This window comes from Nicotiana sylvestris, chromosome 9, assembly GCF_000393655.2.
Source record: "Nicotiana sylvestris chromosome 9, ASM39365v2, whole genome shotgun sequence".
Classification (NCBI taxonomy): domain Eukaryota; kingdom Viridiplantae; phylum Streptophyta; class Magnoliopsida; order Solanales; family Solanaceae; genus Nicotiana; species Nicotiana sylvestris.
The window spans coordinates 128850310-128922398 of NC_091065.1; the positions used below are offsets into that span (position 1 = coordinate 128850310).

Genomic DNA, 72089 nt, shown 5'->3' on the forward strand with positions numbered 1-72089 from the left:
CTGTGAAGGGAGCCTTAGGTTTGGTTGAGCTCCGATCTCCCCCACTTCTGCTAGGGCCACCATTGCTAGACTGGCCCCCTTTGAATCCCGCTCGGGCAGGCAGCTGAGGCCTATCCTTCCGAGCTTCCATTTGATAGTCCCCAAGGCATTCAGCTGCTTGGATCGCCTTGGGCAGGGTATCTACCCGTTGCCTTTGTAGCTCCATACGGGCATAAGGTTTCAGCCCTTCTAGGAAAGTGAAGAGCTTGTCTTTGTCCCCCATGTCGCGTATGCTTAGCATGAGCGCGGAGAATTCCCGCACGTAGTCCCGCACAGATTTGGTCTGACGGAGCTCCCGTAGCTTTCTCCTTGAATTGTATTCAACATTTTCGGGGAAGAATTGTAGGCGGATGGCTGCCTTCAGTTCTGCCCATGTTTCGAGAGCATCTTCACCGGCCTTGATGGCTTCGTATTTCACCCGCCACCAGAGTTTAGCATCACCCTGAAGATACATGGCAGCAGTTGCTACCTTCTTAGCTTCTTCTAGGTCCCCAACAACATCGAAATATTGTTCGACATCAAAGATGAAGTTCTCCACTTCCTTGGCACTCCTAGCTCCACTGTATGGCTTTGGCTCAGGAATTTTCAGTTTTTGTGTCGCGGAAGTGGGGTTTGCAGCGCCCCCGATCTGGTTTCCACCGCCTCGCAGCAGGCCCTGTAAAGCAGCATTGACAACATTGAGCTTGTCTGTCAAGTTGTCAATAGTTTGTTGCATGGCAGTCACCCTGTCTGCCTCTTGTGCCCTGTAAGCTAAATCCTCGGCACGCTCCTGTTGGAGTCCCTCGAATTTGCCAAATATTTCGGCTGCCTCTGTGGCTGCCGTTTGCCGATCTCCCTCGGAGTCATGACTAATGTTTTCTATGTCAACTTCGGCCTGGAGCACCCTGCGGTCCAGGTCGTCCAACATTTGCCCTAGGCTGGTTCTTAGTTCAGGCACTGTATCCATGATGGGCAGTAATCCATCAACCGTCTGTTCAAGGACCGCAATGCGGTCCCCATGATTCACCATGGTCAGAAATGGTGGTAATGGCAATGCGTTCCCTCGTCCGATGTCGAGCCTAGGCTCTGATACCAACTGTTACGCGGCGCCTTCTTGAGAGTCCTTGGAAGGGCGACGTAAGGCTAAGCAATTGATGTCAGTGCAGTTGTTGTCCGCTAACTGAGGTCCCCTCCGTACGCTAGACTAGATTGTCAGTTCCATACGGGAAAACCAATGTCAAGAGCAATTGAGAGAACAGGAATGAGAATTGAGAATGAAAGAAAGCTTGATTGCATTAATGAAAGCTATTACAGAAAGGCAACGCGGTGTCGAGGGGGAGAGACACCAGTACAGAGAATTGTTTGCTTGTTAGAAAGTTTGATTGCTTGATCCCCCCTAATAATGCTTAAAAACAATAATCCAAAGCTACAAAACTAGACTTGATTAAGCTAGAGAAACATAATGGAAGTACATGGAATAAAACTACTCTATATTTACAATGAAAAAGACTTAGTTTGCTATAAGGCAGGAAACAGGTCCGTTGTCAGCAGCATAGTCTTTGGCATCAGGGTCTGCGCGCGCGGCACTGTTGGCATCTACCTGCGGTTGGGCGCTGGCGAGGGATATCGGTGGGGCAATAGAGGCACATGCGCGTTTTTCACTTGGCGCGGCCAAGACCACTGGGCCGTCCGTGGCGCTAGGCATTGGAAGGCTTGCTAGGACGCCACGGGGCGCGCCCAAGGGGTCATGGGGCACAGCTGGAAAGCCGCCCATGACATTTAGTTTGAATACCCCTTTTAAAATGGAATTGAGGTGCTCCGCGCCAGATAAAATCTCAAACGCGTGGCCTTCACTTAATTATTTCTTTTAAAATCCTTAGAATTCAAGGCGTGCCATTTAGCAAATTTCCATGACCCTCACAAAGTTAAAAACGCGTAGTTGCTTTAGGCGCGCTATTTTAATAATATTACCTTCCTAAACTCGGGTGTGCATTTCATGTAACCCAAATCCAAATCTCAACAACGTTGAATAAGATGTGTTTCGGATTGCGGGTGCATTTCATGTGGCGTGGTCCAAAGACGTATTTTAAATGACGTTGAAATCTTCCTTAAAATAATTGAAAGCGGTTAATAAGTTAAAAATGCACCATAGGCTAAAACATGTATTAAAATCGGATAATAGGCCAATTGTAATAGTTTAAGCGACCGTGCTAGAACCACGGAATCCGGGGGTGCCTAACACCTTCCCTCGGATTAACAGAATTCCTTACTTAGAATTTCTGGTTCGTAGACTTCAAAAAGAAAGTCGAAATTTTCCTCAATTTGGGATTTAAAATAAACCGGTGACTTGGGACACCAAAAACAAACCATCCCAAGTGGCGACTCTGAACGAAAATAAATAAAATAATCTCATTTCGAATAATGTCACTTAAATTGGAAAACCTCCCTTATACTACCTTCGGGTGTGTAAAAAGGAGGTGTGACACATATGATGTTTTTGAGTTAGTATGGCATTTGGTTTGGAGCCCCGAGGGCTCGGGTGAGTTTTGGAATGTTTTTACACTTAGGAAAAAGTTGCAGATTCAGAGAAGTTACAGGTCTCTGAAGCCAGGTCTCTCGGTCCGCGGTGGAAGCTTCGCGGCTGCGGTGGGGACTCCGCGACCGCGGTGGTATTTGTGCGGTCTGCGGTGAAAAAGGCCAAGCCTTCGCAGCCGCGCTCGATTTCTTGCGGTCCGCGGTGGAGTCCTGTGCGGCCGCAGTGCATTTCTTGCGGTTCGCACAGGACACTGGACCGCAGTACCTCATGAAGACCTGTGCGGCCGTAGTCCATTTTGTGCGGTCCGCACAAGGGGTCTGAGAGGGGTATAGACGAGATTTTCAGTTATTTTGCACTTTTCAAAAATCCCAAAAACATAAGAGGCGATTTTTCAAACAACCTTTCTTCTCCAAATCAATTGTAAGTCATTTTTAACTAGTTTTCTTGAATCATTAACATCTTTTAACATGATTTCAACTTCAAATCAATTATTTTCATGGGGGAAATTGGGTGTTTTGGGTAGAACCTAGGTTTTTCAAAAATTGGGGATTTGGACCTCGATTTGAGGTCCGATTTTAAAACAAATTATATATTTGAGCTCGTGGAGGAATGAGTAATCAGGTTTTGGTTCGAACTTCGGGTTTTGACCACATGGGCCCGGGGGCGATTTTGACTTTTTGGGTAAAACTTTGGAAAACTCATTTTGATGCATTCAAAATCGATTCATTTAGCGTTTATTGATGTAATTAAGTAAATTGTGACTAGATACGAGAAAATTAGCGGTGGAATCAAGGGGTAAAGCTATAATGGAACCTTGAGTTGTGTTCGTGGCATCGAGGTAAGTGTTTGATCTAACCTTAGCTTGAGGGATTAGGAATTGAGTCCTATTTGCTATGTGATAATTGTCGAGTACGACGTATAGGCATGGTGACGAGTATCTATACGTTGGTGTCTAGCATGACCATGAGTCTTTATATTGTGAATATCATGATTTTGTTGTATCTTTCATGCCTTGATGATGATTTCTATATGTTGTGAAAAGCTTGTGAAAGGAATGGTGACCTTTGAACATCGAGGAGCATTGGCTCAAGTTATATTACAAATTGTGAAAGGATATGAGACGATTGACCCCTTTGGAGCACTGGCTCAAGTGGTAAAGTGAGTTATGAAGTAAAAGTGAAAGAAAGAAAAAGAGTTATCAATTGTTCCCTTGCCGGGATGTTTGTTGTTTTGTTGATTAGCTCCCTTGCCAGGCTATTGTTGATTTATTTGTTGTTCCCTCTCCGGGATTTAATTATTTAATTGTTGTTCCCTTGCCGGGATCTCTGTTACTATTTTGTTTATTCCCTTGCCCCCTTTGCTTGTGATTGTTGTTTGGGTGAGGAAGAGTGTAAAGCACGAAGGGTGATGTCGTGCCGCACGACGTACCATTCTGTGCCGAATCTATTGATTATATGGTGAGGAGAGAGAGTAAAAGCATGAAGGGTGATGTCGTGCACATTTTGATTATATGATTGTTTTGGTGAGGCTGAGAGTAAAAGCACGAAGGGTGATGCCGTGCAAATTGTTGACTTCTGCTTCATTGTTGATATTCTAGTTATGTTGTTTCTTTCCTTACTTGATGTCTTGCTATTCGGAACAATTATCTCCCCCACAACATGTTTCCCCCTCCCACATTGACTGGTTATTTCTATATTTCTTTTCCGCTATATATATATATATATATATATATATATATATAAACTGCACAGGTTTATTTGGTGGTCTGGTCCTAGCCTCGTCACTACTTCGCCGAGGTTAGGCTAGACACTTACCAGCACATGGAGTCGGTTGTGCTGATACTACACTCTGCACTGTGTGCAGATCCAGGAGCAGCTTTTGGACAGTAGTTGGAGTGCTTCCTTCAGTCCACCCGAAGACCCAAGGTAGACCTGCAGGCGTCCGCAGGCCCTGGCATCTCCCTCTACCTCAATTTCCTGTTTCATTTCCTTTTGTTCAGAAATAATGTATTGTTTTTCTTCAGACCTTATATGTAGAAATTCTTAGACAATCTGTGAAACTGTGACACAAGATTTTAGGTTATTTAGTGGATTTTAAAAGTTGTAAAAGGCGTTGCTTTTAGATATTTCATCGTTACCTTCCGCTTAATTAATTAAAGTTCCGTTGTTTTCATGTTATCACTGGTATTTGTTAAAAAGAAGTAATTTGGTAATGAACTAGGTAGTTAAGGGTTGGCTTGCCTAGCTCTCATTCATAGGCGCCATCACGACTCCCGAGGATGGGAAATCCGGGTCGTGACACTTTTTTTTTTCCTTTATTCTTATTGGCTTCATAATGGTTTGAAGCGTGCCTTATATGTTAGGCGTTAGTTTCTTTCCCTTTTTTTGTTTTTTAAAAAAATTAGGATAATTAATTTTTTCAAAGGGTAAATGGGTAATTTAACTTTTAACTTAAGTCCTGTAAATACAAAGTTTTTAAAATCATATAAATGTTATTAAAAAATGTATTTGGGTGATAAATAGTTTATGAAAATTATGATTCTATTTAACTTACTCAATAAAGAGAGAAATGTTGATGCATATTGTATTTTGGTACAGAGAAGCACATTGTAGAGACATATATTGATATTGCTCGCAACAATATTAATCTTTCTATAACTTTTACATAGTTTTAGAAAACACTTGAAAAATAAGCTTGAATATCGCAAGCCTACACAGTTTAAAGAAGTTGAAGCAATATTGCTACACACATGCACAATACTATAGTTCACTTGGCCAATCGAACTTCGAACCTCACTTTTTCACAAAGAAGTAAAATAAAATAATTCATGTTTACATTAAAATAAATAAATTATATATAGGTAATAACTCGTAGAAGATCATAATAGTTTATGAGAGACTATTGAAAATCAAAGAAGATCAGAGACAACAGTAAAAGTAATTAAAAAGATGAAGAACGTTCTTAAACTTTGTTCTTATACTTTGTTTTACTACTATAATGTTAGTGATATATATAATTCTAACACTGTCTTTTCATCTAATCCATGACTCCCTCCAAATCTTTTATCGACAATTCAAAAGTGATAACTCTACCAAATTTTAACTTTGTACTGATTTTAATTAGAGGTCTAAGCTAATAGTGGAACACTGTAATTGTTTGTTTATAAGACACTTTAAATTTGTTTTCACTTTTTGAAAAAGTGCTTTCAAAAGTAGATTTTTTCTTATCTAAGTTAGCGTCTCTGATCTTCTCGCTTAACAATATGATAGTTAAGAAGTTAGTTTAATTAAAAAAATATTTCAAGAAGTTTAAAAACTCTATGTAGAAAGAAGTTTACAAATAACCTATGTGGTAATGATCAAAATCTGCAAAGAGCAACAAATTAAGCTTCTAGGTGCTTGTTACGCGAAAATGCATGTAGGATGAATACTATAATGTAGATTTTGATAAAACCTTCATATACATGTACGCGTTATGGTACAAATATGAGGATTACTAATTAACTATATGAGGACTATCAGATAACAGAAGAAGCAAAGTGAAATAGCATCGAAACAAATATGAGATGCAAAATGATATATAGGATAGCTAACTCTAGGAAATATGTTGTACCAACATGCTGGAGTGTAGCAGTGATGAAGGTCCTCGAATTTTCCATCGGCCCCACCCCCGATAATGAAGATGATAAATTCAGTTGCTATCCCCAGCCGATAGAAAAACACTACTGTAATATGACAAAGTCCATAGAAAACTCTTGTGAAGTATATGTACTTATAAGTGGAGAACTATTTTTAAAAATGATGTAGAAATCTCAACAATTAGAATAGAGAAAGGTCCGTAAAATAATTGGTTTAATTACTTCCTACCTGTTACAAACTACACATGCGTGGTACATTAGAAGCTGAAGCGCTTCATGTCCCAAGAACTTATGTATTAATTTCAAGTTTGCAATTAATTTAGAAGCTAGAGCACACAACTCCAATGCTAATGATGGTACACGCACTTTGCTTGAGTCTATTGACTTTTGGCAGATTCATTTTGTATAGTATAAATGGGGATTGTAACTAAAATTGAATATTCATCCACATTAACACTTACAATGTTTATTTACATTTTTGTACTTTGATAATAAAAAGAATATTCTATGACTCAAGGGCAAAAAAGGTCCTTCAACTTTTGATGTCTGTTTTAGTATTATATGATTTGCAAGTTAGGGCTTCTCACTTTTAGTATAATAATAATAAATAAATAAATAAATAAATATAAATATAAATATAAACATAAATATAAATATAAATATATGATATATGATTAATGTTGTGAATTTTTTAAAAGGGCAGTATGTATAAAACATCATTTTATAGGAGGTAATTTTAATTTTAGGTAGAGGATAATTTGGTCATTCAATTTTTGAAGGTTATTATGGTAAATAACTTTACCTAAAAGCCTTCATGCTTATAATATAGTATGATGATATGATATAGACTAGATGGAATTGGCCCGTGCAAGCCCAGGCCCAACACTTTAGGTTATAGCGTGTTTTTACCCGCTCAAGCAGTAAGATTGGTAAAAATAGCACGGTATAGCCAGTTTTCGGACTGGTCATTCAAAAATAGCCAGCGTTTACAAGTCAATGAAAAATAGCCACTATTTTGCTGCAACAGAGACCGGTCCAGCATAATATATTGGAGTTCGGTGCACCTGTGTATGAACTCCAGCATATTATGCTGGACCGGTATACTTTGCTGACTCCAGTATAATATACTGGAGACTGGAGCACCGGTACTTCAAACTCCAGTATATTATACTTGACAATTATACTTGCTGGAACTCAAGTATATTATGTTGGAGTTCTAGTGTATTTATGCTGGAACTCCATCATATTATGCTAGAGTTCCAACATACTTATGCTGGAACTCCAGTATAATATACTGGCGTATTTTCCGGGTTTTGAACAGTATTTTCGCTCAGATTTATCTTTACATGAAAAGTGGCTAAATTTCGATTACTTTTAAAACTGGGCTATTTTTGAACGATCAGTTGTAAATCTGGTTATTTTTGAATTTCTCCCGTAAGATTGTGCTAATACCACGATGGATATAGATATTCCTATGGCTGAACAATAATATTGGGGGCGACCTTTCAATAGAGAAAAAAATTCCAACATATTTAATTCATCATTTACATTCTATAATTCACTTTACAATGCCAACAGACTTAACCATGGAAATTCAAAAGCTACACGTATTTGCACTCATCTGGAGAACATCTGGAAAAGGTATAATGTACCAAATCTAATTCCAATAGATCTCCACTCTCCTGTATTCCAACATAAAGAATTCGCGTAAACCGGTTGCCAAAAGAAACTCTTGTCCTGCAAAGTAGATATTGTAATTCACATCAATATGGCGAAGCTTTGGGATACAACAGCTAATAGCAGTATCATAGGTGCAACATATGTATTCGGGGATAAGCAGATTATAAGTCAGAAAAGTGTGTTCAGAAGTTAGAAGTTAGAAGTTAGGAACCAGCATTACCCTTCTATCAGTAAAATTTACTCCTGTAAAAAGTGAGATTCCATTTTGATTAAGTCGTACCTTATCTAACTTCTAAGTTAAACATCTAAGTAAGACACAAGACATATTTTATAGGCTGAATTCCTAACATAGATATTTCTTTGTCATAACTTTGGGACAACAGACATAAATACAAATAAGGACAGTTTCTCTCCGTATTGGCTACTGTTATCACTTTCCGCCACAAGAAACATTTCCAAAATTTGATCAGGAGAATCTAGGGAGCCAGGCGCAGGTAATTCTCTTAGTTAAGAAGAAAATGATTAAGGCTATAAGCTTCAATAAGAAGGCGGATCTAATCATTGTACTGCTTCCCTTTTTTTCTCACAGCTCAATATGATACCACAAAAAGAGTATACAACACGTATATAACGACATAAACTAAACTATTATTCTGATCATCTCATATTCTCATTAACTTACTGCTTATGTACAATTTTGCTCATTTTACTACCACGAGAAAGACAAATTCTATTTTTTAGTCAAATGTATTATCTGTTTTAACAATAGCCTCATCTTCTCTCTTGGAGTAGAAGGAGAAAACAATATTGAAGTATCTTACTCATAATTTTTCAGTTTAACGTTCTGTTTTCTTCTTTTCCAGATTGAATCATAAATTGCAGTTACAATAGGTTTGAAAGTTCAAGAGAGACAAACTTGATTGTTAATTCTACATTACTTGGGTTGATTTTTTTATTTATCAGCAATAATATAAAATAAAGTTAAAGATGCAACATATTCTCAGTAGATAATGATCATCACTAAAGAGTGAAAATTCATCGTAAAGCACAATACCAAATAAAAAAAATAAAAAAGTACACGGTTATCTGTAAAGCAGAGATCCAAAGCAGAGAACGTAGCATGAACCAAGGTGTTCTGATTTTTTTGTTTGTTTGTTTTAGTTTCATTATTTTTTTTAAATGGGATAGACTATCTTGTAAGTTCATAATTTAGCCAAATATATTATTTGATTATCCGAGTTGAAGAGATATATTTTTCAGCTGATTCAATACAGTATATTATGGGATTCTGTCCAAAATTTTATTTTGGTTTTACCTCACCCATCACAACATCTTTTTTGGACAATCCCATAATATCTGATTGCCACAAGTTGAACTTCTAATATAGTGGATGTGTTATTCTCTTTTTTCTCTTTTTGGTCTACGTGTTTTTAACTATCAAGTTGTTCTCTTTTTTATGTTTTCGGTCTACGTGTTTTTAACTACCAACTTGGTCTTTTAGGAAGACAAAAACTGAATTAAAAAATTAGTCCAATACAAAAATAGCAAAAGAAATTAAATATCAGATAAATATGCCAAAGCCCAAAAAATCTTGAGTAACACTCCTACAAAACTTAGTTCCCTATATTTTTTATCACCATTCCACAAGATATAAGATGAAGAGGTAAAGCACATATATTTCTGCAAACAAGCATAACTAATTATTTGTCATAGCTTCCTTTTGATAAGACCCAATTAATTGCCAAATAAGTTGACAGAGAACAACACTGATAAATGAAGCAGCATAAAAATGGAGTAGACACAAGGTCTTCAAATGTAAGTTTTTGATCCTTACATTATGGGTGACCAAATAGAACATTTTATCACCCAACGGCCCCTCAATTCTGATATAAACCTATATTTATAAATATCCAATTCATGATTTCATTGGGAAAAAACTGAAAATTTGACAAAAAATACCTTAAAACAGAAGGAGAAATTGTGCAGCTAGTGAATCGAACATCAATTTCAATTTTTCCAGTTTTTCCTCAGTGAACGTGCTACAAAAGAATATCAAATTCGTTTTGAGTTCAAACTGATCAAAAATATTTAAGTGGGTAACCAGTTGTAGTGTTAAGAGAAACTGGCACCTCATAGCTAAAGCAAATCGCAGATACATAAAATAATTGAGATTGAATAATTCTATATGTCAATACTTGAGTTATGGAGTTTAAATCTGTATTAACATGGATATGTTATGAGAAAATTATCGGTCTGCCTGCAAATCTTGAATAAATTTAAATATGTAACCTGGAAAATATAGGGAAGAGTTTCTTATTTCAAATTTGCAATGGTTCCAGTCAATTTCTCTTTGACATGGATATTGCCTCATTGGCTTTTTTCCCCCAATAATCTACATAAAGGATCTAATGTCTGGCATATGCAGCAAAACCATATGACGAAAGAATTCTTCTATCTACTTTGAGGTCGGATTCTGATTCGTCAATTTGTTTTTCTCCATAATTCATTCACAAGTTCTTTTACTTTTCATGCCATGATCAAATAAAAATATTTATGACTAACCAATACCTTCAATTAAGCCATTCATAGCAAATTCGCCTGCACTGACAAATTCACTATTAACACCCAATAACCCCAGTAATACCTAACACTTAGAGTTCTTAAGTTATCCATAAAACTCATGATTATCGTCCCCAAACATACTTAGTGGACTAAATCAAACTACAAAATATTTACCTTGGGATGGGTAAGTAATTGGAGTTGGCAATTTCACAAACACATAGCAGGCCAACTGAAAACAAAGTTGACCAAAAGAAAAAATTTGAGATCTAGCAAACAATTGGTTTTAAACCCGAAGTAACACATGAACAAAGCATAGTGGTAAGAGTAAGAAATACCGTTCAAGTCAGTGACCCAAATTTCTTACACAAAGACCTTTGATAATTGTTGATGTCGAAATCGATAAACTTGAGATAAAACGAAATCTGATGATGAAGCAGAGAAAGAAACAGGATGAACAAGATGAAACTTAGAATTGTGGCTCAAATATAAGAAAGTCAGAGGCTCATGTATTCTGAAATCCCTAATTTAAAAATGACAAAACCTTCAAATACAAACAAAGATAGAAAATTATCGGATAATTGGCGGAAACCCCAGTTTCTTTTCAAGTTGTTCTTTGAGTTTCACAAACAACAAAAATTTGAACAATAAACTAAGAAGAACCCTGAAACAAAATAATCAGAGTCACCCATATGAAGGAGAAGAAATAGAACAGTAAAACTACCCTTTCAGCCATATGATTATCTTGGTGGAGCAAATGTGAAACTGTGAAAATCTCAGCAAAAACCTCAATTTTCAGTCAAAAATATTACTTTACATTCCAGAAATTGGGATTCAATTTATGAAGCAAAAAGCACCGCAAAAATCACAAGGGTTAACCGAGTAAGAAGGAGAAGATGGGCCAATTTTCCAGAAAGCAATATGGTGAAGCAGAGCAAAATTATGGTATTATGATAAAGCAGAGCAAAATTAAGCGGTGACAGTTAATTGCGAAATTACCTAAGTAGTCTTTCCTAAACAACACAAATCAGTTAGTGTAGGGACACAACAAGAATTTTACCTAAAATAGGGCACTGCAAATACGAAATTGCCGTCCGTCGGCAAGCAGGGATGTCAACGGAGAGGAGCTTGTGCGCTCTTCTATATAAGTAGAATAGAACTAGTTGGCGGTAGCCCGGGCGGTGCCCGGGCCCAAGGAGCTTATAAATTTTTGATTTAACATAAAAAAAAACTTTTGTTTACAAACTGTGAAGCAAAGTTGAACAAAATCTGCATAATTTGATTCAAAATCTATACAAACTGCAGTTCTATCGGCTATATTAGGTCCTAATAGTTGTCGTGCTCTTAGGAAGCAGAGTGTTTTTGCCTTGCGACCGAGAAAACAAGCTGGTCTGGAAAATGCAAAACAAAAAATGCTTTAGCATGTGTGTAATACAAATTATCAGAATGGAAAAAGTAGAAAGTAACACATTCGTACATCACAATTATTAAAAGAAATATTTTTTTTGAAAATTCTCTTTAAATTCTTGATTGTAACATACTTTAGAGTCTACTCAACTAAATTATTTTCTTAATTCCATAAATTTTAACAAAAGAGGAGGGATAATGTATTGGGTATAGCGAATACATTAGTTATAATTTGTGTTTGAATTTGTTTGACTTGCTTTATAGTCTTATATGACATTAGTGCAGATGAAGTCTTCTGTACAGGAACTACACTTGGTGTTGCACCAATAGAAAGTATCTAAATACATCAAATTTAGATATTTGTACCCTGCCGAAGTAAGGAACCCTGATAGTTGAAATAAAAATATTTGCTAGTGCTAGAAGTTAATGAATGTTACTCTGTAGCGTCAAATCTTATGATGTTTAAGAGTCTTATGGAGAATGAATTATGTACCATTTAGCATTTCTCACTATTTTTTCCACCAAGATATGAACGTTCCTGATCTGCTCAATTTAGGCGTTGTCCATCTTTCTTTTATTTGTAGGCATATAAATTTATTACTACTAAAGTAGAGACATATTAACACAATAATATGAAATATAAAGCATAACTATTTAGCATTATTAATAAGCATATGGCAATAGACTAAAGAAGTGCATAATCATCTATATAGTCGAAGTCATGTATTTTAGTAGAAGCATTGTTTCTGCTTCCCAAGCCAGCACTTTGAAGAACTTGTGAAATCAAGCCATTATATTTCCAACCAAATTTATCAACCAAAAAAAAAAACATAGAAACATCGACAAGATGTAAACATGTAGGTTAACACTACTATAAATTTACATATCCAGAACAATGTCTTTCCTTAGACATAAAGAGCTTTTTAAATCATTTTCTTTGTTCCTTCAATGATCATTTATCAATATTGTAGGGCTGGTGATAGTTATTATTTCTTCTAATTTAGGTTCTAATAATATATTTTCTACAGACTTTATATATTTCCAATGGTACTGTAATTCTATATGTGATTCATTCAGGGATAAACATTTTGCTGAAGAATAATGATTAGCTAAATTAATTCCTAAAGAAAATAATTTTAATTAATACTGACACAGGTCTTTCGAGGAAGTGCAACAATTAACTCTCAGAAGAAAATTAGAAAAATGAAGTGATACTCAGATGTGCAAACATGTAAGTTTGTCTGTGTAGAGACAATGTCATAAGGGACCATCTAGGTTTATTCCTCTAAACATGTAGACCAAAAATTCAAAGAGCAATCTGTTGCAAATTGCCACAATGGAAGACTAAATAATCAGAAAAATATTTTAAATATTCTGAAGGCTTTGTATTATGTTGTACAGTACATTTTAATATTTCAGAAAAATCCCCAAATCAGGAATGTTTACCTGTTAGTCCAAACTATATATACAAAAATACATAGTAGTAGTCGAACCAAAGTCCAAAATTGCATGTATAACTAAGGATATTAAAATAGATACTTTAACAAAGTGAGAATACTCCTCAGATTTCAGTTGTGCTGACCAATTAACTTCCGTTTTTTCTCTTTTAAGGATAAATTCAAGAAGCAACACGACAAAACTAAGATTTTTATGTAACTAAACCATTCAGTCAAACATTACTAGAAATAATTCATACACAAAATAGCTATCTATAAGGAATAGCAATTTTTACCTTTTTTTTTTGTTCCAAGTACTACTTCTCGTCTTTATCTCCCGGGATACATGAAATTATAATCTAACTCTAAAGGACATAGATGGATTAACAAGCATATGCAAATTTGAAATACCCCAAACATTGCAACAAAAATTGCTGACTGAAATTGGAATAGAGAAATTTTAGGGGCCTGGATTATACAAATTGCATAAAAAAATCGAGTGTAAACTGCTAAGTTGAATTAATTTAGGCGGATCCTCCAGGAAACAATCCAAACCCAACAATTGAAGGAAAAGAAACGGAAGAGTAAAACTAACCTTCTAACCCTGTGATTATCTTGATGGAGCAAATATTGAATTGCAAAAACTCAGCAAAAATCACAATCTCTTGTCAATATATAGCAGAAATTGATGCGTCAGCGGAGAAGCCAAGGGAATCTAAACAAAGCGAAAAGAGAGATGCGAAGGAAAATCTTGGTAAAGCAGAGATTTAGGCGATGGCAGTCAAAGTGGCTTGCGAAATTACCTATGTAATCTTTCTCTAAACGACTCAAATCAGCCAATACATGCAATTTGGATAGCACAAGAGCAGTAAGGACGAAATTGCCCCCACCAGCAAGCAGACATGTCGACGAAGAGGTGTCTGCTTCACCTACTATACTCGCACTTCTAATATAGTAGAAAGAGAATATATATCGAGCAACTTTAACAGCAAAAATTTAAATATTAAAAACTTTAGTTGTCTTGTAGTAGTTGTTATTTCCTGGAATTTTCTTATATATTCTGGTCAGTGGCAGATCCAAAATTTTGTGCAAGCGGGTTCAATCTTAGAAGTATATAACTTTAGTCGTAAATAGTAGTTGTCAAGTGGGTTCAAATAAATATTTATACAAAATTTACACAACTTTAATCCTAATTTATACATATACACAATATTATTTTTTTATGAACCCGCTAGCCACCACTTGAGTCCGCCACTAATTCTAGTACTGAAATATATTATAACCAAACAACAATTTTCTGAAAACTGATTCAAGCAAACCACTTTCTTTCAAAATTATATAAAAACCAAACAAAATTCAAATGTCCAGTTAGAAACTACTCCATCCGTTTCAATTTAAATGACAGACTTTTCTTATTAGTCCGTTCAAAAAAGAATGACATATTTTTATATTTGGAAACAACTTAACTTTAATTTTTTTTATTTTATCCACTTTACCCGTAATGAGAAGCTTTGTTGCTACAGAAATGTCATGGCCCTACAAAGCTTTTGCCCGTTAACTTTTAGGACTACATATTTCAAAAATCTTATTTTTTTTCTTAAACTTTGTGTCAAGTCAAACTACATCATCTAAATTTAAACGGAGGGAGTACTAGCTCCAGTTGTGAAGCCATAAATTATAAACAACAATATCCAAATGCCACTTAAGAAAGTACTCCATCCGTTTTACTTTTACTTATCCACTAGGGGTGGCAAACAAGCGGGTCGGGTCGGATATAAGCGGGTCAAAACAGGTAATTCAAAAAACGGATAAATTATCGGACCCGACCTGTATTGGAGACGGATAAAAAATGGGTTATCCGACGAATAATATGGATATCCATATTATCCATGGCGTATTGAATATGATCACTTATGAGATAATTCTTAGTCTTCCAAACTTGAGGAACCCCAATTTGAGGCTTTACAAATATAAAAGTTAAACATATTAGTTATCCATTTGGTTAACCATTTTCTAAGTGGATAATCTGGTTCTTATCCATATTCGACCCGTTTTTAAATGGTTCATTATCCAACCCAATATTTGATGGATAATATGGGTGGATAACTATTTTCTTTTAACCATTTTGTCACCTCTACTATCTACTATTGGCTTTACACATCTTTAAGAATTAATAAATAAAGTGCATAATTTACCATGATACTCATATTAATTGGTGTATAGTCATAATAAATTGAAAATCTATTTTAGGATAGTGACAAATAAAAGTGAATAGAGGGAGTACTATATAAATCCAAGAAAAAAAAAAGAAAAAAAAAGGAAAAAGCTGAAAGTGTTGAAGTGTGAAAGAACAAAATCCAAAAGCCACATCTGGAGGACAAAAAAAAAAAAAGCCACGTCTGAAAAAAAAGAATAGGAAAAGGCGAAACTGCAGAACAGAGCTTTGACTTTCCGGACACCCTCTCTAAAACCCAGGGGAGGGAAAACTACCTGAACTGAAAACGGTTATTTCTTTAAAGGTTTAGGGTTTCATCTCAAATCTTCACTGAACTGTGCGATCTTTGGCTCTTCACACACTCACACAGATTTCCCCATGAGTTTTGAACCTTTCTTGTTTGCTCCATTGCGTATTATTCATGGCTGACACCAGACGTTACCTTTCCAATCAACCTTTAGGTATTTCTTGCTTCTGTCTCCTGTTAAATTGTTATTCACACAACCTTAGTGGAAAAATGCGCTTTTATATGGTATAATAGTTTATGTTTATTTGATCAAGTTCAATTGCGCTCTTCTCTCACCACTTTCACTTTTCATTTCTCTTCTCTTCGTCGCTGATTCATACTCTTTTTGTTCATAAATGCAAAATAATCTTGTTGAATATGTGACTCTTGGAGTATTTAAATGTATTTGATCTAGTTCAGTTGTTTCTTGTCCAAGTTTCTCTTCTTATTACATTCACTATTTTTATTTTATTTTTTTTAATGGAAAAAAAAGAGTAATACAGATTTCCTTGTCGCAAAGACTTGTCCAATGTATTTTGTTTTTGCCTTTTTCTCAGTCTATAATCCCTCTGATGCATTTGTTCCATTATATACTGACTGAATAGTTCTGAAAATTTTGAATAAGTTCCGCTGCTGTGTTTTTGCTTCCTTCTTATATGTGCTGCTTGTTTAGATCTGAATAGATGTTAACTTGGTATGTAATGTTATATTATGCAAGTTTTGGTTTGGATTGGTAAAAACTCTTGAGACTAAGTCATCTTAAATGTATTTGGTCATACTGGTGGCATATCATTTATGATTTCTTTTCAGCTACATAGTTTTTAATATGTATATATAATTATGCATATCTAGTAGATCTCGAACAGGTACTGCAGGAAACCCAGCACCGTTGGCTTCGGCCGGCTGAAATCTGTGAAATCTTGCGCAATCATCACAAGTTCTACTTGACTCCGGAGCCCCCAGTCAGACCTCCAGGTTGATGATTATTACGTCCATCTATATTCCTGCATTAACATTTCTATGCGATAGATGTCAGGAAATCAATAATTTGACATGCTTCTCGTCCCGAAACAAATTGCAAGCTGTACTGAAAGTAGTGTTTTGGGAATTAGGAGATGTTCACTGATGGATCATGGATTTTCTTTTGCATTTAGTCAAACTAATGTAGCTTTTGGTTTTCAGGCGGTTCCTTGTTTCTATTTGATCGGAAAGTACTACGGTATTTCCGTAAAGATGGTCACCAGTGGAGAAAGAAGAAGGACGGTAAAACTGTGAAAGAAGCTCATGAAAAGTTGAAGGTGTGCTGTTCAATCTATTGTCCTTAAGCTCACTTGGTCAATAGCACTGGCCAATGTTATCAATGTTTAGCATTGGTGTTTTCCCTCTTATCTTCGTCTTGTCATTACCAAAGACACTTGTGTCGTGCTGGTGAATTTAGTATCTATTGGGTACATTTGCACCTAATAAATTGTTTTTTTGCCTATGTTTTTCTGATTACCCTTTTCAATCTGTAGTGCAAACAGGAGATTGATAATAAGGAGGTCATCCACATCTTATGATTTTATCACTTGGAAAGAATTATTTCCCCGTGAATTAGAATCTGTACATGTTTCAATCTTATGCTGGTCTCAGTGTAAATCAAGTGAAACAGCATTATGTTTCAGCTTGAATTGATTATTTTAATTGGATATGAATTCTTAGGCCTCTTAACATATTTACTGGTGCAAGTCAAATTGTGCGGAACAGATATGGAAGATTCATGTAGTCAACCCACTTAGTTTGGGATTAAGGCGTAGTTGATTCATTTATGAAGTCCAAAATCCCTGTCATCAGGTAACAATTTTTTAATGTATTGGGACCCAGAATTCCTTAAAGGTACCTTCCATGGTAAAGTTGAACAAGTAATATGGAAACTCATTATCTTAAAAAATATGGATATTTATTCAAGCTGCTCTTTGAGTTGCTAATTTCTTCTAAACAATACTGAAACCTTTATGACCAATTGAAGTCCAAACATAGTAATTTAGATGACTTAAATGAAGACTAGACGACCTAATTTTATGCAAAACGCTGAGAACTAACCTTTTTTGCACTTCGGATGTACTGTTGACTAGATTTTGACCAAGCTATTGTGCATGTATCATTCTCTTCATTCAAAACATCAACTTTTTTTCTGATTGCAGGCAGGCAGCGTAGATGTTCTTCACTGTTACTATGCCCATGGAGAGAACAACGAGAACTTTCAGAGGCGAAGTTATTGGATGCTTGAAGAGTGAGTCTCTCTGCTGTATGATATTCTGTTAGCTTGTTCTGTGTTGTTGCTTTGATGTTGAAGACGTGTTTTAGGGGAAATGGTTATTGCAGAAATAGAGTATGTAGTTTGTTAATTACTTATCAGTTTCAATTTCTTTACTATAATTTTATTTTCCGGTGGTTCACCTGCGTCTGTTATGATGTTTATCAGTTATCTGGATATTCCTTACTGTGCATTTTATTGTCAAGCTTCGAAACATTAATTCGATTCCGTGCTATACTTTAGAGATAAAAGAATGAGAATGTATAGTATTGTTCTTCAAGGGATTTTTCAAAGGTTGGATATGTGGAGTCTCTCTTTGCTTTTTGTGGGACCTGGTAACCTTGATTCAGGCATGTTCCCTATATATCTCTATATTGGCTTTCCTTTGCAAGAGACTTCGAAATTAAAAGCTGATAGGATTGATTGCACAATTCTTTAGCCGAGGGTCTATCGGAAACAACCTCTCTGCCCTTCTAGGGTAGGGGTAAGGCTGCGTACATCCTGCCATTCCCAGACCCCACTTGTGGGAATCTATTGGGTTGTTGTTGTTGTTGACTGATTGCCCACGGTGTGATTTCTTCTGAAGGGGTATTGAATGGTATGGAGGCTTCTGTTAGTTTTAATCTTGTATGGCTTCCCAAATGGTGGTTTGGACTTGGGCAGTCTGGTGTTCAAAAAGATTATTTTGTTGGAAAATTGTCATGGTGGTCGCCTTGAGAGCCAAAATATTTTTTGACTTACGTAATAGAATTTGAATTTTGTTAGAATACTTTGGAGGCAAGAATACATGATAACTTCACATATTGAAGTCGGTGGAGGTTTACATCCCGGTGGGCTCCTCATTCTTTCCCCTAGTATAAGAGGATTTGATTTCGGGTAAGCGAGCATAGACTTTGATTCTGATAGAGTTTTGTTGGGTCCAAACGCACGCGCAAGTGTACATGGTCCGCAAGTAATAAAGTGTAGAAAGTATCATTCCCACGAAGACTTAGTTCGTTCCCACGAAGACTTGTGATTAATTATCGGCTAACTCAAGCTAACTACAAATTGTCTATTCAAGGGATTTTCCGAGAAATGATTGTGATTTTTGCTTAACTAAAACTACTACGAAAATTAACAAGCAAGCAACGAGACAAGGATACAGGTAAAGCGCACGAATAACTTTAGGAGCAAATTCAATGATATCATAGATATTCTAGGGTTATGGGATTACTATCTATCCTGTTGAGTTTTCTAGTTGAATTAACTACTTGATCTATCTGATTTGTTGACTAACAAGGTTTATTTTGCTCGTGAGGTTCTTTCGATGCCTTGCTCGCCTATTCAAACCAACCTAATACTATACATTTATAGAATGAGAATTAACTAGAACGCATATGTATTCCCACAAGAATAACCAAGTAAGACAATTTGTATATGTGTATCCTAATCACGAATCTATTCTCCGATGCCCGGATTCAAGAACTTACTCTATTAAATCCTATATGTAATCTATAGTTCCCACTTTTGAGTTTAACTATAAACTCATAGATAGTGTTCTACTATTAGCTATGCAGTAAAATTATTAAGAACAAAGATTGAATAACCAAATCACTCAACAACCATTAAAAGTCAACAATCAAGATTCAAGAACTACCCGTAACCCCATAATAAGAGGGGTTTTAGCCACTCATAGTCGTATGAACAATCACAAAAGTGTTTGAAAACATAAAACTACAAATATTAGGGAAAGAGATGAAGGATGCGATGATTTCGTGCTCCAAGTGTGTTTCGTAGCTCTTCTTGCCTCCAAATATGTCCAACCCCGTCCAAAACGAGTTTAGGGGTATTTATCTGTGAGGGTTGGAGTGTCCTAATCCAAAATCAACAAGGAAACCAAGTTTTCTTGGACACGGGGACGACGACGTGAGGTGACGTTTGGGGCGTTGCTTTTTCCTCTCTAGGCGCCATGATTTTCTTAAAGGTTGTGCAAAAGCAAAAGTCAAGTAAAAGAGATCAGAAGAAGTATATTCCCTAGCTCATATTTTAGTGCAAGGGCTTTTGACAACAATTCATGTGCTTCATAGTTATATACAATGATTATTCTTTATGTTGAAATCCTATAGTCTCTAGAGAAAAAGAATGAAGGCGAAGATATTAAAAACAATATCCAATGTTCTTAGTATTGATATGGTCCTTTATAGATTTTGACAGAGCTTTTGTTCTTGATTTGCTTTTACAGAAAGTTGGAGCACATTGTCCTTGTGCATTATAGAGAAGTAATAGAGGTATTTCCACATTAGTTTAATCATTTGGTGCTTTCTGTATGTCTGTTTAATCATTAGGTGATTTATATATGTCTTTTTCGAGATAGTTGCTGTTTGTTAATTCTCTTATTCTACACTTAATATCTATTTTCTGTTTTATATAATCCTGCATCATATATCTCTGCATGCATTTGTCTGTGTTCTCTACTTTGTAACTTTTGGAAGTGATATCCATGTGTTATCTGGCGAATGTAATGGATTCATTGTATTCTTGTTTATAGACCCTGATATGAGAATTAAATATTTAGGGTAGAGGAAAGGGGAATATAAGATGAATATATTCAATAACCTAAGTTGCACGGATTGTTCAAAATCCCTCCCGCACCCGAAGAAAATCTGAAGAAAATTGCTCAAAAAATAATCTGCCTCGAAAACCAAACCTGTCTCGACGGAACCGGAATGAGTTTGTGTTGCAGACAACCACCAAGAGAGAGAAAACTCGGCCTCTTTGATAAAAACGGAACCCTAGTGCTGCGAGGGAGATAGCTCACCTCAAAATGCAACAATGGCTTTGATACCATGTAGATTTTTGAGAAGAAGAAAAGACTTCTTGTATTTCTATGTATTTCTTACATCCCTAAGATAAGATATTTATACACTAGGTCCTATGACTATTTTAGGAAAAAAAATAAATTACAATCAATTACAATGAATCAGAGTAAAATCAAATCTCAATCAGAATCAAATCTTTCCTAATAATTAAGCCAATCAACATTATGTAAATAACCTTAGTCCCACATGGAATAGGAGTAGAATATGTAATATGTATAATTATAAATAGGGATATTGTAAAACACTTAGTAGAAGATCAATAATATATTTTTTTCCGTGCTTTCTCATAATTAGGAAGTCCTGCGAGTGTAAGGACTAGAAACATCTTCTATCGTTGTTCTTGTTGCTTTTCAATACTAGCAGAAACTGGCAGTAACTTCTCAAATTCCTCCATGACTGCCTGTACTTGTCCTAAGTAGACATATCCAATTCATGTTTCTTTAAGTTTGTCATTTGCGACATCACATCATAGAAAAGAGAGATATGTCATTAACTTATAAAGTGCGAGCCTTTTCCCAAACTAAATGATATGTCTGGATGGACGAAACAAGGGCATCAGCTTGGAATTAATAGACCGCCACAAGATACTACATAATTGAGCATCGATCTTTTCCCAAAGTGCTTTGGCCTTTTCATCTCCCTCGCTAGCCTTTTTGGTTAAGTGATGTTGAACACCTTGACCTTTATACCACAATTCAACAGAGGAAGTCCAAGCTAAATAGTTTGAACTTTCCATTAAGGGCTCTGAAGTAATCATGAAGCTTGAATTTCCAGAACCCGTGTTTTCAAAACCAAATACATCAAATCCAAGAGACATGGTTATACCAAATAGCAAAGACAAGTACGAACAACAATAATCTCACCAGAACAGTGAAGAGAAAAGGGCCGGAATCCGGAGAAAGTCATCGGAAAAATAGAAAATTGGTTGGAATTTGGTTTAAATTTGATGGGTAGGCTCGGAATTGAAGGGAGAACAAGTTGTCGTGAAGAAATTTTTTCAAAAAGTGGCCGGAAACTGCCTCATGTGCTGGCTCGTGACGTCGGAACCTCGCCGGATAATTTTCTTCCGACGACGCGTGAGTTCACGTAGGGGGTGGGTGGGTTTTGCTAGAGATTTTTTTGTGGGTTGGTCGCCGGAGGCTAATCTACTTTGTGATGGTATTGGTTTTTTCACAACATTGAGAAATAATGATTTTTCTTGCGGAATTTATGCTTAGTGATAAATCTCTCACGACTGCTTTGATACCATGTGAAAAAGTACGGGAAAAAAATATATTATTGATCTGTTCAATTATAATACAATGGGCTCTATTTATACAATACATATCCTACTCCTATTCTATGCGGGACTAGGTCTAATTATCTATTAGGCAAAAAGGCCTCGTAGCCACTTGAACTTCCACTGGTTTGTCATCCCGGTAAATAAACTTAGAAAAATCCCATTTTAATAGCTTAACTCAATAGAATGAGCATTAATAAACATCATTGACCATTGACCAAGCTTATGTGGCAGTGGTATAACTGACGTGGCAAAAGTGCGTGCCTATCACCATCAAAAAGCGCGTCTATGTGATGGTTATGATTTACAAAAAAATACTTACTAAATAAAACAAACATTTTAAGTTTTTAACTAAAAGGAAAAAGTTAAAATAATTTAAAAAAAGCTTTAATTTAATTCTTTATTTTTCTAGGTTCCCCCCATCTCCCCTCCCCGCCCCCTCCTTCTTCTCCCTCACTCCCCCTTTCTTTCACAGTATTCCCAGATTCCCCTCCCCTCCACTCTTTCTGTCCCCCTTCCCCTCGCCCTTTTCTTTCACAATATTTCCCAGCACAATTTTTCCGTGACGTCCTTTCCCCAATCTCCTACTTCAGACCTCATCGATTGCAAAGTTTTTATCTTTTTTCTTATTGAACGCTAAACTAAAGTTTATATGGTGGCGGAATGTGGATTGGTTGGAGTTTTGAGTTATTGATGTTGATGAATTTTGTTTTCATTATTGAATTTGGGGTCTTTCAGAGAAGGTTTGGGAACAAAATAATGGACACCTGCAATGGTACATGTCACATCATTAATGAGACTATTAAGAAAAAATCAGTTGTACCTGCTTTGCTCATTCTTCTTCTATTGATTGTCTTGTCTCTAATTTTATAGGAATCAATTCGATAACCTTGCAAAATTTATTTTGGTTTCCTATTATGAGGGGTTTAGTCTGAGAAAACATTTTAGCTGCTATGTTTGTTGGACTTCATAATTAATCGGGATTTTGGAATGTGTTCAAAGAAAAATCTTGATATTATTTAGGCAAAAGAAAAAAGGCTGTGGATATTTAATGGAGAGTCTCAATTCTGTCCATAAATTCGCAAACTATAGAAGTTGAAATAATAGCTCCATTTTGTAGCAGCAATGTCAAATTCATAGAGAGTTGTGGAAGGGCTGACGGAAGCCCGCGGGGTTTTTTGGTTGGGGGTGTGGGGGGGAGGAAGGGTTGAATTTGGAGTTCTTTTATATGTAAAATAAAAATAAATGTCATTTATCTGATGTGGATTTATTAATACTTATTCTACTGAGTTGAGGTGTTAAAATGACATTTTCCTAAGTTTATTTACCGGAATGACAAATCGGTACAAGTTCAAGTGGCTACGAGGCCTTTTTGCCTATATATTATTTACATAACTATCTAACACAAGAAAGGAGGATTTCATTCTTAGTAGACAGTGTATTGTTGTTTTAAAAAGCACGCACCCAATTTACGTGTATTCATGTGAATAGTAATCAGTCAGTCAATCTTTAAAACATCGCAACGTGCTATTGAAGATCAGGAGAAGTGGTCAATAACAGGAGAGGTATTAGATTCATTATGCTATACAAGCGTCTTTTTCGTCTTGCTCATATGTTGTAAAAGATCCTTTTGTTTGTTTATGAAGTAGGGTGATTGCTTAGCTAATCTAATAATTGCCAGAATATTTTGTTCACTTAGTTGTTCTAAGCAAATATCTACCGTTAAATATTAATGATATATCACAAAGTTATTGCATAGAGTACACCAATGCGTTTTCTGTATGTTTATAGTAATTGGGGAAAATTTATTCAGCAAATCAAATCACCTGTTTCTTTTGTTTTCTGGGAATGAATACAGGCAGTTATTGTGTGGTATGTGGCAAAGAGGCTTATTATGAGATGTCTGTGAATCTTAGTCTCTGTCATGATAAGTTAAAGTATTAATGATATGTGCCATGCAGAGCTACAGAGTAGGTGCCTCCCGTCTGCAACCTATTCATCCAGGTCAACTGCTTGAAAATCCTAGTTCCTCGCCTTGCTTTGTGTCTGGCCTAATAGTTCAGGAATCTCATACATCAAGTCCAAGCTCAGTTGACTGGAAAGAACAGGCACTCTCTTCTGAGCTTTATACTGGCGATTCTAAAGGAAATGAAGTGAACCCCTTGCTTGTTCCTGCAAGTGGTCATTTCTTGCCCATTACCTCTTCTTTCAGCACAGAGAAACCAACAGGTAATTTCCTCTTTGATGCTTCCGTTAATTCATAATGTTTGTATGATGAAACTTGTACAGTATTATAGCACTTCACAAAGTTCTTACATAATACAAACTAAAAGACCTTGCTTTGTCTTGTCAGGACTTGTGGAGTTCTCGAGGGACAACTTTCAGCTCAATCCACAATTTGGCTCATTCGTGTCTATTGACGCTCAGAGCTCAGACAGAAATTTAAATGTTACACTACAGAAAAAGTTCTACTCAGGATACCTTAATGTGGCTGATTTGCTGTCCAGTAAACTCACTTATGCAAGATTAGATGGTGGTAGAGCTGTTAAAGATGTGGCAAACAGCAGAAACAGATTGACAATTACTTCTGGGGAAGTACTTGAGGTACTATATTCTATGCTGTAGATATATTCATGTAGTTATTGGTAGCTCTCTTGTTTGTTTTTCTTTCAAGGAGAGTGGCAGCGCGATGTTGAAGGTATTTTGCAAGAAGTGAAGGCGCGGGAAAATATTATTAATATGCATAACATAATTGTCTAACATGGAGTCCTATTTATATACAAACTTTACACAAGACCTAACACCTATTTTCCAATGTGGGAATACGTATACAACATATACGCTATCTAACTCTCCTTCTCAAGCCGGTGCATATAAGTCATATGTACCGAGTTTGTTACAGATGTAACTAATACAAGAAACAGTGAGGGACCAGTGACACTTATAGTCATCCTGTATTTTTCGAACCAAAAATACCAACCACGAGAGACATGGTTGGATTTAAGAGAGTTCTAACCAAATATAAGCAAATGACAACAGAATGTAGCAACAAAAAAAAAAAAAAAAAAATGATAAAAAAAGAATCTGACCAGATGATATATTTCAGAAAATAAAATCAGATTTTACTGTTAAACTTCCCTGAATAACTAAACTGGTAAACTGGAGATTCCAATCCAACCCTTGAGAGCAAGTAAAGATCAGAGATGTCGCCGGTAAAGTAAAGAAACCACTGGAAACCGAAGCTGGTAGCCTAAAGACGATGTTCTGGTAGCCGGAATGAGGAGCACCTAGATGGGTGGCCTCGGAATGACCTCACGAACACAGCAGCAGGAAAAACTCGTCGGAATCTGGCCAGAACACTTCGCCAGAACCCTAGCTTCTGCCGGCACGTGAGAGCGCGTGGGATGCCTACTTCCAGAGAAGCTGACTGGGGTTTGGTTGCCGGAGCTTCCCAAATCTGATGGTGGTGTTGGTTTACGAACAACATTCACCCAAAGTGGGATGACGCAAATCAGATCTGAGCAGTCACCGGTAAGACGCATAGCGATTGACTTTTCTGTCCCGGATATTTCTCGCTGCTGTTCTGGTACCATGTAAGAAGTAAAGGCACTGGAGAATATTACTAATAAGCGTAACGTAATTGTCTAACACTGAGCCCTGTTTATATACAAATTGTACACAATACATAACAGCTATTTTCCAATGTGGGACACTAAGTATATGACATATCCACTAACTATCTAACAGTATTAAGGGCAAGTCAGATTTTGTAAATTGGTAAATTCTTGGTATATATCTTCAATACAAATGTGCTTAGTTGCAGCTGAGCTTCTCTTTTATGTAGACAAGGTAGTCGAGAAATTTTCAGTATTTGGTCACTGGTTTATCTGTAGGACTAACATGACCAAACACAATTTCAGTTTTTTATCGTTTGCCATAGGCTGGTTCTGATACCATACCCATAAAAGGTACTAGATTTTATATTTATAAAGTAGATATTGTATGAAAGTATTCCTTTAAAAGATATTATACAAAAGTATTTGACATAAAGGTATCCAATCTTCTGTTGGCATATCTTGATTTTGAATTATTCTTCTGATATTAAGATACATTGCAATGGGATCCAGTTCTTGAGGGTCTGCCTCGTTTAATGTTGGTGATGCAAACTCACTTCTAAACGTGACTCTGGAAATTTCACCTGCTCCATTTCTAGCTTTCTTGTCTGGTTTTCTAAAATAAAGTGCTACTAACCTATTATGGGCCACATTAACACTGAAATTATCTTCTATTTTTTGCTCAAAGGCTTGAAGTTGGGTTCTTAATTCAGTGGCGTGCTTTTGGTATTAGAGTGTTGATGTGCTATGTGGTTATTATAAGCATGCCGTTTAATGCTACTACCATTTTTGTTTATCGTAGGAGAATATCCATCTAGCTCCAGCTCAGATACAGAACATTTCTAGTTCTCAGACTGTTGTTACTCCTGATGCTGCAGTTCAAAATAGTTCCTTAGAAGGTAGACTCAACAGTGATGAAGCTGGCAGCCTAAAGAAACTTGATAGCTTTGGCAGATGGATGGATAGAGAGATAGCTGTAGACGGCAACGAGTCATTGTTGGCCTCTGATTCTGGCAACTATTGGAACACCCTTGATAATGGGGATAAAGAAGTTGCCCGTTTATCATGTCACATGCAGTTGGACACCAACTCTTTAGGCCCTTTTCTATCCCAAGAGCAGCTGTTCAGTATCTCTGATTTTGCTCCTGATTGGGCCTACTCAGGAGTGGAAACAAAGGTAAACTTACCTGATCTCATAGAATGGTCCGTTCTCATTCGTAACTTTGAAAATCCAAGAAGACATATTGTATTAGTTATAGATGTTAAAATTCAGATAAACGGCTATATTTCTCTTCAGGTTTTGATCATAGGTACCTTTCTTGGCCATGGGAAGCATCCTACTTCTCAGAAATGGAGCTGTATGTTTGGTGAAGTTGAGGTCTCTGCAGAACTTCTGACTCAGAGTATCATTCGATGTGAAGTTCCTTCTCATTCTCCTGGACGTGTTCCTTTTTATGTAACCTGCAGTAATAGGTTAGCATGCAGTGAGGTGCGGGAGTTTGAATATCGTGAAAAATCATCAGAACTAGCTCTTGCCCTTAGACCAAGTGATGAAGTGCGTCTGCAAGTGCGACTAGCTAAATTGCTATATTCAGGCCTGAATAAAAAATTCTTGGATTGCTCTAGCACAGAGTGTGAAAGAGGTAAATTGAAGACTCTGCTATGTTCTTTGAAATGCAACATTGGAAATGCTTCTGAAAGTTTAGAGGACTTACTTGCCATTATTGAAGGCAATCACATCAACTTTAGAGATACGTTGATTCAGAGTTTCATGAAGGATAAATTTTATGAATGGCTAGTCTCTAGAGCACACGAAGAAGATAAAGGTCCAAATATTTTGGATGACGAAGGACAAGGGGTTATTCACTTAGTCGCTTCTCTTGGTTATGAATGGGGGTTGGTTCTATTAACTGCTGCTGGTATTAATCCTAATTTGAGAGATGCACGTGGTAGGACAGCTCTCCACTGGGCTGCACATTATGGAAGGTGAGTGCATCAATAATTTGTATCTGGCTTATTCTTTCTCAAGATAGGAACCTTTTAGTGTGTATGACTTAATGGGTTCACTGCTTCTAAGTTTCTTCTTTCTCCATTGTACACCTATCAAGGCTACGTAGTTTGTAAGGTGGGTCCAACCCAACCAGCTCCCTCCTGTTTGAGGAAAGAATATTCCTCTTCCATTAAAGGCTAAATTGTTGTTTAGTTGTATGTTTCCCCTGCGCCATAAATAATTGAATATTCATGCATTTATCAAAAAATATAATAATAATAATAATAATAATAATAATAATAATAATAATAATAATAATTGAATAGTGCATACTATAAGTTATCTTTTGATTCTATAGTATTCCCTGTCATTTTATCATGCATTTGCGGTTGAAATTCATCTCGAATAAGTGTGAATTTCAAACCTATATTTGTGAAGAGGAAAAACTTCGTCCGAGTCCCGAGAATTCTACCACAGAGGCTTCGTGACTTGTGAGGGAGCTATGTCCTGCATATACTGATATTTACTTGAAAAGTTGAATTATTGATAATAAAAAAGAAAAATTATCTTAACTTGCAAGTCTTACAGAAGATTGATGTACACTTAAAAGTCATTCATCTTAACTGTTGTATTAATGATCTACTTTAGGGAGGATATGGTTATTGCACTTGTCAAGCTAGGTGTAGCTGTTTGTGCTGTTGATGATCCAACTGCTGCATTCCCTGGGGGACAAACAGCTGCTGATTTGGCTTCTAGTGGAGGTCACAAAGGGGTTGCTGGATATTTGGCAGAATCAGAGCTTACTGCTCATCTTCAATCGTTGGCTATCAATAATAATGCTCTTGACAGTATTTGTGCTGGGCTTGAAGCTGAAAAGGCTTTTGAATCTGCAGCTCAAGAGGTTGTTCCTTTGAATGGAACGATACATGATGATATTTCCTTGAAAGGATCTCTTGCTTCTGTGAGGAAATCAGCTCACGCTGCAGCATTGATTCAAGCTGCTTTCAGAGCCCGTTCATTCCATCAGAGGCAGCTTAGGGAGAGTAGAAATGATGTTTCTGAAGCTTCAGTTGACCTTGTTGCTTTGGGCTCCTTGAACAAGGTCCAAAAGGTGAATCACTTTGAGGACTATTTACACCCAGCTGCCATAAAAATCCAGCAGAAATATCGTGGCTGGAAGGGGAGGAGAGAATTTTTGAAGATACGCAATCGGATAGTGAAAATACAGGTAAATTGAAATGTTTGTTCTTTTCTTTTTTCCTTTTTTATGTGTCAGCTAATAAGTATGACTTTTTGTTTAAGTTTTTGCTTAGCCAAGTTTAAGTTATGGCTTAGCTAAACTGGCTCTTTTTATATATTTCCATTGGGAGTGTCCCATTCTTTTACACTCTCTAGCTTTCAAATAGCCTTATATTATTTTCGAGTTGACCTATTATAAACTTATTTATAAATGGGTATTAAGCCTGTCAACTTCACTATTCTGCTTGTTAGTGCTGTATAGTAACTAGCTTTTCAATGAGAAGTAGAAGAGTATACTGTCTGTAAATGTAGTTCTTACAAAAAGCTGCATGAGAATGGTCAGAAGTTATATATCACAGAGTGCAAGTTGTTTTTCTCTCCCTATTTATCAAATAATTTGGCTTTTGCTTAAACTGATACATTGTGCATAAAGCCTAAGATTGTCTGTGTAGCTGGATGCTTTAAACAAGATGTGCAGATGATGATGGTTAGATTGCAACTGCTATCATCACTTTCGAACCCTGTGAATAACATCACTTCAGCCCTCTAAATAAACTAGCATTTATATATTTGAAAGTTCACACTAACTTGTGTTGGACTTCTTGTAAATCGTTGATGATTGAATTAAAGAGTTCTTTTAACGTCCACTCTGAATTTAGTCTAGACAACCTTTAGATCTTCAATGTTGTATTTAATGAGGTATTGACTTTCATTTCACTAACTTTAATTGAATTCTGGAATCAATTTTTCTGAATCATTAATAATTTCACCACCGTCAGTGTGCAGTTAAAAATATTTTACATCATGTTATGATTTTCAGGCTCATGTACGCGGACATCAAGTTCGTAAGCAATATAAAAAGTTTGTTTGGTCGGTCAGTATAGTTGAAAAGGCCATTCTGCGTTGGAGGAGGAAAAAACCAGGATTGAGAGGATTTCAGCCAGAAAAAACTAGTCAGAAAGAACTACCTGAGTTTGAGAAGAACGACGAGTATGAATATCTAAGTATTGGTCGAAAACAGAAGTTTGCTGGAGTTCAGAAGGCTTTGGCAAGAGTTCAGTCCATGGTACGTCATCCAGAGGCAAGAGACCAGTATATGAGGCTGGTTGCAAAGTTTGATAGTTTTAAGGTGAGTCTAATCTTTAGGTAGGAGAATTTAGAATCTAACATCATACAATCCACCTCTCGTAATAATGCAAGGAACTGGGATGTTACAATCTCTGTCTCAGTAAAAAGCATATTCAAGCCAGCAATAACTGTTGCTATGATTCACTGCTTAATAGATTCTTTTTACGTGTCAGTGGCATTGAATTATTTTAGTTTAAACAAGCTACATATGCTCTCACAAATAACAAATGGTCTTATACTATTGCTAAAATAAAGAACCATATAGACACACATTATACTTGTATTGATCATACTGTTGATTCATTTTTTTGGAAGAGCATTTACATATGCAGAATATACTTGTTTTGATCTTATTATCTATTCTATCATTCATGACATGATACATCTCTTGCATGTAAATCCACTTCGTACAAGGAGCCTATACCTCTATGTAGGTTGAAGTCCAGTACTCCGTGCTTGTATATCTAGTGATGAAAAAAAGACGTGGGTTTCTTACAGCAGACAAACCTAAAGCTAATGTTCTCTTAAATACTTATTCGTGGAATCATGTCCATAACTTGTGATTGTCACCTTAATTTTGCTATTTGCTACAAGTGCCCGTGACCAATCAACTGTATTCAAAGCTGACTGACTTTTGTTTATTTCTGCAGTTGGATGATGGAGGGAGCAGTATATAGGTTTTCACCAGTTTAGCTTTTCAGTTTACGAGCAAAGGCACTCTCCAACTATTTTGTAGACATGCCCATTAACCACACCAAAATGTACTATTTTGAGTTTATTCTAGCCTAACATGAAATTTAGTCATCTCGAAGAGAAAGGAGGACAATGTACATTGCATTTTCTGCTGTTGTAATCACACCCAGTTCCCATTAGGATAGCATGGATGAAATTTAGCATTTCAAGAGAAATTGTATAGCTAAAGGAACATGTTGGTCGCATTTAGGCTGAATGCTAATAGATGCCATCAACTGACCATAACTGGGAGCATAAGTAAATGTGTATCATGTTAACAGTGTGGATATTTTCTTGCATCAAATGTAAATACTTGCCTACAATGTACATAACTTTTATAAGGTAGTTGGAATATGATTGTCCGAAGTTTTGAAACTACTGCTGGCCTTTGTTCTTGCTACCATCTGAAAGTTGTTACCTTTCTCTGTTTTTCGTTTCCACTCTTTTTCGCTAGGAGCTCATGGCCAAAGCAAAATGTGGTAAATTGTATTCTTACTGTGCTGGAAGTCATATGGAAGGTATTGAAATAATTCTGCAGGCTGCAGTATAACTTCGACTCCAAGGAAGGGTTTTTGCCACATGGAAGGTATTAGAATAATTTCTGCAGGCTGTGAATTACTTCACCTTCAAGGAAGGGTCGTAGGTGGTGGCATAAGCAAGGAACATGGTCCGATATCTTGCTCCAAAGACTAGATTAAATATTTACTTCCACTCTATCGATTATGAATAATAAAAAATAAAATGTTCAAAGACAGTTTCCTCGTAAAATAGCACGGACTAGCCAGTTTTCGGACTGATAATTTTAAAATAGTCAGCGTTTGCAAAGTCATTGAAAAATAGCCATTATTTTGCCGCATCACGGAAAGTTACAGCATAATATACTGGAGAATGGTGCATCTGTGTATGAACTTCCAACATATTATGCTGGAACTCCAATAGGCGAAAAATTTCAGCATGATATACTGGAGATTGGAGCACTTGTGTATGAACTTCCAGCATATTATGTTGGACTGATATATTATACTAGAACTCCAGTATATTATGCTAGAATTCCAATATATTATGCTAGAGTATATTCCGGACTTTCGGTTAAACTATTATATTTTATGTAATGAAGGGTTGAACTTAGTTAATGATAATATCTCTAGATATAGATCTTGAAAACACGGATAATATAAGACAAAGTCAGTGAGAGATTGAAGATAACACTTTTGATATTCCAAAAGGTATGAACAATAATGGAGGAGTAACTAACAATAAATAACAACAAATGACATTTAAGTAAATAGAGGGAGTGATTCACCCAATAATGAATGAGCTAGATGATTGTTCCTCCTGACAATGATGAGTGACAGACAAATCCTGAATGTTCGAACTATTTTGGAATAGTGTGAGTAATAATATTGATGAAAATGTAAAGTTTGTATCTTTGCTAGAGAGAGAATCTTCTTATGAAAAGTGTTCTTATCAAGTGAATATCACATATCCCCTATCCCATTATCTCCTTTTCTATTTATACAAGACATGTCTCTAATAAAATCTAATAGTACAAGTGAAGAGAATATTCACTAGAATATTTTTTTTAATATCCTATTTCAAACACTCGTCGTTACTGTTCTTTACACAATGCTCGACCTTGGTCATGGTTGACATCTCGGCCACGAATCATGTTGCTTCCTGCTCGACCTCGACCGACTCTTTCCTTAATGCCATATTACGCTAAATATCCTTGAGGCAGATTTTGGCCTATACAGTTTTGGAACGAGGATTATGAGCTCCTCGGAAATTGTATTTGCGGACTGAGAACAAATAGTCGTAGGAAGCGCTCGCGATTTGCTGCTAGATCTCTAGTAGGTTTCAAAATGTGTCTCCATTTCTGCAACCCCATGCAGTGTTGCAATCAAAGTAGAGGCAATTTCTTGTTAGATGTTTAAACTTTACTGGGCTTAACAAACAGTTGTATTCTCTATTTGGAAATTAAGTTGTTAAAGCTTTGTGTTATATGTCATGGTTGTTAGAAATTTACCGTCTCTTCTAGAAACTTTTAGTGTGACCCACATATAAGGTAATAAATTATTTACCTTGTCTCCCAAAGGAAATAATATATCAGATAATATTTGTAGTTGTGCATATATGATAGTTTCTTTGATGGAAAGAAATTACCATATATTAGGAGTCCCTATGGTAATTATAATTTATGGAGAAGTCCCTAGGGCTAAAGTATTTGCCTAAGAGTCCCTACCCTATCTATAAATACGCCTGTGACTCCATCAGTCTGACATCCTACAATAGGCATAGGCTAGAAGGCTCTCTAGGTTTTCTGCTAAAGGTTTCAAAGGCGATTCCCTGCAACGCTTGAACAACAATGGCTGAAGGTATGTTCCTGTTAATATTCCGCTGCGTAGACTCTGTGTATGTGCTTAAGCTCAACATGTGGTATCAGAGCTTGCCTTTAGCTGTGTTGTTTGGTGTTCCAAAATAATTGTTGACGTCATATTTTACTCTTGTATCGATTAAGAGATTAGTCATATATAAGGAGATGTGTTGCTCGCACCTTTATAGTGCAATAGAGTATTAATATAATGTTTTTCAGTCATTGGTAGTATTTTGTTAAGAAAATTTTGTGTGTTATCTTTTACGATCGCTGCCGCATAGTGTTACTTCAAAAAGTTTGTTTTTCAACCAGTACTAATCTCATCTAGGTAAAACCCTTGTCTCTTTAAGTAGATACTAGTATACGTACCCGCGCGATGCGCGGATCGATTCAAAGAAAAAAAGAGCGAGAGAGACAATAGAAACATATGTATATATATTGCTTATTAAATTTAAAGATCGAATTCAAAAGAATTAAAATAAAAAATGAATAGATGAATTTATTGGGGTCAATATTGGAACCCAAGTATGATTCAAGACCAAATGACAATACTATTCTAAGAAAATTTCCTAGCTTAGATCAACCGTACAAACCTTTCCAATTGATGTGAAAATGTAAGAGGTAAAAAACTGATGCTCGATTTCTATCAAGATAGATATCATAGGCTAGTTTTTAATCCTTGAAAGTAATAAAATTAAGTTTTTCATCATGGTAAGATTCTTATTGTCCTAGATTCCGAGAGAAAAAAATTGACATATATTTAAGAAAGGGTTATTCCTTGTCAATTTAAAAAAGAAACTGTTTCGGCTTTGATATTTGCAATAATGTTGAGGTAAGTTTTCTTACAATCTCTACATGCCACTGGCAATCCAATTCCTCTTAATGAACGGAGAGTTGCTGTAAAATTTAGCTCTTTCAAGATAGCTGGTCTTGTAGGTGAAACCTTAGTTTTGGCTTGGAAATGTAAGTAGCCTGCATTTTATTGTATTCCTTACGGCAATATGACTACGACATTAATATATTTTCATTTCTACTTACCTATCTCTCTGTTACTGCTTGCTTCATGGTGAATTAGGTAGAAACACTAAACCAAACGTATAAAGCTTTACTTGTTAACTTTTCAAATATGTAACTTTTGGGTCATCACCTGTTTGTAAAATGAATTCTGTGTTCCGAGGCCTTAAAACCCTCTTTCTGTCCCACCTCGATTTGCATGCGCAGTTCGGGCGCGTAGCTGGAAAGCTAATATGTGAAAATCTGTGAAAAATAGTAAATTTTGATTATAAAATGAATTAAGTTGACTTTGGTCAACATTTTGGGTAAGCGGACCCGGACCCGTGATTACGGTACCGGAGGCTCCGTAGGAAAATGTGGGACTTGGGCTTATGCCCAGAATCGAATTCCGAGGTCCCAAGCCCGAGAAATAATTTTTTTTAAAGAAAATTATTTTCTGAAATTATTTATGAGATTTGGAAATGAATTGTGATTAGAACTCGATGGTATCGGGCCTGTGTTTTGGTTGCGGCGCCCGGTACAGGTCTTATATGTGATTTAAGATAAGTCTGTGAAATTTGGTAAGAAACGGGCTTGAAACAACGTGAATCAGATCATTTTTGAGAAAATTGGAAATTTGAAGTTCTTAAGAAAATTTCATGATTTTAATGCTAAATTCCTAGTTGTTGATGTTATCTTAGTGATTTGAATACACGAGCGAGTCCGTATGATGTTTTTAGGTTGGTGTGCATGTTTGGTTTGGAGACCCGAGGACTCGGGTGAGTTTTGGATAGGCCACGAGGTGTATTCTAAACTTGGAAAATTGTAGATTTTCAGTTGTGGCATTGCCTGGCTCGCAAATGCGAGATCGCAAATGCGAGAGGCATGTCGCAAATGCGAAAGAGGCCCAGGCCAGTCTATCCTCGCAATTGCGAGGGTTCTATCGCAAATGCGATTCCCTCCCTTTAAGCCAGTCGTCGCAATTGCGACGCATTCTTCGCATTTCTCACCTCGCTAATGCGAAAACTCCCATCGCAAATGCGAACATAGTAGGGGTCGAGGTTCGCAATTCCCATACCTGCAACCTACAGTTTTTATACTTAGCCGAAAATTAACCATTTTTCACATCTTTTCAAAATACAAACTCCTTAGGGCGATTTTTCAAGAACAACTCTTCTTCCAAATCGATTGTAAGTCAATTTTAACTCGTTTTCTTCAATCATTAACATCTTTTCACATGATTTCAACTCAAAATCAATGATTTTCATGAGAAAAAATTGGGTGTTTTGGGTAGAACCTACGTTTTTAAAAAATTGGGATTTGGACCTCGATTTGAGATCCGATTTCAAAACAAATTATATATTTTGGTTTGTAGTGGAATGGGTAATCGGGTTTTGGTTCGAACCTCCGGTGACCATGTGGGCCCGAGGGCGATTTTTGACTTTTTGGGTAAAACTTTGAAAAACTCATTTTTATGCATTGTGGTTGATTCATTTGGCGTTTATTGATGTAATTAAGTAACTTTGGCTAGATACAAGCGAATTGGTGGTGGAATCAAGGGGTAAAGCGATAATTGAGGCGTGAATTGTGTTTGTGGCATCGAGGTAAGTGTTTGGTCTAACCTTAGCTTGAGGGATTAGGAGTTGTGTCCTATTTGCTACTTGTTTCTTGTTGAGTACGATGTATAAGCATGGTGACGAGTATCTATACGTTGGTATCGAGCATGACCGTGAGTCTTGAATTGAAATTTATTGTGTTCTTAGATAATACTACGGATACTTAAGTTGATGAGTCTTTGTATTGAGCAAAGATTATAGTTATTCTCGTGGAAATTATTTATGACTGAGTATTGGTGTTAGCTGAGGTAGTTAGGTGTTGGAACAAGTTTGGTTATAGTTGTTTCTCCCTTGCCGGGACGTAGTTACTTATACTGTCGATTCCCTTGCCGAGATAGTGTAGTTCTTTATTGATCCCTTGCCGGGACTCTTGTTATGATTGTTGTTGATTGTATATATGGATCGGGTTGCACGCCGCAACAATATTATATGTGGATCTGGTTGCACGCCGCAACAATATTATATGTGGATCGGGTTGCACGCCGCAACAATGATATATGTGGATCGGGTTCCGCAACAATGATATATGTGGATCGGGTTGCACGCCACAACAATGATATATGTGGATCGGATTGCACGCTGCAACAATGATAAATGATAAGGATCGGGTGGCACGCCACAACAGTGTTGTTATATATGTGGATCGGGTTGCACGCTGCAACAATGATAAATGATAAGGATCGGGTGGCACGCCACAACAGTGTTGTTATATATTGGGATCGGGTTGCACGCCACAACAATGTTGTTATATATTGGGATCGGGTTGCGCGCCACAACAATTGTTGATACAAAGTGTTTATAGATTGGATATAAGTTTCTTATTGTTTTGTCGTGAATTTTAAGCTGTCCTTATGTCGTTACTCTTGATTTACTATTGATATTGATACACCCCCGCAGCATGTACCCCCTCCCATCTTTACTTGTTTATTTCTGTTTTATTTTCCGTTGTACTTTATATAACTGCACATGTTCATTTGGTAGTCTGGTCCCAGCCTCGTCACTACTTTGCCGAGGTTAGGCTAGTCACTTACTAGCACATGGGGTCGGTTGTGCTGATAATATACTCTGCACTATGTGTAGATTCCGGAGCAGCTCTTGGACCATAGCATTTGGGTGGCTACCTTCAGTCCACGCGGAGATCCAAAGTAGACCTGCAGGCGTCCACAGGCCCTAGCATCTCCTCTATCCTTTATTTCTTATTTCATTTCTTTGATTCAGAAACAGTGTATCTTTGTTTTCAGACTTTGTATTTAGCACTTTTAGATCGTCTGTGGTATTGTGACACCAGTTCTGGGTGATTAAGGCTTAAACAGTTGTATTAGATTCATATTTCAGATATTTCACTACATTTCTTCTGCTTAATTAAATTTTCGCTATTTTTTTCCTTCACATTATTGCTTTATAAATGCTAAAAGGGTATAAAAATGGATAAATGTAATTTGTTCAATAATTGGCTTGCCTAGCTCACATTAGTAGGCGCCATTACGACTCACGAGGGTGGAAAATCCGGGTTGTGACATAAGTGAAGAATAAAGAACTAATTTATGCTTCAATTTGTCACAATGCATAAGCACCAAATTGAATATCAGAAAAAGCCTATTCTACTTCTAAAAAACTCATAACGGTGAATAAAGTTTCTCAAATGTATTCCTCTAAGAGTTTATCCCAAACTGTCAAATATATTTTATGGAAGATAAACTATGACTGAAAAACAATTAAGGAAAAAAGTTCTTCGAGAGTTTGGTGGAATTTTATATTTTTGACTTCCTATGAATTCACATTAAAGTAATGCATACATACATCTGAGTAGTTAACAACTCAAATACTGATGATGTCTTATTGGCTGATCTAGTCCTCTTGTCATACATCTTCAATGGAGGCATAATGTTATTATCGTTTGTAGCTTCCTATAGAATAAACAAAGTGAAAATTCAAAATGCTTAATATATTAAAAAAATTGATCGTATCCATGCATGTACAGTTATTTTGCCTTCAAACTTACATTTTAGCAGAACAAATTTTATAAGCTCAAATAAAGACTTCCTTTTTCTACTATGATGAGAAAAAATAGATCAATGGCAAAACTAATTTGCAGTTTTATCAAAAAGTTCCATGCAAGTGAGTAAAGTATTTTGTCGTGTATTAGCTAAATTTTAGCATTTCATGATTTACACACAATACAATCTTGTGATACAAATATTAATGCAGTTTATCAAATTGTTTTAATACATCATATATACCTACTTACTACTTGTCACGACCCCAAATCCCCGGTCGTGATGGCGCCCAACACGATGCTAGGCAAGCCCGACCAATTCGTCACTCACAATCCCTGATATAGAATTCATTACTAATTAATAGGATTTAAGGCCAAATTAACATGATTACAACTCTGTAGTAATAGATAAACAGTACAGAAAATCCATAAAATAACAATATAAATCCCACCGATCTGGTGTCACGAGCCAAGAGCCTCTAGTACAAGTCTGTGTAGCAACCTATACATAGAGTTGTCTAGAATGCGGAAAATAGAGAGAATAAGGGGAGAAATCGGGTCCTGCGGACGCCATGCAGCTACCTCGATGACTCCGGAATAAGCTGAACAGCAGCAGAAAGCTCAAACTATGCCTCCGGGATACCTGTATCTACACACATGGTGCAGAGAGTAAAGTGAGTACTCCAACTCAGTGAGTAATAACAATAAATAATGACTGACGAAAAGAAAACTCATAGAACACTACGCAGTTCTATATTAAAACAGTGAGAATATCAAAACAACAACTTAATGAAGAAGTCAGTTAAAAGTCCTTTAAACCAGTATTTATTTCATTTACTCCTTACGATAACCGAATTCATATTTGTACTGCTGCGACGTGCAGCCCGATCCATATAGTATACTGCTGCGGCGCGCAACCCGATCCATATATATATATATATACTACTGTGGCGTGCAGCCCGATCCAAGAATAGTCGACTGCGCTCACTGGGGGTGTGCAGACTCCGGAGGGGCTCCTTCAGCCCAAGCGCTATACTACTGCGGCGTGCAGTCCAACCCATATAATATACTACTGTGGCATGCAGTCCGATCCATATAATATACTATTGCAGCGTGCAGTCCGATCCATATAATATACTACTACAGCGTGCAGTCCAATCCATATAATATACTACTGCGGCATGCAGTCCGATCCATATAATATACTACTGCGGCGTGCAACCTGATCCATAGCATATCAAATACCCTCACCATTGGGTTCTCGACCCCTCTCAGTCAATATAGACTTGACCTCTCGGGAACACTAAGATAAGACGGGGTTCTCAACCCACACGTTACTCTCATTAGGATTTAACAATTTCTAAAGCTGGTTCATATTATGTTTATCAGTTAAGAACATGACTGAGGGTATGATTTCGACAAGAAAAGTGAGGTCAACCAATACAAATGCCCCCTAAGGGTTCTACAGATCGGCACAAGGCCCCAAACATGGCAACTAGCCCATAATATAATGATATTAATTGAGTCTCAGTCAAAAGTATAGTAGAGTCATCAAACGGGATGGATCGAGTCCAAATCCCCAGTAGTAACAGACCCCATGCTCATCATACAGCGTGTGTCTAATCTCAACATAGCACCACGTTGTGCAAATCCGGGGTTTCAAACCTTCAGAACATCATTTATAACCATTACTCACCTCAAGCAGGCCGAAATCCTAGCTCGCTACTCCCTTGCCTCGCAAATCAACCTCCTCGAGCGTCGAATCTGATCAAAACCACAAGTAATACGTTACAATAGGCTAAGGGAATACAACTCAATCGAAAAGACTCGAAAAATATCGAAAATCACGAAGTTGGCAAAACCCGAGCCCCGGGCCCACTTCTCAAAAATAAAAAAATTGACATCATCGGTTTCCTTATCTCGCCACGAGTCTATACATATCAAATTTACCGAAATCCGAGCTCAAATGCTCCCTCAAACCCCCAAATTTCTATTTCAAAAGTCAAGCCCTAATCCTTCCCCTTTTAATCAAATTTCCATGAATTTAGATGTTGAATCTACAATTAAATGATGTTTTTAGGTCATAAGACTCACCTCCAATCAATTCCAGTCGAAACCCTCTTTAATCCTCGTCCAAAAGCTCTCAAGGATGTTCAAAAATGGTGGAAATAGACTTAGGCTCGCGGATAAAATTCTATTAAAAACCCTTTTGTCCAGCCCAGATTTCTTCTATGCGATCGCACAACACAAAATTCAAACTCTCAAAATTCCTTCTATGCGATCGCACTAAAATCCCTGCGATCGCAATGCATTAGCTCCTGAACCTACGCGATCGCATACCTTCACCCGCGTTCGCATTGAACAAAATACAATCCTGTACCCCAGGTCCATTTAATACTATGCGATCGCAATCCACCAAACGTGATCGCAATGAGCAACAAAACAGCTTTACCTAAACCTTCTATGCGATCGCAGAGAACAAATGTCTGCAACGCTTCAGCTGAAAAATCTGCAACTTCCAAAGGTTAGAATTGATCCGTTTGACCATCCGAAATCACCCCGAGGCCCCCGGGACCTCACCAAAAAGTGCCAACCCATCCTAAAACTTCACCCAAACTCGTTCCAATCATCAAAACTCATCAAACAACACTAAAACCATCAAATTACATCGGATTCAAGCCTAAATTTCTTAAAAACTTCCGAAATACGCATTTGATCAAAAACCCGACCAAAACACCTCCGAATGATCTGAAATTTTGCACACACGTCCAAAATTACCTCATGAAGCTACTGCAACTCTCGGAATTCCATTCTGACCCCCGTATTAAAATCTCACCTACCAACCGGAATTCGCCTAAATACTAACTTCGCCAATTCAAGCCTAATTCTACTCCGGACCTCCAAAATCAATTCCGATCACACCCCTAAGCCACATATCATCCCCCGAAGCTAACCGAATCACCGGAAATCACATTCGAGTCCTCTTACTCATTAGTCAACATCCGGTTGACTTTTCCAAAACAAGCCTTCCTTAAAGAGACTAAGTGTCTCATTTCCTATCAAAACCAATCCGATTTAACTCTAACACACCGAATACCGATAACGAAACATGAAGAAGCATAAAATGGGGGAAACGGGGCGATAACTCGCGTGACGACGAGCCGGGTCATCATATCCTCCCCAACTAAAACAAATGCTCATCCTCGAGCGGGTCAAGAAACATACCTGGAGCCTCAAACAGGTGAGGATATCTGCTCTGCATCTCTCGCTCGGTCTCCCAAGTAGCCTCCTCCACGGGCCGACCTCTCCACTGCACCTTCACCGAAGCGATATCCTTTGATCTCAATCTCCGAACCTGACGACCCAAAATAGCCACTGGCTCCACATCGTAGGTCAAATCATCATCCAACTGGACCATGCTGAAGTCTAAAACATGAGACAGGTCCCCAATATACTTCCGGAGCATAGAAACATGGAATACTGGATGAACACTCAACAAGCTGGGTGGCAAGGCAAGCTCATAAGCCACCTCCCCAATCCTCCTAAGTACCTCAAAAGGCCCAATGAACCGCGGACTCAACTTGCCTTTCTTCCCAAACCTCATAACACCCTTCATGGGCGAAACCTTCAGCAAGACCTTCTCACCAACCATATAGGACACATCTCGAACCTTCCGGTCCGCATAACTCTTATAACGTGACTGAGCTGTACGAAGTCTTTCTTGAATCACCTTCACTTTCTCTAAGGCATCCTGAACCAAGTCTATTCCCAACATCCTAGCCTCGCCAGGCTCGAACCAACCAACTGGAGATCTACACCGTCTCCCATACAAGGCCTCATATGGTGCCATCTGAATGCTGGACTGATAGCTGTTGTTGTAGGTAAACTCTGCAAGCGGCAGAAACTCATCCCAAGAACCTCCGAAATCAATAACACAGGCGCGCAACATGTCCTTCAGTATCTGAATGGTGCGCTCGGATTGTCCGTCCGTCTGAGGATGAAACGCTGTGCTCAACTCTACCTGAGTACCCAACTCTCTCTGCACGGCTCTCCAAAACTGCGAAGTAAACTGAGTACCCTTATCTGAGATGATAGACACTGGAACCCCATGCAATCGGACAATTTCCCGAATAAAGATCCCTGCCAGCCGCACCGAAGAATAGGTAGTACATACTGGAATGAAGTGCGCGGACTTGGTCAGCCTGTCCACAATCACCCAAATCGAATCAAATTTCTTCAAAGTCCGAGGAAGACCACTCACAAAATCCATAGTAACTCTCTCCCACTTCCACTCAGGAATAATCATCCGCTGAAGTATGCCACCCGGTCTCTGATGCTCGTACTTTACCTGCTGACAGTTGAGACACCGAGCCACATACCCTACTATATCATTTTTCATCCTTCTCCACCAATAGTGCTGCCTCAAATCCTGATACATCTTCGCGGCACCTAGATGGATGGAATACCGCGAGCTGTGGGCCTCCTCCAATATCAACTCCCGAAGCCCATCCACATTGGGCACGTAAATCCGGCCTTGCATCCTCAACACGCCATCACCATCAATGGTCACATCCCTGGCATCATCATGCTAAATCATGTCCCTAAGGACAAGCAAATGTGGATCATCATACTGGCGCTCTCTGATGCGGTCATACAAGGAAGATCGAGAAACCGCACAAGCCAACACCCGACTAGGCTCTGAAATGTCTAATCTCACCATCCGATTAGCCAAAGCCTGAACATCAACTGCAAAGGGCCTCTCCCCAACTGGAATGTACGCCAAACTCCCCATGCTAACCGCCTTCCGGCTCAACGCATCGGCCACCATATTGGCCTTCTCGGGGTGATACAAAATGGTAATATCATAATCCTTGAGCAACTCAAGCCACCTCCGCTGTCTCAAATTAAGATCCTTTTGCTTGAACAAATGTTGAAGACTGCGATGATCGGTGAATACCTCACAAGATACGCCATATAAATAGTGCCTCCAAATCTTTAAAGCATGAACTATGGCAGCCAACTCTAAGTCATGAACAGGGTAGTTCTTCTCGTGGGGCTTCAATTGACAAGAAGCATATGCAATCACTCTACCCTCCTACATCAACATACAGCCAATCCCATCTCTCGAAGCGTCAGAATAGACGGTAGAAGAACCTGAAGCTGATGGTAACACCAATACCGGAGTTGTGGTCAAAGCTGTCTTGAGCTTCTGAAAGCTCTTCTCGCACTCGTCCGACCATACAAATGGAGCACCCTTCTACGTCAACTTGGTCAAGGGCGAGGCAATAGATGAAAAACCCTGAACGAACCGGCGATAATAACCCGCCAAACCGAGGAAACTACGAATCTCTGTGGCTGAGGACGGTCTGGGCCAACTCTGAACTGCCTCTATCTTCTTCGGATCAACCTGTATACCCTCGCTGGACACCACGCTCCCCAAGAAAGCCACTGAACTGAGCCAAAACTCACACTTGGAAAATTTTGCATAAAGCTTCTCCTCCCTCAGTCTCTGTAATACCACTCGCAAATGCTGTGCGTGATCCTCCTGGCTACGCGAGTACACCAATATATCATCAATAAAAACAATCACAAACGAATCCAGATATGGCCTAAATACACTGTTCATCAAATGCATGAATGCGGCTGGGGAATTAGTCAGCCCAAAGGACATAACAAAAAACTCATAGTGCCCATATCTAGTCCTGAAAGCAGTCTTCATAATATCTGAATCCCTGATCTTCAACTGGTGATAGCCTGAACGAAGATCAATCTTGGAGAATACCCTTGCCCCCTAAAGCTGGTCAAATAAATCATCGATACGGGGAAGGGGATACTTGTTCTTCACTGTTACTTTGTTCAATTGCCTGTAGTAAATGCACATTCTCATTGTGCCATCCTTCTTTTTCACAAATAGAAATGGTGCACCCCACGGTGACATACTAGGCCGAATAAACCCCTTATCTAGGAGTTCCTGAAGCTGATCCTTTAGTTCTTTCAACTCTGCCGGTGCCATACGATATGGAGGAATGGAAATGGGCTGAGTGCCCGGCACCAGGTCAATACCAAAATCAATGTCCCTGTCCGGTGGCATGCCCGACAGGTCTGCAGAAAACACATCGGGAAACTCCCTCATAACTGGAACTGAATCAATGCTAGGAGTCTCAGCTCCAACATCCCTCACAAGAGCCATAGAAAACCTTTCCCAACCATACGCTGGGCCTTTAGAAAGGAAATCACCCTGCTAGGCACATAGTCAGTCATACCACGCCACTCGATCCTCGTAACACCCGTATAGCCAAAGTGACTGTCTTATCATGACAGTCAAGAATAGCATGACACGGAGATAGACAATCCATGCCCAGAATAACATCAAAGTCCATCATGCTCAACAACAATAAATCAACTCGGGTCTCCAGACCCCCAATAGTCACCAAACACGACCGATATACATGGTCTACAATAATGGTATCACCCACCGGGGTAGATACATGAACAGGTAAGGCAAGACATCCCCGGGTCATACCCAAATGACGAGCAAAATATGAAGACACATAGGAATAGGTGGAACCGGGATCAAATAATGCAACGACATCTCTGTGGAAGACAGAAACAATACCTGTAATGACAGCATCCGAAGCAATGGCATTGGGTCTGCCTGGGAGTGCATAGAAACGGGCCTGACCGCCCCCTGATCGACCTCCCCCTCTAGGGTGATCCCTGGCTGCCTGACCTCCACCCCTAGCCGGCTTGGCGGGTGTTGAAGAAACTGGGCCAGAAGATGAGGGCTGGCCCCTCTGCTGAGATGAGCTAGCAGCACGGCGAGGACACTCCCTCCGCATATGCCCGAACTCTCCACACTCATAGCAACTCCCGGGTGCTGGGAACTGGGACTGAAGGGAACCCTTCGTGCTAGAGTGGCTAGCTGATGCACTCGGCCTGGAAGAACCTTGAGCAGATGGAGCACGAGACGAACTTTGTGCTGGAATAGCGCTGAGAGATGGCTGACTCTGCTGAGAACCCTGATAACCATGACCAGAAGATCCACCTCGGTACTCGGGTCGAGCTGACTGAGCGGGCCTGAAAGAACGACCCCGACCCTGCTGGAACTGGCCCCTCGAAGGAGCGCCACTGAAACTGCCAGAACCTCGAGGCCTCTTGGCCTCCCTCTCCTCTCTCTCCTGACAGCGAGCCGTCTCAATATCACGAGCAATATCAACTGCATCCTCGAAGGAAATACCCAGAACTTTCTCTCGAGTCATCAGAATATGAAGGTGATAATTAAGACCATCCACAAACCTCTTAATCCTCTCCCGATCAGTCGGAACTATCCATGAGGCATAACGAGCCAACTCAGAAAATCTCGCTTCATACTGAGACACAGTAATATCTCCCTGGCGAAGCCACTCAAACTGTCTACGCAGCTCCTCCCTCTGCGACTGCGGTATCCACTTCTCCAAGAAGAGAGTGGAGAACTCCTGCCAAGTCAAAGGTGCTGCACCTGCCGGCCTACGCCGCTCATATGCCTCCCACCAAGTGAAGACCACTCCAGTAAACTGAAATGTAGTAAAAGCCACACCGCTGGACTCAAGAATCCCTACTGTCCGAAGCATATGCTGACACTTGTCGAGAAAACCCTGGGCATCCTTGCCCTGAGCACCACTGAAAGAAGGAGGCTGAAGTCTACTGAACCTCTCGAGACGACGCTGCTCATCGTCTGGCATAACTGGAACCCTGTACTCCTGAACGGGTACCACTAGATGAGCTGGAGGTGCCTCTGGAGTCTGTAATCCCTACACTACCTACTCAGGTGTGCGAGCAGCGGGGGTCTGATTGCCTCCCCCGGCCTGCGAAGTAGCTGCTGCTACTGTGATGGCTGAAACCGCCTGAGCCAGGCCCATACAAACTGTCAATATCTGGGCCAATGTCTCCTGGAGACCCGATATCACAATGGGCACAGCTGGTGCCTGCACTGGTGCTGCTAGAGCCTGGTCCTGAGCTGGGGCAACTAAAGTATCCACAGGTGCTGCCCCTGCTACTCTGCCTCTACCACGACCACGACCGCGTCCACGACCTCTAGTAGCCTCAGTAGGTGGTACTGGTGGTCGTCCGACACATCTGGTAGCTCGAGTCCTCACCATTTGTGAGAGAATTGAATAAAGAGAAATTTAGTATTCGGATCAACAAGTTCGCACGACAAGAATTTCAAGAATGTGGAATTTTCCTAACAGGTTCTGCAGCCTCCCGAGGATAAGTACAGACGTCTCCGTATCGATCCGTGAGACTCTACTAAACCAGCTCAAGACTTGCGAGACCTAGTAACCTCAGCTCTAATACCAACTTGTCACGACCCCAAATCCCCGATCGTGATGGTGCCCAACACGATGTCAGGCAAGCCCGACCAATTCGTCACTCACAATACCTTATATAGAATTATTACCAATTAATAGGATTTAAGGCCAAATTAACATGATTACAACTCTGTAGTAATAGATAAACAGTACGGAAAATCCATAAAATAACAATATAAACCCCACCGATCTGGTGTCACGAGCCAAGAGCCTCTAGTACAAGTCTGTGTAGCAACCTATACATAGAGTTGTCTAGAATGCGGAAAATAGAGAGGATAAGGGGAGAAATCGGGTCCTGCGGACGCCATGCAGCTACCTCGATGACTCCGGAATAAGCTGAACAACAGCAGAAAGCTCAAACTATGCCTCCGGGATACCTGTATCTGCACACATGGTGCATGGAGTAAAGTGAGTACTCCAACTCAGTGAGTAATCGCAATAAATAATGACTGATGGAAAGAAAACTCGTAGAACACTACGCAGTTCTATATTAAAACAGTGAGAATATCAAAACAACAACTGAATGAAGAAGTCAGTTAAAAGTCCTTTAAGCCAATATTCATTTCATTTACTCCTTACGATAACCGAATTCATATTTTTACTGCTGCGGCGTGCAGCCCGATCCATATAGTATACTGCTGCGGCGCGCAGCCCGATCCATATATATATATATATATATATATATATATATATATATTGTTGCGGCGTGCAGCCCGATCCAAGAATAGTCGACTGCGCTCACTGGGGGTGTGCAGACTCCAGAGGGGCTCCTTCAGCCCAAGCGCTATACTACTGTGGCATGCAGTCCGACCCATATAATATACTCCTGTGGCGTACAGTCCGACCCATATAATATACTACTACGGCGTGCAGTCCGATCTATATAATATATTACTGCGACGTGCAGTCCGATCCATATAATATACTACTGCAGCGTGCAGTCCGATCCATATAATATACTACTGCGGCGTGCAGTCCGATCCATATAATATACTACTGCGGCGTGCAGCCCGATCCATAGCATATCAAATACCCTCACCATGGGGTTCTCTACCCCTCCCAGACAATATAGACTTGACCTCTCGGGCACACTAAGATAAGACGGGGTTCTCAACCCACACATTACTCTCATTAGGATTTAACAATTTCTAAAGCTGGTTCATATTATGTTTATCAGTTAAGAACATGACTGAGGGTATGATTTCGATAAGAAAAGTGAGGTCAACCAATACAAATGCCCCCTGAGGGTTCTACAGATCGGCACAAGGCCCCAAACATGGCAACTAGCCCATAATATAATGATATTAATTGAGTCTCAGTCAAAAGTATAGTAGAGTCATCAAACGGGATGGACCGAGTCCAAATCCCCAGTAGTAATAGACCCCACCCTCCTCATACAGCGTGTGTCTCATCTCAACATAGCACCACATTGTGCAAATCCGGGGTTTCAAACCTTCAGAACATCATTTATAACCATTACTCACCTCAAGCAGGCCGAAATCCTAGCTCGCTACTCCCTTGCCTCGCAAATCAACCTCCTCGAGCATCGAATCTGATCAAAACCACAAGTAATACGTTACAATAGGCTAAGGGAATACAACCCAATCGAAAAGACTCGAAAAATATCAAAAATCACAAAGTTGGCAAAACCCGAGCCCCGGGCCCACTTCTCGAAAAAACAGAAAATTGACATCACCGGATTTCTTATCTCGCCACGAGTCTATACATATCAAATTTACCGAAATCCGAGCTCAAATGCTCCCTCAAACCCCCAAATTTCTATTTCAAAAGTCAAGCCCTAATCCTTCCCCTTTTAATCAAATTTCCATGAATTTAGATGTTGAATCTACAATTAAATGATATTTTTAGGTCATAAGACTCACCTCCAATCAATCCCAGTCGAAACTCTCTTTAATCCTCATCCAAAAGCTCTCAAGGATGTTCAAAAATGGTGGAAAGAGACTTAGGCGCGCGGATAAAATTCTATTAAAAACCCTTTTGCCAACCCAGATTTCTTCTATGCGATCGCATCCAAACTTCTGCGATCGCACAACACAAAATTCAAACTCTCAAAATTCCTTCTATGTGATCGCACTAAAATCCCTGCGATCGCAATGCATTAGCTCCTGAACCTACGCGATCACATACCTTCACCCGCGTTCGCATTGAACAAAATACCATCCTGGACCCCAGGTCCATTTAATACTACGCGATCATAATCCACCAAACGTGATCGCAATGAGCAACAGAACAGCTTTCCCCAAACCTTCTATGCGATCACAATTGCACTCCTGCGATCGCAGAGAACAAATGTCTGCAACACTTCAGTTGAAAAATCTGCAACTTCCAAAGGTTAGAATTGGTTCGTTTGACCATCCGAAATCACCCCGAGGCCCCCGGGACCTCAACCAAAAGTGCCAACCCATCCTAAAACATCACCCAAACTCGTTCCAATCATCAAAACTTATCAAACAACACTAAAACCATCAAATTACATCGGATTCAAGCCTAAATTTCTTAAAAACTTCCGAAATACGCATTTGATCAAAAACCCGACCAAAACACCTCCGAATGATCTAAAATTTTGCACACACGTCCAAAATTACCTAACGAAACTACTGCAACTCTCGGAATTCCATTACGACCCCCGTATCAAAATCTCACCTACCAACCGGAATTCACCAAAATACTAACTTCGCCAATTCAAGCCTAATTCTACTCTGGACCTCCAAAATCAATTCCGATCACACCCCTAAGCCACATATCATCCCCCGAAGTTAACCGAATCACCGGAAATCACATCCGAGCCCTATAACTCATTAGTCAATATCCGATTGACTTTTCCAAAATAAGCCTTCCTTAAAGAGACTAAGTGTCTCATTTCCTATCAAAACCAATCCGATTTAACTCTAACACACCGAATACCGATAAAGAAACATGAAGAAGCATAAATGGGGGAAACGGGGCGGTAACTCGCGTGACGACGGGCCGGGTCGTCACACTACTGAATATAAACTCTTGAATTCTAACAATCAAGTTCTTTAGTGCATCCTTCAAAAAATCTGTGTTTGACCAGATCTAAAATTTTATTCTCAAATATATCTATCCACATATATAAGTAAAATAAGTGTCATCATAAAAGAGAAAAGCTCTCTGATAATGGATCAGATTGTACCAATATCAACCCATTTTCTTCCATTTATTCTATTCCAAGGAAAAATTTCAATATTAAAAGTTAGCAATATATTTACCTTGCATTCCTTCTCTTCATCTACACCTTGAATAGTATTGAAGTTAGGGTCCTAACAAATATAAAAAAATAATTTAGTTTCAAAAAAAGACTTAAAATATGCAATTTAATGTAAATGTGCAACTTAAATAAATTATGATGTTTGTGAGTAACGATCACATACGGTGAAGGCATCTGAATGTGGAGCATTAGTATATTTCTTCATCCGTTGCTCCTCATCTATAACCTTAACAACACTGTAAACTTCATCTTGCATCTGAATGTTCGAGCTCTTGACGATGACCTTAAACATTAATTTTCTTTTAAGGATATTTGTTCAACTCTACTGGATAGGGAGATTCGTCAACAACGCCAGTATTTTAGAAGACATTTTGCGTTAGAATTCTTTTAAAACAAATATGAACTTAATTTAGAAAAATACATCAAGTAATCCTTCCTTCAATTCATTTGCGAACTTGCGCGGTCCCAGAGCAACAGTGAAATAGATCCAGTACCGTCCATGACCATAATCTGAAGCTTGTACCTAAATACATGTTTGATTCGAGATATAAATGTATGTTTTTATGGATTAAGGAAATAGAGTTTCTATTATTACCTATTCGTTGTTGATTAATTTTCATTTTTACATTTTAGATTTGGCCAACAATAAATGTTTCCCATGTTATCCACCTTCTTTTGACACTTCTTGCACTTCACATTCGACCATCCCCTTTTCAATTTCTAAATTTTCAATACTTGCAACAATCCAACATGGACTTTCTTATTTAATATATTAATACAACTTGTGATATCGAAATTGAGGATAGCATATTTGTATTATGGGGAACACATAAATTAGGCATACTTTAAATTAGGCATATTTCATTAATCAAAAATCAAAATGCCAACTAAGAGCTGAACATATATAGCTTAATTTTTTGGTAAATACAAATATTTCAGTTATTTACATATAACTTCCTAACTAAAGAGATTGAAATATATAGTTAAACCGAGCAAATTATTAGATATTTAGTGTGAAAAAGCAAAACAGTTAGAACATAAAGTGTATTTTTAAAAAAAAAAAAAAATAGTTAGAACATAAAGTCAAAATAATTACAATAATGCATATATTTAAATGGAAAAAAGTTCCACTATTTTCTATCGTAATTATTAAATTTCTCTACAGTTATAATAATATCTTATAGCTGTTTGACTGATAAAAAGAGGTAATTCCTAGTTTAAACTACAAAAGCTGTTCATGTTACAACAGAACTGCTACAAAAAGTATTCAAATATATAATTAAGTCGTTAAATTTTAAAGCTAGCATATTATCTCTTTATTATTTCCTCTTAAGTTAGATACTATTTTCAAGATCCTCTAAAAGTAAAGTCGATAATTTTCCTTCTCTAGTTGCCTCTAAAAGGTACTACGTTGTCCATTTTGAGAACACTTTTAGCATGTACTGTGACAACCCGTCCGGTCGTCTTAAGAATTAATGTCCTGATCCCCTATTAACTGATTCTGCTATTTTGATTTGCTGAGATATTTGGTGTTGAGTTTCGGAGAGTTTTGGGACACTTAGTCCCTAAATGTGAGCTTAAGTGTTGGAAAGTTGGCCGTAAGTGGAACAGTGTGAAGACGGCCTCGGAATGGAAATTCGATGGTTCCATTAGCTCCGTTGGGTGATTTTGGGGTTAGGAGCATGTTCGGATTATATTTTAGAGGTCCGTAGCTAATTTATGCTTGAAATGCCGAAGGTTGAATTTTTGAACCGATTTGATAGCGAGATTTTGATCCGAGGGTCGGAATGGGATTTCGAGAGTTGTAATAGTTCCGTGGTGTCATTTGGGATGTGTGTGCAAAATTTCAGGTTATTCGGACGTGGTTTGGTTGGGTTTTTGATCAAAAGCGAAATTCAGAAGATTTTAGAAACTTAGGCTTGAATCTGATGTGTTTTGGTTGATTTGATGTTGTTTGAAGTGTTTTGAATATTGGTACAAGCTTGAATAAGGTATTAGGTGATGTTTGTGCTTTTGATTGAGGTCCCGGGGGCCTCGGGGTGATTTCGGATGGTTAACGAAGAGTTTGGAATTTTTTAGGAAGCTTCAGATTTTCTGCTTCTAGTGTTTCCGCACCTGCGGATTGGGAACCGCATGTGCGATGCCCCAGATGCGGGGGAAAGGAGCGTAGAAGCGGAAAGGGCCTGGGAAGGTTGTAACCGCAGAAGCAGCATAGGGGCCGCATCTGCGATGCCGCAGATGCGGAAAAAGGGATCGTAGAAGCGAAAATTGGGACTTAAGTGAAAAATCGCAGATGCGGTTCAAGGACCGCAAATGGGGTACTGTAGAAGCGGAAATTGGACCGCAGATGCGAAAATGCCTGGGCCAAAACATATAAATTGTCGCCTTCGCGAATTTGAGCTATTCTTTCACCATTTTCATCCGGGTTTGAAGCTTTTGAGAGAGATTTTCGAGGAAAACAAAGGGGAATCACTTGGAGGTAACATCATTGACTTCATAACTCATTTTTATGTGATTAAAGACCTAATTAGTGGTAAAAATTTTGAAAAAATGGGTATTTAGGGCTTGAGTTTAAGAGACCTTTAAATGAGAATTTGAGGGGTCATTTGGACTCCGATTTCATTGTTCTTGTTATGCATAGAGTCGTGAGAGTACGAGGTTTCTGAAAATATAAATTTCACCTGATTCCGAGACATGTGCCCGAGGGGCATTTTTGTCATTTTCAATAATTTCGCGGATTAGCTTAGACTTTAATTGTAGAATCAGTTACTTGAAGTATTATTTATATTATGCAATTAAATTGAATAGATTTGGATAATTTGGAGTCGAGTACTCGTGGTAAAGACGTGGTGTCGGGTTGATTTTGAGCTGGTTCGAGGTAAGTGGCTTGTCAAACCTTGTGTGGGGGACCTTCCCCTAAGGATTGGTATATTTGGTAATTGAAATTCCTAGTGCGTACTTGTGCTAATTGTTGGAAGTCCAGTTTTCTTTAAGTAATTACTAGCATGTTTCCTTTCCTGTTTCTATTACTTGCATTATTAAGCCTGTTGTTAGCTTAGGAAAGCATGTCTAAGTGACTTAATTGCTTTATTTGTTCGACCTGCCTTACTTGAATTCTGTGCAGCATGCTAGCTAGAATCACTTGTTGTCTTAATATGAAATATTTCCATTTCTGTAGATTTTCCTGTTGCTGCCGTGTATTTATTTTGGGACTACGAATGTGGAATTCAGGTAGCTCCCCCTTGTTTGTTTATTTTGGGGCTACGGATGTGGGATTTCGGTAGATCCTCCTGCACAGTTATACGGAACTACGAGAATGCACCCAGTAGATTCCCCCAGTACTGGGTATTTATATTTGGGACTACGGAACGGGATTCCGGTAGATCCCTACGCATTATGAGTTGGACTACGGGACGGGATCCCCGGAGATCCATTGGATATGTACATATGGGACTACATGACGGTATCTTGGGAGATCCCCGATTGTTACTATTGGTGATGATCTGTATTTCCTTTCCGTGTTTACCTTGCTTCTATATAGTTGTTGTTGTCCTGTACATCCTGTGTTATTTTACTGCTATACTTATTTATATTGTTCTGTTCTATACTGTTGATCTTTATATTTATTTAATCTCAGTAGGGCCCTGACCTTCCTCGTCACTACCCGACCGAGGTTAGGCTTGGCACTTACTGAGTACCGCTGTGGTGTACTCATGCCCCTTTCTGCGCATGTTTTTCCTGTGCAGATCCAGGTGCCACTACTCAGGCTTACCATCCTTGAGAGAGGCGACTGCTTTAGAGATTTCGAGGTACATCTTTCGCGTCCGCAGACTGAGGAGTCCCTTTCTATTCTAGCTGTTAAACATTGCCCTTATGTATTTTTCTTTCTTGTTAGATAGTATGGAGTTAGACTATTAGATATTCCAAAGGCTTGTATTTCCGTGAGTTTCCGGATTTTGGGATAGTGTACTTGGTTTTGAAAATGTTGTATTGTATATGCCGAGCGGCATTATAACTATTGTTTCCATTAAGTTATTTTGGTTTTTAATTATTTCTTCTGCAAGTACCGTTTATGTTCCGCATTTGTTAGGCTTACCTAGTCGTAGAGACTAGGTGCCGTCACGACAGTTCACGGATGGCGAACTGCGGTCGTGACATGTACGCTCGCACGCTGCCTAATAAGCTTATTTTTTGAGAAATCTAGGACAGGGGTGAAGGCAAAAGAGATGGTCCGACTTGTTTGGCTGGTACCTTCTAATCATATTACATATCATTGGCTAATAAGAGTACACAATATATGTATCAATCTGACAACAAAAATAGTCATGTTAAATAGTTTTTTATCTTGATTTTATCACACAACGACTTAAAGATATGTGTTATTCATTGTAATAGATGCACGTAGAACAACAAATAACTTTAAAGAATGATTGAAGTAATATAACACAAAATAGTTCAGTCACTTGCATGGACTCCACTAATTCATCAATTGTTTTAACTTGAACAACGCCCTTAGCTAACTCATTAGAGGCAAAAACTTTGCTGATAGATGGTTTGAGTCAGTCTCTCAAAGAAACTATCCCGAACATAAAGTAATCTAAATTTAACAAAGTGTAAAACAGTTAGATTGAAAACATAGAAATTGAGTATTGATGCAGGGATCTTTTTTATATTAAACCATTTTCTTAACTCGTCAGATTGAGGAAAATTTGGACTAATCCAAAACTTTGATACATTCCAACTATGGAGCACCGAATATAAATCTGCGAAATAACGTATGTGTAAGATGTAATGAAATAACCTCTCACAAAGAAAAGACATGTGAATAATTGCATTTTACCTTGAAATTTATGGGCTTTTATAAGCTGCATAACAACAACGATAGGCTGGCTGTTAAAGCTTGGCATATGAGATACAATTTGATCAATAATTTGCCCTAGAATGTAGCGGCTCTTCGTCCTGCCAAATAGAAATAGAAAGATAATTTTAGCATATGTAATTGCCAAATTCATCCATAATCAGTAAATGAGTGTTTATTCTTGCTCAACATCTTTAAGTTCGGCATTCATAACCTTTCTAGAAATTTCACCTTGTTTGTGCGTTTAAACCTCACTAAAATGGGGATTTCTCCGATTACATCTAAAGAATTAGAAGATGTTAATTAAATCACAGAAAATATAATAATTAGAAGTTTACAAACAACAACAACGACGATGACTCAGTATGGAGAGGATAGTGTATACACAGACCTTACTCATACCCAAAGAGAGTAGAGAGGCCATTTCCTTAAGATCCTCTCGCTCAAGAAGACAAAAAGAGACAATATTAGTACCACCAATAGAAACCATAGAAAATAACATCATGAAAGTGAGAAAGTAATAATTAGAAGTTTACAATGAACGTTATTTTTACCGAATAATTCAGGCTTGTTCACATCAACCTTATTTATCAATTGATCATATGGTGCCAGATCAAAGATATTCATTGGCAAAGGGGATCATTAATATGTGTTCTGAAATGATACAACATTGACTTGCCAATAGAAGCATGTATTTGATCCCCTTACAAAGAAATCATATTACATATATATATATATATAAATTAAAAAATGCACGAACAACAGAGAAAAAACATCCAGATTTTCACATTAAAAAATAGAGAAGCAAACACATGGTACATGCTTAGTATATCGCTGAGAAACATATTTAAGGATACATATGTTTGGTGCACAAATACTTCAATCAGGTTTTTGCTATTGATTATCCCATGAATACGCATATATGCAAATTTAAAAACGAATTATAAGATAATAATATATTTTTAATACCTTTTCATCTTGTAAAACCAATTCAGTCGAGAAAATGCCATTGGAATGGTAAGGATCCGGTACTCCTCACAGATGAACAACTCGAACTTTGAACTTGCTTGATTAAATCACTGTGAATAGCCACATTTGCTGAAATCGTATGTTTTCTTGTATTTTTGATAGTAGGCGGAAGATTCAAAGTTAAGAACCGACTATAAGTTGGAGAAATAGAAGTCGGCATCGTGGAGTAGTTCACTTTCAATCGTGCGTTTGCATCGTGTTTAGTGGTTTTGCGGAGGATAGGGAAAGTGGGTTCTAAATGTGCAATTTTTGATTTTTAAATAATAATCTAAATTAGTTTTCTTTTTTAAAGTTAAAGAGTAAACAATGTATGTTAAATCAGTTAAATTTTTAAGATGAATGTTTTAAAATCAGTTAATTTTATTAAAATAAATAAATTTTAAATTTTAAATTAAATAAAGCTCTTTAAAATATAAAAAATTGGTCTTCATGGTTCAAAGTTAGAGAGTCAAAAACATATGTTTTAAAATGTGCAATTAATGTTTAGTTTTTAAATAACAATGTAAATCAGATTTCCTTTTTAAATTTAAAGATTAACAAATGTAAGCTTTAAAATCAGTTAACTTTTTAAAATAAAGAAATCTTTAATATTTTAAAAATAAAGAAATCTGATTTTTGTTAAAATAATCTTCTAGCTCCTATTCTTTTTAGAGGGTTGTCCTAAAATGCCAAGTGGCCTATTATGATGATGCCACTTGGCTTAATGAGGATGCTTCTTCCTCTCTTTTTAAATATAGATAGATTTGGGTATATATTCTTGGTGGCGATTTTAGTTTTGGCCAGATAAGGCAAATAAAATAAAATATTTTATCTTGAGATTTGGATGTACATGATTATTAAATCTATGCACGTTGTGGCCTTTTTATTCATATTGTTTGATCAAATAGATCTGAAGCTGTAATCCCAGTACGTGAGATATGTTCTAATTTATTTACCCACGAGTCTTTGTTTAAACTTTTATTTAAAATCGATGTCCAATAGTTAAAAGGGATTCCAACGAATGATTGATGACTTGTGTTGTTCTGTTCTTAAAGGTAATTTTAATCCAGATCGTTTAAGTTCTATTGTCTTTTCTTTTGGAATAAATATTGTATCATTGATATGATTCTGTGAGTTCTTATACTATTCTGATAGATTACAAGATTACTTTTATTATTTGGGATAATACAACAAGTCATATCAATATTTGCTAAAGTTGATTATAGAATTGTTCTCCTAATGGGTCTATATAGGCATCTGCTTATACTTCGTTTGCCCATTGTTAGAATCTAATCAATATTTTGTTTAAGTTGATTATTAAGGTTAATTACTAAGATGTCATTTTTGAGTTTTTTTTATATGATATATTTAGGAGTGGCCACGACATCTTGAGTACATAATATAAAAGAAATTGAGTTAATTAATCACATAACGTTTAGTGATTAAAGGTTATAATGACATCTATTTAGTCCAGTTATCTTATTAAAATGGTAACCCGACCCTACAGGGAGGTAATCATTTTGGTGAGATTAATTGGAATGAGATAGTAAACCTTTAAGTTGAAAATAATCTTATGCCCACATGTACGGATTAATTTTTGTATATCTTGGTTTACTAGTCTAATAAAGTAAAGTAAATTCTATGCATGAGTTGCAACCTCTGCTCACAGGAAGGTCTAGAATTTACTTCGAATCGGTATTTTATGCGATTCACCTTTGATGGATTGTACTTCATAGCTTATGTATGTTTATCCTTGTTTTGTAGTCTTTATCGCTTTTCCTACCACTATTTTTAATGAGAATGCTCGAATTCCAATGCTTTCTAGTGACAATTATGCTGAATGGAAGGAGAAAATCCTTCTCACTTTAGGGTGCTCGGATCTAGACCTGACACTTCGTGTGGATGAACCACCTATTTTCACGGAATCAAGTACGCCAGCTGCTAAGGCTAATTATGAGCGGTGGGAGCGATCTAATCACTTAAGTTTAATGCTCATAAAAGTTCACATAAGCCAAAGCATTAGGGGTTCTATCCCTAATAGCGATAAGGCCAAAGTTTACATGAAGGCAATTGATGGACAATTTGTAAGCTCTGACAAGGCATTAGCCAACACCCTTATGAAGAGGCTCTCAAGTATGACTTTCGACAGAAGTCGTACAGTGCGTGCGCACATTATGGAGATGAGAGACATTGCTGCTAAACTCAAGTCCCTTGAGGTTGATATGTCTGAACCATTTCTTGTGCATTTCATTCTCAACTCACTTCCTGCGGAATATGGTCCGTTCAAGATTTCTTACAACACACATAAGGATAAATGGTCAATCAATGAACTTTTGACTATATGTGTTCAAGAAGAAGAGATGTTGAAGCATGAGATACCTGAAAGTGTTAATATGGTGACTCATAGTAAGAGAAATGCAAAGAAGGGAAAAAGTGTTTTCATGAAGAAGAAAAGAACCTTTGACAAAAATGTTTGTCGTTTCTGTAAGAAAAAGGGATACTGGAAGAAGGATTGCCTGAAATACAAGAAATGGCTTGAGAAGAAAGGTAATTTTACGTTTGTATGTTATGAATCTAATTTTACTGAAGTTTCTGATAATACAAGGCAGATTGATTCTGGTACTACAATTCACATTTTCAAAATCATGCAGGGCTTTCTAACTCAGAGGAAGCCGATAGGAAGTGAACAATACGTCTATTCTGGCAATAGGACGCGTTCACGTGTGGAAGGCGTGGGGACTTATAGGCTCATTTTGAAGGATGGTTTTCACTTAGATTTAGAAAATACTTTTTATGTTCTAGAATATTCTAGAAATTTAATTTCTCTTTCAAGACTATCGATTAGTGGATATGATGTAAATTTTCATTATCCTTCTGTGAAACTTTTGAAAGATAATAAAGTTATTGGTTTTGAAAATTTGAATGAAAATTTATATAAACTTGAGCTAGACCCCACATTCCAATGCAATGTTTTAACTTTGCATGATAAAGAAATTGGCACTAAGCGATGTATTATGAATGAGACTCATCAAGTCTTTGGCACAAGAGATTGGGACACATCTCTATTGATAGAGTCAAAAGGTTGGTTAATGATGGAGTTCTAAAAACTCTTGATTTTTCTGACTTTGAGACTTGTGTGGACTGTATAAAGGGTAAGCAGACCAACAAATCAACTAAAGGTGCCAAAAGGAGTACTCAATTGCTTGAGATCACACATACAGACATATGTGGACCTTTTCCTACCCCTTGCTTGAATGGTGAGAGATATTTTATCTCGTTTATTGATGACTGTTCAAGATATATGTATCTCTATTTTCTGTTTAATAAATCAGAAGCACTTGATACTTTTAAAGTTTATAAAATAGAAGTAGAGAAACAAACGGGTGCTCAGATCAAAACTGTAAGATCTAATAGGGGTGGAGAATATTATGGTAGGTACATAGATAAGGGACAAGTTAAGTGTCCATTTGCTGAGTTTCTTAAAAATGAAGGTATAATTGCTCAATATACCATGCGAGGAACACCACTACAAAATGGTGTGGCAGAAAGAAGGAACTGGACATTAATGGATATGGTAAGAAGCATGATCAGCAGATCAAGTTTACCTTTATCCTTATGGAGTGAAGCCTTAAAAACCGTTGTATATATTTTAAATAGGGTTCCATACAAGGTTGTCCCCAAGACACCTTTTGAGTTATGGAAAGGATGAAAACCTAGTTTAAACCATTTGCACGTTTGGGGATGTCCAACTGAAGTGAGGGTTTATAACCCACAACTAAAGAAGTTGGATGAAAGAACAATAAGTGGTTATTTTATAGGCTATGCATTTAACTCTAAGGGATTTAGGTTTTATTGTCCTTCTCATTCTCCTAAAATTGTTGAGGCTAGAAATGCTAAATTTCTTGAGGAACATGAAGAAAGTGGGAGCGGTTTGACTCAAAGGGTGGAATTGGAAGAAATAAGGGAACCACCTGTGGTACCTTTATATATTGGGAACTTGAATGTTGCTCAGAAAAATTCTCATGAATTATCTGAAAAGCAACAAGTTCAAGAGCCACCACCATTTGATGAGTCATATGAATATCAATCCGCTTTATCTAAACCCACTGAAGAAGTGTCTGAACCAGTGGGAGTGAGAAAATCCTCAAGAATTCTAAACTTAGCAATTTCTAGTGACTATGTTGTATATCTCCAAGAGTCTGATTATGATATTGGACTAAAAGATGATCCATGCTCGTTTTCACAAGCCATGAGTGGAGAAAACTCCACACTTTGGTATGATGCCATGAAAGAAGAGTTAGAATCTATGGCTAAAAACAAAGTTTGGGATCTCGTCGAATTACCAAAGAGATTCTCTACCATAGGTTCCAAGTGGGTCTTTAAAACTAAAAGAGATTCATCGGGTAATATCGAACGATATAAAGCCATACTTGTAGCCAAGGGTTTTACTCAAAGGGAAGGCATTGATTACCATGAAACCTTCTCTCCAGTATCAAAGAAGGATTCATTGAGAATAATCATGGCATTAATAGCTCATTTTGATTTAGAGTTACATCAAATGGATGTGAAAACAACTTTCTTAAATGGAGATCTTGAGGAGGAGGTATATATGCGTCAGCCTGAAAGATTTTGTGATAAGGACAAAAGTCACCTTGTTTGCAAGTTGAATAAATCCATTTATGGGCTAAAGCACACTTCCCGCCAATGGTATATCAAATTTCAAACTATTGTTTCTTCATTTGGATTTACGGAGAACATCATTGATCAGTGTATATACCTTAAGATAAGTGGGAGCAAATATATTTGTCTAGTCCTATATGTGGATGATATTTTGCTTGCAAATAGTGATTTAGGATTGTTGCACGAGACTAAATAGTTCCTTATCCAGAATTTTAAGATAAAGGATATGGGTGAAGCCTCTTATGTCATTGGCATAGAGATTCACAGAGGCAGATCCCAAAGATTACTTGGACTGTCTCAAAAGGCCTACCTTGAAAGAATTCTGGGAAGATTCGAGATAAAGAATGTTCATCTATAGCAGCACCCATAATTAAAGGTGACAAATTCTCATTGAATCAATATCCAGTAAATGCATTGGAAAAGGAGCAAATGAAAGACATTCCCTATGGTTTTATTGAAATGAGTTTATTGACGAGTTTGTTTGAAAGTGGAAACCGTAGTGCTAATCGAGCTTCCAAAATAAAGTTCCATTTACCTTCATCAAAGTACAAGAGAAAACCAAATCCGTTTTTTCGTTAAAGCTAGTGCTCCTAGGAAATAGTTAAAAATATGTTAAGCCAAAAACGGAGGGGGAGTGAGCGAAAAAACATTCCCCTTTGGGGATGTACACAACCATTCAAGCCCCATTTCTTTTTCCTTTATTCCCAAAGATCTGATTGTACCCTAAATAAGTGTAGGCGAGTGTCTCCAAGCTTCCTGGAATAAGTAGCTTTCTTATACACATCCCAAGTGAAAGGCCTGCAGAGATAAGGTTTTTGGGGTGAGAGCAACTCATGGGGGCAAGCTATCCTAGCATCAAGGGCTGGAGCTCCAAAGTAGGTCATTGACATCCTCGTTTTGTAAGAATTCACCATGGCTCTATGGCGCACACTCCAAAGGAGCAAATGAAAGACATTCCCTATGCTTTGCTTGTTGGGAGCCTTGTGTATGCACAGGTCTGTACTAGACCTGATATTGCTTTTGCGGTAGGAATGCTTGGCAGATATTAAAGTAACCCTGGTCTTGACCATTGGAAAGCTGGTAAAATGGTCTTGAGATACTTTCAAGGAACCAAGGATTTTAAGCTCACATACAAATACTCTGACTCATTAGAGGTGATTGAATATTCAGACTCTGATTTGGGAGGATGCAAAGACACTGGTAAATCTACTTCAGGATACATTTTCCTCCATGCTGGAGGTGCTGTGTCTTGGAGAAGTGTCAAACAGACCATTGTTGCAACATCCACAATGGAAGCTGAATTTATAGCATGCTATGAAGCTACATCACAGGAGTTATGATTGAAAAACTTTATTTCCAGTCTTAGGATTGTCGATTCCATTTCAAGGACATTGAGAATATTATGTGACAATTCAGCTGCAATGTTCTTCTCTAAGAATAATAAAAGTGGCAGCTGAAGCAAGCACATCGACATAAAGTACTTGATGGTTAGAGACTATGTGAAGAAGCAAGATGTGAATTTTGAGCATGTTAGTACTACTTTGATGATTGCTGATCCTATAACTAAAGGTCTGCCGGCTAATATTTTCAAGGATCATGTAACCCATATGGGGCTTAGTACCTCAATTTAGTCTTGCTTTGCTCTCTAACAGTTTGTCTAGACATTATGTTTATTTTGATATACATGACAGCGCACACTTTTGGTTTTTCATGTATTATTTGTGATCATTGGATCAATAAAGTTGGTCTATGAATGACTTATATTAACTTCATTCGTAAAGTTATTAGACACTTTGTTAGAATATATTGTGCATTGTAATACATGGAAGGAAGTGTTTGTTTAAAAGCATGACCGCCATGATTCATGTGATGATATGTTCTAGCGAAAGTGATTGTTGCATAACTCTTAGTTGAGTGATAAAGTCTATGGCCATTTTATACGTTTATCTCTCATAAAAGATTATCTGATTTTAATATGTGGGCCAAGTGGAAGAATGTTAGAAATTTACCGTCTCTTCTAGAGACTTCTAGTGTGTCCTACATATAAGGTAATAAATTATTTACCTTGTCTCCCAATGGAAATAATATATCGGATAATATTTGTAGTTGTGCATATATGGTAGTTTCTTTGATGGAAAGAAATTACCATATATTAGGAGTACCTAGGGTAATTATAATTTATAGAGAAATCTCTAAGGTTAAAGTATTTGCTTAAGAGTCCCTAGCCTACCTATAAATACGCATATGACTCCATCAGTCTAGCATTCTACGATAGGCATATACTAGAAGGCTCTCTAGGTTTTCTGCTAAAGGTTTCAAAGGCGATTCCCTGCAACGCTTGAACAACAATGGATGAAAGTATGTTCCTATTAATATTGTGTTGCGTAGGCTCTGTGCAATGGTACCTTTGATTAAATCAGAATAAAATATTGGCAGGCACCATCCGTCAATAAATTTTCTGATTCGAAGTTAATATTCTTTGTCAATGTTGGATTAAAAGTTTCTTTTTATTCCCCTGCAACCCTTTCACTAGCACTCCTTTCATTGTCTTTAACAAATCAGACCTAAATGTGTTTAGTATTGACTATTGATCTTTTTTCACTTACTCTTTGGCTCGAACGCGTATGTCATGGAACCAGAGAATCATAACTTCGTAGTTCCTTGCAGCATTATTCACAAATGGGCAAAAGGGTAGAACAACCCGTTGCATGTAGTATCTCGTATTCACGCAAGGTCTCGTTCAGTGACTAATTCCATAGTTCGAATTCGTGACCTGTAGAGTATACAGAGACAACTTTACCATTACTCCAAAGCTTCCTTCGCAAATATTCAAAATGGTTTTATTGAAATGAGTTTATTAACGAGTTTGTTTGAAAGTGAAAACCGTAGTGCTAATCGAGCTTCTGAAATAAAGTTCCATTTACCTTCATCAAAGTACAAGAGAAAACCAAATCCATTTTTTCATTAAAGCTAGTACTCCTAGGAAATATTTAAAAATATGTAAAGCCAAAAACATAGGGGGAATGGGCGGAAAAAAACTCCCCTTTGGGGATGTACACAACCATTCAAGCCCCATTTTTTTCCTTTATTCACAAAGATCTGATTGTACCCTAAAGAAGTGTAGGCGTGTGTCTCCAAGATTCCTGGAATAAGTAGCTTTCTTATACACATCCCAAGTGAAAGGCCTGTAGAGATAAGGTCTTTGTTGTGAGAGCAACTCAGGGGGACAAGCTATCTTGGCATCGGGGGCTGGAGCTCCAAAGTAGTCTTGTAGAAGTGTCAACAGACCATTGTTGCAACATCCACATTGGAAGATGAATTTATATCATGCTATGATACTACATCACAGGCGTTATGGTTGAAAAACTTTATTTCCGGTCTTAGGATTGCCGATTCCATTTCAAGGACAATGAGATTTCTTATGTGACAATTCAGTTGCAGTGTTCTTCTCTAAGAACAATAAAAGTGGCAGCCGAAGCAAGCAGATCGACATAAATTACTTGATGGTTAGAGACTATGTGAAGAAGCAAGATGTGAATTTTGAGCATGTTAGTACTACTTTGATGATTGCTGATCCTATAACTAAAGGTCTGCCGGCTAATATTTTCAAGGATCATGTCACCCATATTGGGCTTAGTAGCTCAATTTAGGCCTCATTTGTTTTTATTAAGATTAAGACGTCTGAATCTGAATACACATCTGAATATGAAGATGTGTATTAAGATTCAGACGTCTGAATTTGAATACACATCTGAATATGAAGATGTGTATTAAGATTCAGACGTCTGAATCTGAATACACAACCGAATGATTAATATGTTATCATTAGGTCTGAACACTGAATGATTAAGACTATTTGTTTTTAGTAACTGAATTTGTACAATTTATCTATATTTGAACATACCATATATAAAACTCAAATAAAATAGTTAATTAAACATTTTTCAAGTTCTAATGTTCAAACAATAAAAACATATTTCTAAGAACGATAATACAAAACTATCAAGTATTTCCTCTTCCTTACATTAGCTGAAGTGCAAGTTCTTCACGCATATTGTTCATAAACTGCGAATCTTCAGCTGTCCAGCTAGGTCCACTTGTTTCATCCAATTCTTGTTCGAGTTCTCCTTCTTCCTCAAATATTACTTGAGGTAAATCATATTGATTAAACAAGTCATCATTTAGACGCTCTTTCCTGATAAAATTATGAACTGCAAAACATGCAATAACAACATCTCTTTGGACATCAATAGGATATGGAGTCATCTTGTCCAATATTGGGAACCTTGCTTTTAAAATTCCATAAGCACGTTCAATAACATTTCTGAGTTGGGCATGAGCGTGGTTAAACTTTTCCTCTTTATTTATGGACCGTCTACGATGATAATCTCCTAACCAATATCGAATATTAAGATATGGCGCTAAAAACCCTCGAATGTTGGGATATGCCGCATCACATAAATAATATTTGTCTGTCATCAAAATAGAAGGTTAAATGGACATAATAAACATCTAACTTATTATTTCACAATAACTTAATAAGTTGTATCACTTACTAGGAGGAGGAAATGGAAAGCCATTATTTGGATTAGATGCGATCTCTGTTAGAACACGTGCATCATGTGCTACCCCTTCCCATCCAGCATAAACATAAGTGAAGACCATGTTACAATCACATATAGCTAAAACATTCTGATAACATTTGCCCTTTCCTCTTCCTCTGTAAACAATTTGTTGATTAGCTGGAATAACTGCATGTACTAATGTCCCGTCGAGTGCACCTATTGTTCCCTGCAAATAAATAAATAATTATTTTTACGTTAAAAGTTATAAGAAAATTTTAACGAAAATATATAATAATTTTAAAATACATAATACCTTAAAAAAAATTCGTAGCTTTTTATGAGAACTAGGAATATGCAAATTTGAATCGGATGTTGTCGACAATATCTCCTCTTTGGCAAATTTCATCATTGCTTCAAGAACCTCGTGAAAATATTTGTGAACCGTTTGTGAAGAATGTTGAAATCTTCTCTTGATAACCACAAAACGCTCATTAGGACCTATAATAGTCAAAAGTATTGCAATCTTTTCTTCGACAGAAATATGTTTACTATCTACGAGTCATCCTTTATGTCTAAAATGCTGACATAGTCGAACATACGCATCAATTCTAAGCATTGTCGACTAGAGCCGGACAATAATTCTGATGTGTATTTATCACCAGATAAAGACGATGCTAATTCTTTATTTCTTTGGATATTCTTGAGTCTAAAATAATTTCTATACCAATACAAGCACATCAACCATAATATTTGATCTCCAGTGTCCATGTCTAAACTGTTTTAACAAAGAAAATATATAATACACGATAGTAAGCATAACATTGTATGTAAACAAAAAAGTTACATAAACACAATAAATTAATCAGTAAAACAATACATAAACACCAAACATACGTCAAACAAGACATTTAAAAAAGGTATATCACAGAAAAAAATGTTCTAAGCATAATATAATATTAAAAAATTAAACAAGCATAATAGATACTAGTTGAATAAAACAGCGAAGGTTCCATATTATTAAAAAAATTAAATAAGCATAATAGATACTAGTTAGAAAAGGCAAAGAAGGTTCCATATTATTAACGTCTACTGAATCTAGCAAATTAGCAAAATCAAAGAATTCCCAATTTTTTTCCCATGGCCTTAATCCAACTCTTTAACTTGTCGTCCTCTGGAATTTTTATCCACACTTTCCTGTAGTTGTCACCTTCACAAAGTATGCTAATAGTTGCACTGTATAATGGTTCTTCCCATCCAAGTGCATCTAATTGTTCTATACATTCCTCAATGTCAGGCCCATTATTATTTTTAATCAATATATCTAATGCATTACTCATCTTCTCATCAATTTCCAATTAAGACGATGAAAACTTCTTTTTCTTTCCCAAAGGTTTCCTTTCACTTGGAACTGAAGACTGAGATGAATAATTAGTAGGAGCTCTATCATTTTGTTACTAACTAGATCTTCGATGCTATCAAGTGTATCTATATCTATAGTAGTAGATACATAAGAGACAACAGGACGAGGATATGTACAGCTTGGACTCCAACCATGAATTCCTGTTGCTGTAGAACCCTCAAAAAGTTTAGTACAAAGATCAGGGAAGGGTAGAGGTGAAGTCTTCAATGCCTTTGCTTTTGGATGAGCCTATAATAAAGAAATTTTAATATGCATGTCAAATTCTTTTCTTACAGAAAAAGAAAATAAAAGGCTAAATTACTAGATAATGAACTAACCTTTATGTATTCATCCCACTCACTATTAGACATTAGAATGGTATTGCTTACTAGGTCATAAATATTGCCAGTCTTTTTAGTTATTGGCAACCAAGCTTGATACTTTTCTTTTAGATAGTCATAATGATTCTTCATCTGCTTTTCTGTGATGCTAAAGCCATGAGTAGTCTCCAAAACTAGTTTAACCTTGTTCCATGAATCTGCCTTCAAACTACTTCCAAGTCTCCCGTTTAAGGATATCTCTTGAATACAACTTTCTAAAAACGTTTTTACTACGTCCATATTTTTCCAACTCGCTCTTGAGTTTTCACTAGATTGTTCCATAGCTGAAATATAAAATAATAATGATTATCGGATATGACTGATGAAAATAGAAGTAGTAGACCGAGACAATCAATACAAAAAATTGAAAACAGAAAAAGAGATTTATATTTAGCAGAAAAAAAATCTGTAGAAGCAGACACAAGTGCGTAGATTGCATCTTGTACTCTTCGTACAAGTGAACATGAATTTCAATTTATTGTGAAGGGAGAAGAGAAAGATATGAGGGGGAATAGATATTTATTAAAAGAAGGAAAGAGACTTGAATATTCAATTGAATAAACAATAAGCATAAGGCAAACAGCTAACAGTTCCAGAACGGAGGTCCTCCGAGAAGTAGCATGCTATAAATTCTTAACTACATTTTGTTCTTTTCCAAGAAAGCTAAGGTAGTACATTGCCAGGGGAGATCTCTGGAAAAAAAATTCCATCTAAAAGAAACACAGAACATGCTGAAAGTTCTATATCTGTTGGTCAAAATATGTGGAGAAATCTGAATATATTCATAGAAATATGCTTCGATGAAGTTTGGCAGTTGGACTTCCATAGATCCTCAAGGAAGACACAACTCTTTATACTCTTTTTAATTTTTATTTTTTGATTTTGAACAGGTAATTTTGGAGGCTCAGATTAGTTATTTACACCCATTAATATTCTTCTAACACTTTCTACTCGACTGAAGCTTCACAATTTTTTGAAGCATAACAAATCAATAGGAATTAACACATCTCTAAGTTCTAATTTTCATCAAAGTTTAATGCTAGAGTTTGAACAACTTTTTGCTTAATTTTTCACTTTAGAAATAACTATTAGAGAATACGAATTGAAATCTTGAAACTCACTTCACAAAATAATAGGCAAGAATATTGCGAATTTCAAAATATAATAACAAAACACTTTCTAAAGGTTTTAGAATCTTACCTGTTCAAGAGAAAACAAGCTTGAGTAGAAGATGATAGATGAAGAGGGGAGGCATGATACTTATATGCACAGACTGTATTGGGAAAAAACTGAATTTACATTGAAGGTGACGTGGCATGACATGAGGAATGGTAAAAACATGATGATCAGTTAAGAGGCACGACTGACAACAAATATGGGGAAAGAAAAGCTAAATAGGCACGAGAGGCAATTCGAATAATACAAGCTTCGTACCTATTTAGGTCATTTAAAGCCAAGAGATCAGAAGGCATTGAAGACAAGGATATGATGACGAAAAGGAGTCCAAATTCAATATTAAATACCCAATACGTTAGAGAATTGGTATTAAATAGGAATGATTGTGTAACGTCTTATTTAATGTCATTTATTGCTCATAATTGTCTCATTAAGACTAAGGTATTACTCCTTTACTTAGAATCAACTATAAAAAGAGGAGGTCTCGTCATTTGTAAGGACAGAGGATATCATAAACATTACATTGGAATACAAACCTATTTACTGCTTATTTGTCATTCTCAAAAAGTCTATTATTTCTTTTTCGTCTCCTGATTATCAGTAGCCCGAATTTCTATTTGTCTTTAGCTTTGACCAAAGAATCACATTTTTGGTTAAACAAATTGGTTCCGTTACCGGAAATCTGATAATCTTTTCTTTGAAGCTACATTTTACTCGTCTTTATCAACATGTCAAACAACAACAACAATAATAATAGTGATAACACATTGGGAAATCATGAAAATCAAATCCATCAAAATCAAGACACCTACCGAACATTGACGTGGTTCCCTCCCCTCTAGATTCACCATGTCAATCTCGTGAAGGCACTCCTGCACCTGAATCCCGTGCTGATCAACAAGAACAATCTGAACATTTTGAAGGAGGTGCAAATGAAGCTTTACAAAAGCTAATTGATGCACAGGTCGGCAAAGCTCTTCAGGCTCTAGTTAGTCGATTGCCTGCTGCACCACCCACACCAGCTCCTAATAATAATACATTGGAGAATCCTCATTCTGGTCTTGTTAATTCTGGTAATGGAGGAACCACCAGTGAACCACAGGAAGGGGGACCAGGTAATTCAAATAATTCCTATTTGCAAAATTTAGTTCTAACCTTGCAGAAACAGATTACGGAACAAAATGAGCATATTGAGCAAATCCCTAGAGTCCCGCCTGTAATAAAAGGAGTAGACATGAACAGATACTCACAACAACCTTGGAAGCCAAGTGCTGCTCCCCTTCCAATTCCGAAAAAGTTCAAAATGCCTGACATCCCAAAATATGATGGTACTATAGACCCACGTGACCACCTGACTGCATTTACAACAGACATGAAAGGCAACGACTTGACCAAACAAGAAATCGAATCAGTACTGGTCAAAAAATTTGGAGAAACACTCACCAAGGGTGCATTAACCTGGTATTCTCTTTTATCTGAAAATTCTATAAATTCTTTTGCTGAGCTTGCAGATTCTTTTATTAAAGCACACTCGGGAGCTCAAAAGGTTGAGAAAAGAATGGAAGATATTTTCAAAATCAAACAAGGGGATTCAGAGTTGCTCAGAGACTTTGTTGATAGATTCCAGCGTGAAAGAATGACTCTACCCCGTGTACCTGACAACTGGGCTGCAATAGCTTTCACAAGTAATTTAAATGACAAAAGTTCTAAAGCCACGAGAAGACTCAAAGAAAGCCTTCGAGAATTCCCTGCAACCACGTGGAATGATGTTTACAACAGGTACAGTACGAAGCTGCGAATTGAAGAAGATACCGTACCTAAGTTTCATCATGAAGAAAGGGGCGGCTCCAGAAGATCAGAAACCGAAAAAAGATCAGGTAAAAATAGGTACGATCCATATATGGGACCTCCAGGAAAAGACTCACAGTCAAAACAAGATAGCCAGCAATATGATCAAAAATTGAGGAACAGGGAATCTGGTTCTTCATCAAGATTCAGAAATGATCGGAACAGACAAGAGTCACGAGATGATGACAGCAGTTTAAAGGCAAGGTTCGGCGGATATAACTTTAATGTCACTACCTCCGAGCTCGTGGCTGTTTTGAGAGGCATGGGAGATAAGGTACGATGGCCAAAAGAGATGCGGTCAAATCCAAATAGACGCAATCCAGATCATTAGTGCGAATTCCACAATGATCACGGGCACAAAACTTCAGACTGTAGATTCTTGCAGAGCGAAGTGGATCATCAATTGAAGCAAGGGTACCTCACTGAGTTATTTAGTGAAAAAGGTAAACAAGCCTATATGAAAAATAGGCAAGAGCCTCCAAAGCCTCTTTCACCCAAGAGAACAGTGAATGTGATAAATGGGGGAGAAGATATTCACGGCATAACCTACACAGCTTCCAACAAGGTTTATAAAGTAACAATTACACATGGGAAACGGGTACGGCAGGTTTTAGAAAATGAAATTATTTCATTCGATGATGCAGATACCGAAGGAGTGATAACCCCACATAATGACGCACTGGTAATATCTTTACTTGTACATGATACTAATGTAAAACGAGTTTTGATTGATCTAGGGAGTTCCGTAAATATTATACTACTAAGGGTATTACATGAAATGCAAGATAAAGATAACATGATACCCAAGGCGCATACCTTGTCAGACTTCGACAATTCAAGTGTGGTAACAAAAGGAGAGGTAGTTCTAACAACTTTTGTTGCAGGTGTTGTTAAAGAAACTAAATTTCAGGTAGTTGATATGGAAATGGCCTACAATATGATCATGGGGAGGCCTTGGATCCATGATATGGATGTTGTTCCATCAACTCTACATCAAGTTCTTAAATTTCCATCACCGTGGGGGATTTGTCAAATTCGAGGGGATCAGCATACAGCTAGGAGTATCAACGTTGTAACAGATACGAGCACCGTAAACAAAGAAAAATAGCAATTACAGGAAACAGTTGAAGGTGTCAGCAATCAAACCTCAACTGAGCAAGAGAAAACAGATTTAGACTCGAGACCTGATACAATTCAAGAACCTGAGGAGAATGAAAATATCAAAACAACCATTGAAGAACTCGAGGTTGTGATATTATTTGAGCAGTGGTCTGAACGGAAAGTTTATGTTGGAGCTAATTTAAACTCAAACATGCGAGGTATGTTAATTGAATTTCTAAAATCTAACGTGGACTGTTTTGCTTGGTCCCATGCTGACATGACAGGGATACCACCGGATGTGATGACTCACAAATTAAACGAAGACCCATCCTTTACACCAATAAAGCAAAAGAAAAGAAAGCAAGGGGCTTTCAAAAACCAGGTGATTCAAGATGAGGTCCAAAAGCTATTAAAAATTGGGTCAATCCGCGAGGTAAAGTACCCTAATTGGTTAGCCAACACAGTTGTTGTACCTAAGAAAAATGGTAAGTGGCGAGTCTGTGTAGATTATACAGATCTTAATAAAGCTTGTCCAAAAGATTCTTTTCCTTTACCACATATAGATCAATTAATTGATGCAACTGCAGAACATGAACTTTTAAGTTTTTTAGATGCATATTCAGGGTACAACCAAATTAAAATGGACCCTAGTGATGAAGAAAAAACTTCTTTCATCACAAACAGGGGGACTTACTGTTATAAAGTAATGCCCTTTGGTCTCAAATATGCTGGGGCAACCTATCAAAGGTTGGTCACCAAAATGTTCCAAGAACATTTAGGAAAGACAATGGAGGTATATATAGACGATATGCTCGTCAAAACCCAGCAGTCTCATGATCATATTTCTCATCTATCTGTTACATTTGAAATTTTGCGAAAATTTAATATGAAACTCAACCCAGAAAAATGTGCATTTGGAGTTGCATCAGGTAAGTTTTTGGGTTTTCTTGTTTCTAACCGTGGTATTGAGGTAAATCCTTCTCAGATCAAAGCAATAGAAGAAATCCCTGATATCCTTACTAATAAAAAGGAAGTTCAAAGATTAACGGGGAGAATTGCAGCTTTGGGGAGATTTATTTCCAAATCTTCAGAAAAGTGTTTTAAGTTTTTCTCTGCACTCAAAAAGAAAGATCATTTTGAATGGAACGAAGATTGTCAACAAGCCCTTAGAAATTTGAAAGCTTATTTGTCAAAACCACCATTATTGGCAAAACCAAAGGTGGGAGAAAAGCTTCTCATCTATCTGGTTGTGTCTGAAGTTGTGGTAAGTGCTGTTTTAGTCCGTGAGGACCAAGGTAAACAATCTCCTATTTATTATGTAAGTAAGTCCTTACTAGATGCTGAAACACGATACCCACAACTAGAAAAATTAGCATTAGCTTTGATCATGGCATCTAGAAAATTAAGACCTTATTTTCAATGTCATCCTATTGTTGTAGTTAATGCTTTTCCGCTTCGAAACATTTTGCATAAACATGAATTGTCAGGGAGGTTAGCAAAATGTGCTATAGAATTAAGTGAATACGAAATCATTTATCAACCTAGGACTACTATAAAATCTCAAGTATTAGCCGATTTCATAGCTGA

General features: G+C 37.5%; 3 protein-coding genes and 1 long non-coding RNA gene across 9 annotated transcripts; 1 reads left to right on the forward strand and 3 right to left on the reverse strand.

Annotated features, from left to right (window-relative positions):
• Positions 1-7673: 7673 nt before the first annotated feature.
• On the reverse strand, positions 7674-14218 carry LOC104240002 (uncharacterized). Of its 5 annotated transcripts, XR_011402471.1 has the most exons (6): positions 13869-14218; positions 11491-11821; positions 10769-10855; positions 10608-10662; positions 9831-9910; positions 7674-7928 (listed from the first exon to the last, which is right to left on the reverse strand). It is a non-coding gene; the product is annotated as an uncharacterized lncRNA (long non-coding RNA). The 5 variants fall into 5 exon arrangements; XR_714278.2 differs by having other exon boundaries at positions 10769-11821; XR_714281.2 differs by lacking the exon at positions 9831-9910 and having other exon boundaries at positions 10769-11821.
• A 1453-nt stretch (positions 14219-15671) lies between these two features.
• On the forward strand, positions 15672-31288 carry LOC104240004 (calmodulin-binding transcription activator 3-like). Of its 2 annotated transcripts, XM_009794780.2 has the most exons (12): positions 15672-15949; positions 16630-16749; positions 16957-17072; positions 17958-18046; positions 20292-20337; positions 24169-24436; positions 24561-24811; positions 26624-26998; positions 27119-27807; positions 28460-29039; positions 29871-30179; positions 30829-31288. In XM_009794780.2, the coding sequence occupies exons 1-12, from the start codon at positions 15910-15912 to the stop codon at positions 30853-30855; spliced, it is 2910 nt and encodes a 969-aa protein (XP_009793082.1). In that variant the 5' UTR covers positions 15672-15909; the 3' UTR covers positions 30856-31288. The 2 variants fall into 2 exon arrangements, with proteins under 2 accessions (XP_009793082.1, XP_009793083.1); XM_009794781.2 differs by lacking the exons at positions 15672-15949; positions 16630-16749 and adding an exon at positions 17476-17607 and having other exon boundaries at positions 17012-17072.
• A 6380-nt stretch (positions 31289-37668) lies between these two features.
• LOC138878212 (uncharacterized) lies at positions 37669-45610 on the reverse strand. Its single transcript, XM_070157878.1, has 2 exons — positions 44378-45610; positions 37669-37800 (listed from the first exon to the last, which is right to left on the reverse strand). Exons 1-2 carry the CDS (start codon positions 45608-45610, stop codon positions 37669-37671), a joined length of 1365 nt encoding a protein of 454 aa, XP_070013979.1.
• Positions 45611-64053: 18443 nt separating this feature from the next.
• LOC138878213 (uncharacterized) lies at positions 64054-66659 on the reverse strand. The gene is made up of 6 exons (XM_070157879.1): positions 66336-66659; positions 66058-66246; positions 65752-65935; positions 64912-65096; positions 64590-64824; positions 64054-64505 (listed from the first exon to the last, which is right to left on the reverse strand). Exons 1-6 carry the CDS (start codon positions 66657-66659, stop codon positions 64054-64056), a joined length of 1569 nt encoding a protein of 522 aa, XP_070013980.1.
• Positions 66660-72089: the final 5430 nt, after the last annotated feature.

Excerpts from the sequence above, each read along its gene's own strand:
- LOC104240004 (XM_009794780.2), top strand. The coding sequence starts at position 15,910 with ATGGCTGACACCAGACGTTACCTTTCCAATCAACCTTTAG. Across the intron at positions 20,338-24,168 it reads ATTATAGAGAAGTAATAGAG|AGCTACAGAGTAGGTGCCTC; the intron begins GTATTTCCACAT and ends TGTGCCATGCAG. Across the intron at positions 27,808-28,459 it reads TGGGCTGCACATTATGGAAG|GGAGGATATGGTTATTGCAC; the intron begins GTGAGTGCATCA and ends GATCTACTTTAG.
- LOC138878212 (XM_070157878.1), bottom strand. The coding sequence starts at position 45,610 with ATGCCAGACGATGAGCAGCGTCGTCTCGAGAGGTTCAGTAGACTTCAG. Across the intron at positions 37,801-44,377 it reads GTCTTGCCTTACCTGTTCAT|GAAGCTACAAACGATAATAA; the intron begins GTATCTACCCCG and ends TTTATTCTATAG.
- LOC138878213 (XM_070157879.1), bottom strand. The coding sequence starts at position 66,659 with ATGGAACAATCTAGTGAAAACTCAAGAGCGAGTTGGAAAAATATGGAC. Across the intron at positions 64,825-64,911 it reads AGCTACGAATTTTTTTTAAG|GGAACAATAGGTGCACTCGA; the intron begins GTATTATGTATT and ends ATTTATTTGCAG. Across the intron at positions 64,506-64,589 it reads CTTTCCATTTCCTCCTCCTA|ACAAATATTATTTATGTGAT; the intron begins GTAAGTGATACA and ends TTTTGATGACAG.